The sequence below is a fragment of the Equus asinus genome, chromosome 3, assembly GCF_041296235.1.
Source record: "Equus asinus isolate D_3611 breed Donkey chromosome 3, EquAss-T2T_v2, whole genome shotgun sequence".
Classification (NCBI taxonomy): domain Eukaryota; kingdom Metazoa; phylum Chordata; class Mammalia; order Perissodactyla; family Equidae; genus Equus; species Equus asinus.
The window spans coordinates 23,616,691-23,688,779 of NC_091792.1; the positions used below are offsets into that span (position 1 = coordinate 23,616,691).

General features: G+C 34.4%; 1 long non-coding RNA gene across 1 annotated transcript; it reads right to left on the minus strand.

The window, feature by feature from the left end:
* Nucleotides 1–16,252: 16,252 nt before the first annotated feature.
* On the minus strand, nt 16,253–43,989 carry LOC106834981 (uncharacterized). The gene is made up of 6 exons (XR_006525617.2): nt 43,883–43,989; nt 41,504–41,656; nt 40,262–40,394; nt 23,781–23,890; nt 22,872–22,940; nt 16,253–21,242 (listed from the first exon to the last, which is right to left on the minus strand). It is a non-coding gene; the product is annotated as an uncharacterized lncRNA (long non-coding RNA).
* Nucleotides 43,990–72,089: the final 28,100 nt, after the last annotated feature.

Here is a 72,089-nt window from a genome sequence, read left to right on the forward strand (position 1 = left end):
TTCCCCAGCATATTCTGTTCCATTGCTCAGTGCTAAGATCAGAGCTTGAGCTCAAAATATTGTTCACTTACTTAAAGGTCGTATCTATCACAATCATAGCTATTATAATCAGTCTTGATATTAATCCAATTGTTTCTAATGAATTACTAACTTCTAACTGATTAAACAGTCTCTCAATTTAATTTTTTTTTTCCTAAGGAAGATTTGCCCTGAGATAATATCTGTTCCCAATCTTTGTCTATTTTGTACCTGGGTTTCACCACAACATGGCAGCTGACAAGTGATGTAGGTCTGGCCCCAGGACTCAATCCAGGGCCACCAAAGTAGAGCATGCCAAACTTAACCACTGGTCCATGGGGCAAGCCCCAACATTCACTTAATTTCTTAACTTACTCACATAGGCTATATTTATGTCAAAAACCCTTCTCAGATGGTAGAAATTTGTCCTCAATTTCAAATGCTCCAGACTTGTACTTTTCAAAATGGTAGCTACTAGGAATGTGTGTCTGTTTAAATTTAAATTAGTTAAAATTAAACAAAATAAAGTTTTCAGTTTTATAGCCACATAGTATAAGGCATAATTCAAGTATTCAATAGTTGCATGTAACAGGTGGCTACCATAATGGGTGGAGTAGATATAGAATATTTTCATTACTCCAGAGAGTTCTTTAGACAGAACTGTTCTAAACAGTAACAATCACTTTCGAGTGAGCCCCATGGCTCTCCAAAATGAATATTAATTATGTCACACAGTATATATTTTAAGCCAAACTAGTGGAAATACAACAGGTGAACATGTATGCAGTTTGTGTGATGACTTAATCAACCAATAGGTAAAGTTAATCTTGTTTAAATAGCCTCTTTTTGGAAATCTTGTTGTATAACTATTTAACTGCTCACTATTCCTGACTGGTTTTCTCAGTCCTTTTTAGAAAATTTCTAGTAAATATCATTTATTTATTCAAATACAACAAGAGAATTGCATCATCTTCACTGCAAAAATTGACTACCAAATTGAAATGGACATATACACATGAATCTCATTTGACAAACTTTTCACTTAGGAAAATTCCTAACAGGCATACCCACAAAGCTCTTTTAGCATGGCTTGTTGGCAGGAGTATGGAAAGAATTTTACTTAACAGAACCATGTATTATGAGACATTTGTTAAAATCTGTTTCTCTGTACATAGAAACTTCTTTGGAAACACTTGTCTACACTGAGCTGCAAACCTTTATTGTTTCCTTACAGGCCCCGCCTTATTCCATTGTAGTTTTCAGTGAAGTTTGTAGAATTGCAAGAAATTATAAATCATGTACATCTTAAAACAGACAATTTGATGATATTCAGTGATATCATCTTTATTGCTTTCCATTGTCACCTATTCCCCCCCCAACACACATCTAATCTTAAGCAGCTGGAAATTTTTAAATTATCTTTTTTAGTATGTATTTTTGAAATACATAAAGCATTAGATAGAGCTCAGTATAAAATATTGCTGTCTAGAAACAAGAGGGCAAGATTTGTGAGAAAATAAGCTTTTAAACCACTTCATTTTTAGTTCTACAATGTCGGAGACTGGAGCAAATGGTAATAAAAGGGAAAACAATTGAGTCTCCTAGGGTGCTAAATTAAGAATTTATAGTCTGAGTGATGTCTCTGTAATCTCATTCAATTTTCTATTACTGCAGATCTTAAACAATTATGAACACAGAAGACATAGCAATTTTCGCTTATAAATCTGCAAGGGTGATAAATATAACATGCAAAATTCATTTTGATGGTAGAGTTAATTGGTCTAATGTTCTCAAAACAAAGAAAAATAATGATATTGAAAGAAAGTAACATTTTGAGCAAATGAAACTGACTAGAAGAGCTAATATGATATATTATTATCTTTAAACAAATGGAGTATTTACTATGTTAAAATGATTAGTAACTGCAGATGACATTCACATAAATAAACATTACAAATGCTCTGAGAAATAGGTGATGTTTATGGGGTTAAAAATAACTATAAAACAAAAAGGACTAGAATTTAGTACTTTTGCAACGATGCATATTAAATATTACTTCATTAAAAAAATTACTAGCCACTGACATATGAGTAATTTGATGTTTTCCCTACCAAAAGAAGTTTAGTGTTGCTATCTTCTTCAAAAAATCTTCCTTGAAATCTATTTAAAATTATATCAGAATAATGGGCTGGAGTAATATAGTTGAAGTCATGTAAGACAGTAATGATTACAGAGGTAGATTTTCTGTTCTAAGCAGTGCAGGCTTTTTCATCCTACTAATAAATAAAATCAGCTTCAACTGATACACTGATTCAGATTATTGGCTTAAGAAGTCAGAGGAATTTTGGAGGAATAATTAGTTCCTTGAGGTAAATTAATTTATTAGTCTTTAAGTTTTGATATATCCCAGAAGTAAGGTGCCTTTTGCTTTATAAGGAAACTCTATTGGAGCAAAACTCAAGCACTATTTGGGTTAAAATTTGTCCTACTGTTTAATGTGGCATGTTAGACTCTTTGTATGGGAAACCACATTAAAAGAAAATGTATTACTGTTTTATTAGCATATTCTACTAAGAAGTAAATACCAGTTTAAAGGGCAGTAAAGTCATGGATATTTTTAGTGCATTTTTATGATATTCCTTTGGTGAATAATTATGACTCAATATAACTTAGGGGTTTTTTCCCCTCGATGTTTGATATGTTTGGCCTTCATTTATGTCTGAGGATATCAATGGAATATAAAGTGAAATCTTGGATATAAGAAATGGATATGCCTAAATTGAAAGGAAGACTTATATTAGTGATCAAATAGAAATTGAATTGGAATAATTACAATGTTTTTGTATAAATTTGCTTTAACTTAAAACAGATTCAGCTTAATTTTTGCAGCTTCAAATATGGAGCCTGGATTAAAACTTAGAATCTCTACTATGAAATATACTCCTCTACAGCTGCAATGTATTAGATGCATCTTAATGTTAAAAAGTAATATTCTAGGGACATTAAATATTTTAAAGGTGGTATATATATATATATATATAATCAGACATTTTTTTTAATTTAGGAAATAGCTTTTTATTATTTTGTACAGATAATCAACAATGTTAGTGAAATTAATGAATTTAATTTTCTTTTAATAAGTAAACTAAATGTTATTGTCATTTTATAAAATAGAGAATAATAGAGTATATAAAAGAACTATGTTAACTATATTCCTTTTATCAGAAAAACAATCATTTTAATCATTAAATAACTTTTTAAGTGCAGCCAAAATATTGGTAAGTTGAATAGTAGGTCTACAAATAAAACGCCTCATCTTTCTAGTATCCAATTCAAAAATAATATGACGAAGGAGGTGTTCCTGAAGGATGATACGTATTTCAAAGGACATTGATCCTGAGAGTGTTTTAATGACCAGGAGACTCATCTATATCATTTATTTATTCTGTTGTTGTGGCCTATTCAATAGTACTTATTTTGGGCATAAAACACAGTTAATAATCAGATGTGTTTTCTTTTTGTGTATTTTAGAAACAGTTACAAAATTCTTTAAAAGAAATGAGAAAATAGCTATTTACTCACTCAGAAAGAGATCACCTAGATTCTAGAATCATTGATTCCCTGAGGTTAAAAATGGAACATCCATTGAAGAATAAAGTAGTTACTTAATTTATTCCAATAAGCTCCAAGATAAAGCATGAAAAAAATTAAAGGATACATTTCTCTATGTGACATATTGGAAATTCTCTAATTAAGAAAACATTTTCTCTTTTGCTATGACTTATGCTCTTCTGCTGCCTTACCCATATGCCATTTACTGTGTCTTCTTCAAAGATTTGCATAGTTCTCCAACAAAACTTCAAGAGTTAAAGGTATGCTGGTATTTCACACTGTAGATGGGGGGCATTTCTCACTGAACAAAAGAAATCTAACCTGTAGAAAGTTTGCCTACAGTTGGTCCCATAGATATCTAGCAACAGGATGTTCTATATATCGTAAACTTTGTCAGCAAGCATCACTAACTTTCAGGATGCCACCCTTGGCCACAGCCCAGGCTGAATGGGTTTGGAATCATGTGACTACATATGGAGAAGAAGGATGAGGCTGGAAATTAATTCCATTCCCTATGGGTTTGTAAGCATTTATCATGAGATAACGGTAGAGAATCAAAAGGTGGCGGATATGTAAATCCTAAAACAAGGGAGGAGCTGTTAGGAACCTTGAGAAAATATCCTTGTGACATGTTTTCATTTGTGATTTTGAGATAAGTTCAAGTGAGCAACTTTTAAAACACACTTACTTACCCCCTACAAATGCACACACCTTATGGAAAAAAAATAAATTGTATACTGCTCAGCCTGGGTCATACCCCTTTCCTATACGCTCCCTGACACCAGAAAAAGTGATGAGCAGCATTATGGCAAACAACAGCTTACGACATAGCCATAAACTAAAGGGAAAGAGCATCTTACACCCTCACGAATAGAGAATTCTAAAGAGACAATAAGATTTAACCCTATAAGTTAGAGTACTTGACTTCTTAAAGGGGATGGGGTGGACATCTTGGTACCGCACTCAGTAGATAAGAAAGACTCGTTATCGAATTTGGTTCAATTCACTGTACATATTAACATAAATTTAACAGGATCTAAGAAAGAACTATGCAACTTGGTCATAAATTTTTTTTGTTTATCATCCATAAATCCTGAGTAAGTCTTTCCAAATATGGTTTATTCAGTTAGTAATTATATTAGAAATAGTAACAATAGCTATTTAAGAAATATTCCCCCTTTGAAAAACTTCTTAACAATTGTAACAATAACTAACCCAGCCAGGCATTGTGCTAAGCACTGTATATGCATTAATACATATAATCTTCTTGCTTGCTTAAGAAGAAGGTACAGTACACTGTGATTTATGGATGAGTAACTTCCCTTGAGGAAGACTGAAAAGCGAGATGTGGAAAGATTAAATAACTTCACGATGTTCTTAAACGACATAGCTAGATATCCAAATGGACATTGAAATTGAATGAAGTCGATGTCCTTTATTACTTCCCTGCCTTTGTTTTCTCTTCTGCTTCTGTGATCTATAAAACATGACATTGATGAAAACAGAAAGTTAAATGTGAATCCTGATTGTTGATCTTATGTTTTATTTGAAACTGTAGCTGTTACAATCATTTGACAAATCAACCTATAAAATATGGATAGCTTTTTCACAACTCAAAGATCAGTTAGTTAAAATGTATATTTAAAAGCAAGAGAGAAATGCTGGACTAGGTTTCACAGCTAATTGTCTCAAATTTAACATGCTTATATAGTTAGTTTAGTTAATTTCAGACAAAGTATAATCAAATCTGATAAGATACATTAGAGGTGATTATGTTTACATCGTCTGAATTAATACTTGTCTCTGCTGAATTATTCTATAGACCTCCAAACGGATTTACAGAATTAAGAGAATTCTCCTAATTTTTAAGCCCAGGCAGGCGAAATAAAGAAAGATCAGGATAGAAATATGTTGGACTTAATCAAAACAAATGCCAAGAGAAATGTACCTTGAGAATTTTTATTGTACCATCAACAAATAGATGTACAGAATTAAGACTCCTCCTAGGTTTTGAGCTCATGCTGGCCAAATGAATAAAAATCAGGACAGAAATGTGTTGGACTTAATCAAAACAAATGCCAAGAAAAATATACCTCGAGAATTTGCATTGTACCATCAATTCTAGTATTGATTGTAAGAGAGATTACACCCTCTTGGGTGGAGTTGGTTTCCAGATTTCTGCCAGAATCCTTTAAGATCCCCTGGAGTGCTCCAATTTTGCTGGAGAATAGGCTAAATGCAAGGCAAATTTTAGATAAAAGCTACTTCTTAATGCGAAAACTGTCACTCTCTAATAAAAGGTAGTAAGAACCCAGTGATGAATAGATAATGTTTGAGAATGAATGACATCATTATTTTTTTGAGAGTGGCAGACTGAAATTATACTCTAAACTAATCAAACAGTTTACAAAAATCAGCAATGGGTAGTCTACCATATTCAACTTACCTTTATCCTGTGAAAACAGCCAAAATGATCAAACAGAAAGTTCTGACATTATTGAAACAATTACTTAATAACAAAAATATGATGGTTATAACGTTTTATAATGTTTTAACTGTGTCATTTCAAAATCTAAAGTAATTTTAGAATTACCCTCAAATAATATTTCATATGATTCACGTTAAGCGTATATTATCTCATTCTGTTATCTAAAACAAGACCTCATAAACTGTACTTAACATCTTAGGACATTTCCAAAATTCAGGACATTAGATAAGGCAGAACATTGTATGCCACAATCATCTTAGACAAATTAACATGTAATACTCATATATTTGAGAGGTTGACTATGCACAATATATTTTAATTACCTTTCTAATATCACTTTAATGTTAGTGGTGTCTCAGAGTGCAAAGTACATTATTTCCTGTCACTATCTTCACTAACTAGTAAAGACCCCTTGTTAAATATATTTCAACTTCCTATTTTCAAGCATATGACTCTCTATGGACCAATGAATTTAGTCACCAAGCTGGCCCAAGAAGGTGAGAAAGGCTCAGTTAAGCCCTATAAAAGAAAGTCATACAGCTTCTGCGTGTGACACAAAATGTTGAAGTACTTTTCCTATTGCCTCATAATTTCAGCTAAAGTCCGAATGCTTGGAACAATAGTTGATAAAAAGACTGTAGATTAACTTCCAGAAATGGCTTGAAGAGCTTTCAAAAGAACAGTCAAGGTTTTGTTCTCTTCTACTACCACAAATATTTAATTGAAGTAGGAGAATATATCAGATTTGGCTGTCATTGGCCTTGGGAAAAAGAACAGAACATGGTAAAAGAGCACTTAGGAGAGCTTGACATATGTCCTCTGGAGTTGGGGCACAAATGAACATACAGATTGATGCCTGCGCTGTACCTATACCACAAGTCTGTATATGGAAACCTGGGTAGAACAACTGTCAAGACAGGATGAGGGGAAAGGGCCACCTGAACTACCACCTTTTGTCACAGCAAGATTTATGAGTCTCCTTGTGCAAAAAGAACCTAGCAACATGAGGTTGTGTGGTATATCTTTACAGACAGGATCTGAAGATGGTGGAGCAATAAAAAATATTGCTTAGGATCACATTGCCTACCTAAGGTACATTTTCAGTATACATGTTATCAGGGCCTTTCAAGAACCTCTACCTACACTTCACAAAAAGCCACCTGTTCTAAAGAGGTATTTACACTAGGCCAATTATATTGCAGAGAAGACTATAACAGCAGGAATAATAAAACTAAGAATGATATTATAAATAAAATGAATAATAAAATAATAATAAAACTAAGATAGCAGGACTGTGACCTTCACAAGTGTTTCTCAGGTCTTTTTTCTCCCCATACATGAGCCAGGAATGCTAGAGGATCTGGTGTTGCATAAATGCCTTTCTTCCGAGAGGGAATCAGGCTCTGATAGTCATCTCCCCAGGAGAGTAGTCCTTTGCTGTAGAAAATGATATGGGCATATTTCAAATGGTTTCTTTTCCCACCCCCAGCCACAACCACAAAGGGATAGTTTTGGCTTTTAACCAAGAGAATCTGGTAGATTCCTAGAGGTGAAATCTATGAAACCTTTGGAGTCCCCTAAGTCTGTGGCTTCCAGGAGTTTTCATTCTCACGTTGGTCCACTTTCCAGCTCCAGCAATTTGTCAATTTCCACCAATTTGTCAAACTTACTGTCTAAGAATTTCTACTATGTTGTGGATCCAGTGGTGTCTGCTCCAGATGAGCAGATCTTAGCTGTGATTCTCTGTATTTGCCTACATTTCCAGAATCACAACTTACCAGAGCAAAAACCCAAAAACATAAGCCTCCAAGGGAAACAGTGCAGGGGTAGGAAAATTTGAACTGTAACTTATGAATTGAGAGGCTCAGTGTGCACAACTCTGAGAGTTAAAAACTCCTGGGGGTACCAGTCATCAATAGGGTGCCCTACTTTTGGGAGTTTTACTTCCAGGTGTCCCACCAGGTTCTCATAATGAATATTGGAGAAAAATCCCCTTATGATTCCAGCAGGGGGAGGCGAAAAGAACCAAGGTGAAATACACCACTGCATTTTGTTCTCAAAAAGGCCTGTCCTCAGGAAAAACTATTTTACTAGAGCCTAAGCTGCCTGGAAGGTGGAACTATTCAACTCCAGCCCCTCTAGCCATCCAGTCTCACGGGAGGGGCAGAGAAGCACTGGTGAAGTTCAAAGTCAAAGGACACAGACTCACCAAAGACTGAGACCTCATCACAGAACTCTAGAACACTTTTCCTTCCCACTCACCTTACCACCAAATTACTAAAGGCCTATTTATCACAGTTCCTTTTACCTTGTGCATCATGGCTGACTAACAACAAAATATTTCAAAGCATATTAAAGGTGAAAAACTACTTTGAAGAGACTGAACAAGCATCAGAACCAGAGTCACATATGACAGGCATGTTGGAATTAAAAGATTAGGAATTTCAAAAAACTATGATAAATGTGCTAAAAGCTTTAATGGGAAAAATAGATAACATGCAAGAGGAGATGGATAAAGTAAATAGAAAGATGGAAATTCTAAGAAGGAATCACAAAGAAATGCAAAGGATCAAAACCACTGTCACAGAAATGAAGAATGGCTTTGAAGGACCCTTAGAAGACTGAAAACGACTGAGAAAAGAATCTCTGAGCTTGAGGATATATGAGTACAAACTTCAAAAACTGAAAAGCAAGCTAAAAATATATGCAAATTTCCCAAATCTAGAGACTGGATAAATACATTGTAATATATCAGTACAATGAACCACTATTCAGCAATTAAAATAAATTAACTACTGTTGCAACTTCAATTAATCTCAGAAATACCGTATTGAGTGAAAAAAGCCACACACAAATAGTATATATTGTATAATTTGACTTATATGATATTTTAGAATAGATAAAACTAATACTTATGGATAAAAATCAGTTCTGTGTGCGTGTGTGTGTGGAGTGGTGGGGGGCATTGCAGTGACTGGAAAAGGTCACAAGGCTATCTTTTGGAGTAATGGAAAAATATTCTGTATCTTCCTTTGAATGATGGTAACACATGAATATATTGTAAAATTTCATCAAACTATACACTTAAGTTCATTGTATTTTGCCATATAAAAATATACAGTAGGACAAAAAATATATTATTTGGCTATGTCCATTCACTATGCAATCAAATTGTTTAATTTGTTTCCTCAATATTTTGATTCTTATTTCCAATATCTCTGAATTTTATTTATAATTATCCTTTATGTGTTCAATATCCTTCCTATTCTTTCTGGAGATATTTACCATGCCTTTCTGTTTAATTTTTGTCTTCAAGGCTCTATGAATTTTCTTTTGTGGATTGGTCAATTTTTTTGCCTTTGTTGCACAGTGATTTTTGCTTTTCAGATAACTCATTTTATTTCTTTGTAAATTTGCCTTTTAATCCCTAATGAAAGTCAGCTCTTTTCATTATTAATGACTATCTGGGGTTGGCCGACAGCTTAGGTCTTAGTTTATGCTTTTAAAGATGAGTTGAGGAGTTGATAGGCAGAGAGTCTCTGTTATTGCAATTTGGGCTTGCCCCTTTCTTTCTGCCACTTCCTACAGTGCTCCTTGATTAAAGAGCCTGTTGCTTTATCTTGTGGCCATTCATCCTCCACTGAAATTGCAAGGCACTCAGGGTGGGTAAGGGGGATGCTCAGAGCCTGCCAGGCAGCTTGCCTGTTTCTACACAATCTACATAACAACCAGGCTTCAAAATCATCCTGAACAGCCTCTGAAAAACTGTAAGGCTTATGCTGAGTTTTGTACTTCATGAGTATATATAGAGATATAGAGATATATAGAGATATAGAGGTACATAGATATATAAATATACCTATCCAGACTCTGGAAAGTGCTTAATCTCTTTTTCTTGGTTCATTCCTATATTTCTTTCAGGCTTTAGTTTTTATGTTACATGAACAAAAAAAAGCTTCCTTGACAATATTGTCCCCTAAGGTAATTAAGTTAAGAATCACCTGTACTTCCTAAGGTTAAGTTGTCAAAGGAACCTAGCATTTCCTATGCTACAGGAATTAACTAATCCCTGGGATTAATAGCAGTTTATTTGTCTGTTTCACCCTGTAGACAAAAAGCCTTATAAGAGTACATAAATCCCATTTTCAATTTCATTTCTAAAACTGCCTAATCTATCTTTTTATATTACTAAAAAAGTAAAGAGACATGTACAAGGTAAAACGTAACATGAGGAAACATAAGGAAAGCCAAACTTTGGTTAGATGCATTCAGTGGAATAAAAATTAAAACGTCTCACACACACACACACACACACACACACCCTACCTTCACAGAAGTCGTTATTTCACTGCTTGTTCTAAATAGCAAAACAAAATGAGAAAAAAATATTTCTAGGTATAAAAAAATAACTCTAGGGGCTGGCCCCGTGGCCGAGTGGTTAAGTTCGCGCGCTCCGCTGCAGGCGGGCCAGTGTTTCGTTGGTTCGAATCCTGGGCGAGGACATGGCACTGTTCATCAAACCACGCTGAGGCAGCGTCCCACATGCCACAACTAGAAGGACACACAACGAAGAATATACAACTATGTACCGGGGTGGGGGTTGGGGGAGAAAAAGGAAAAAAATAAAATCTTTAGAAAAAAAAATAATAACTCTAGTTATTTCCAAATATGGAATTCAACTACCATCATGTCTAGATAGGATAGATACAAATAGGGCAATAGGAAACTTTTGAAAGTGGTGGATATGTTTATGGCATAGATTGCGGTGATGGTTTCTTATCTCACCAAGATTCTTGCACACATATAGCTAGAATAATAGACCATGGTGGAGATAAAGGAAAAATTTTTATTCTTGAACTAGCAGTTAAGGATATTCAGCCATTTTGCTTGATAGAGGTAGGAGGGAAGCTTGAAGAATACTTACCTGTTGGAAATTTCACCTTAGACCTGGGGCTCTAGAATGGGATGGGGGTGGGAACTTCCCCAAAGATCTACTTTTGTTAGTGCCACCTAGTCAATTCCCACTCCCAGCAACGCTGTGTACAGTAGAGCGGATCCCTGCCCAAACTTTTTGTGCCATCTTCTCATCTCCCAGGGCTGTATCAGACAATTCTCCACTGCTATTCATGGAGTTTTTGTGGCCAATTTTGTCAGAAGTGGGTGACCAGATTCTTCTTCCTAGTCTAGAAGATCTGCTGAGACCTGTCCACCATGGGTGACTCTGCTAGTATTTGAAATACTGGTGGCATAGTTTTCAGTACCACAGCAACCTGCAGCTGCCACAGTATGACAACCAACAGACAGTTGGTGTGGTTCCCTGGTTGGGAAATGAACCCAGGTGGCGGTGGTGAGAACGCTGAATCTTAACACCAGTCTGCCAAGGCTGGCTAAAGATCTATTTAGGCCTGAGAAAATCTGAACTCTCAAACTGATTCAAACATTTTGGTTGCATGCATCCTTTCCATTGTTTCAACTTTGCCAAGGACTTAAAATCTCACGTGGTTCAACCAAAACAGTGATTATAAGCATGGACTCAACATTAGGCTAGATCTGGGTGAAAGAGCCTAGATCTTTTCATTTTGTGAAAATGACTTTGGGTAAGTTACTTGAAGTCTGGAAGACTTAATTTGCTTACTGAATAAAGACCAATATTTTTCTGCAAAGCATTATCACAAATTATAATAACATGAGTAAAAGAACATATTTGATGAATGAGTAAGAATAGAGAGAAAACAAAGAATTAATAGCATGAAATAAAAATCCAACAATATGACATGTTATCTACAAAAATATATCAAGGCATTTACGCAATACAGACAGAGCATTGTAAAGTTTCAGAGGGAAGAGCAATCACTTCCAGTATATACTGGTCAGGTTGTTGATGCAAAGGGGTCTTGCAAGAATCGTAATCTTAGAATAAATGTATATAAAGGCAAAGGAATTTTAGACAAAGGGACAGCAGCGTAATTCAAGGATTAGTGATGGGAAAGATTCCAAATTTGTCACTCAACTTTGAGTGCAGATTAAATAGAAATTGTTGTTGAGGAAAAATGAAAGACAATGAGAGAGTTGACAGGTAAAATGGGAGAGGAAATTTTGTTTAATTTTATTTATCTGAAAGACAAGATAAAACAAGTACAAGTTACTCAACAGAAGATTAAAGTGAAATAAATAATAAACTTTTTAAAGTACAAGTTTAGAAAAAACAAAAAAAATTAGTTAAGGATTTGAAAAGCACATTCTCATTTTTAATAAAATAACAAAGTAATTAATTATAATGTTTTAGGGCTCCACAAATAAAACTACCATACTTCTACATCAAATTTTAGTAACATAAAAACTAATATTTCCCTATATTAAAATAAGATTTCCATACTTCTTCTTTTTTATATTAGCTCTTCTTCGTCTTTTTCTTGTTATTGTTGCTATAACATACATGATCTGACCTTCATTCTCACAGGGCCATAAATTCAAAATCTAAGCTCTTTATCTGTAATGTATTTAAAGTTAAGATTCTGCTGAAATTGTTAGAAGGGAGATTGAGTATAACCTTCTTTTTCCAAAAACGTGAGACTCAAGATACACAATTTGAAACAGATAGCATGAGTTGCACTTTATATTAAGTAAGCAGTTTCCATATACTTACCACATAAATACTCTGTTAATCTTGTACTCGCAAGTCTGGTTAAGGTTAGAAGAAGATCTATATCAGCTTAATGAACTCTACTTCTGCTGACGTACTCAGAAAAGGTACTTTAAATTACAAAACGTTACTCTCACATAGAACAGGAATTTTTAACATAAGCTAAAATTCAAAGAATGTCATTTTAAATAATTCTTCATGATGTCCTCTTTTATCAAAAAGATTTTTAAGGATTTATTTGGACAGTGTTTTATGCCAACAAATATGTACTTACTACAAAAGGCTCAAATTAAACTGTTCAGTATGCAGTTTGTTTAAGAGTGCCTATTGTTTCCCTCATTAATCAATAATTTCATCAAGATACATTATTTAGTCTTCTATAGACAGTATAAAATTAGGGTCGATATTAATAAAAATATACCTGTACATCAAAATGCAACATTGACAGCATATTGTGGGGGAGGGGAAAATTCCTCCCTTCTCCTCTTGGTTCTTATGGCTGGTTGAATAATTAAAATGACATAAGACAGATTAACAGAAGAAAAAACAATTTATTACATTCATACCGGAACCCCACATACATGAGAGAGTCAGAGATCCCACATACAGGAGAGGTTCAAAGACAAACGTAAAATGAGATATTTGTGCTATCTTGAGCCAAGGAATAGGATAGGGGCCTGGGGCTTCAGAGAGGAGGAGGGTAATTCACAGGATCATGGGGAGCAGATGTTCAGTAATTAGATGTTTGCCCTGCCATATAGATAGTTCATAAAAACTTATTGCTGGTAATAACTCTTAGTAGGGGCAAGACCCCCAATTTAAATTCTTTGAGGGACAGGTAAAAGTTTCTCTGGAGCCAGCAGGGTTTCAATTGCCTTTAGCTTAAAATCTTCCACGTGTAAAAGTGGCACATCTTGGGGCAGTCTGTTCTGAACCCCTTCAATATCATAGAGCTATACGTATGTTTTCATTTTCCTTGCCCTAACTTTATGCATAATCTCATTACAGAAGAGATAAGAGAAAAAGAAAAAAAGAGTTTATAAATGAATCTTTATTAGTGGGAGCATTATTTACAGTTGGATTTTCAAAAAATAGAACACCTTCACTTGAAAGTTAAAAAAAAATAACATGTTAAAACAAATACATAATACCAGAGGCGAGAAACTTAAGTTTTGATCAGATTATGTTGGATAATGACACTAAATTTGAGTGTATTAATTTGAATCTATTTACTGTTTTTTAGCTTATAAGCATCAATTTTCTCATCTATATAGTGTAAATAGAATTACTGTAAATGATATAGGGGTAGTTAATACCCAAGGGAAATAATAAGGCAATTGGGATAAAAAATTATATAAATGAAGTACATTTTTAAACCTCTAAAATACTTTATCCTCAAACACAGGATTTTTAAATTAATAAGCAAAGCACCTAACAACCAAATAACCTTCATATAAGTTCTAAAAGTCTGTTTTATAAATGATATCTTCTAATCAGCAAGAAGTTAAAGAGAATTAAAAACAAAACTTCAAAAACATAATTCTTGTATTTTCATTAATGTTTATTTTTAATTTTTAATTTTGCTAAGGAAGATTCACCCTGAGCTAAGATCTGTGTCAATCTTCCTCTGTTTTGTATGTGGGTCACCACCACAGCATGGCCACCAACAAGTGGTGCAGGTCCACCAAAGCAGAGTGTTGAACTTTAACCACTAGGCCACAGGGCCAGCCCCACTAATGTTTCTTTTTCATCTATTGTGCCATGTTAGGAGAAAAACGTTATAACAGTAATGTTTATTTCTTATCTATTATTTCATTTTAGGAGGAAAGCATTCTAATATTTTATACAGTGATGACAAATACATAACAGAAATAAATCTCATGAACCAAAAAAGTAATAATATTAATAAAATGAGATAAATCAGAAAAAGTATAATTACAATTTTTTCCTCATTTTTGCATCAAAAACTAAACACTGTCTAAAATTTACAAGGCAAGTTATGAAGGTAATTCAATATCAAGCAAATATAGTGTAAAGAAAATATTATTCATATAGCAATAAAATGCACTTAAGGAGGGAAGAATATACGACACATATAAAAGTAGAAAAAAACATACAAATATTTATAATTGAAAACTGGAGAAGTCATCACAGGAAAAAGAGAAATAGGAGAATTATGAGTATTTCCCTAAAATCTATGCAACTATCTTTGAATACCTTGACAAAAGAAAATATTTTCTAGGACATTTTGTTTTCTATAAAAAGTACCTCAAACAGATAGATATTCTAAAGTGAAAATGAAAGCAGTTAAAAAGATAGCAGTGACCTAATGTCTCGCACTAAAAGGAATATGTTGAAGACATTTCATAAGAGGATTCTTATAAATTCAGTGTTTGGGTCCCTCCAAAATTTATATGCCAAATCCTAACTCCCAAAGTGATAGTATTTGCAGGTGGGGCCTTTGAGAGATGATCAGGTCGTGAGAGCAAAGCCCTCAGGAATGACATTAGAACCCTTAGAAAGGAGACTCCAGGAAGCTCCCTTGCTCCATCTGCCACGTGAGGACACAGCAAAAAGATGGCCGACTATAAACCAGGAAGTGGGCCGTCATCAGACACTGAATCTTGATCTTGGGACTTCCTAGCCTCCTAGTTCTTCCCAGTTTTCAGAACTGTGAGAAACAAATTTCCATTTTTTTTTCTTTCTTTTTCTGCTTTATCTCCCCAAACCCCCCTGTACATAGTTGTATATCTTAGTTGCAGGTCCTTCTAGTTGTGGGATGTGGGATGCCACCTCAACGTGGCCTGACCAGCGGTGCCACGTCCACGCCCAGGATCCGAACCCTGGGCCGCTGCAGCGGAGCACGCGAACTTAACCACTCGGCCACAGGGCCGGCCCTGAAATTTCCACTTTTTGTGTCACCTAGTCTGTGGCACTTCGTTATAGTAGCCCAAACAGACTAAGACAGGAGCCTCTTTCAAAACATAAAGAAATGGATTATTTCTGCGTTCTTCAAATTTTTCAAGAAAATAGAGATTGAAGGAAAACACCAAATACTTTTCCTTAATCCATAAAAACACTGACACTAAAGCTTGAAGGAAAGGCACATTAAAATATGTATATATTAAAAACTCACCTATAAATTAAAAAAATAATAATATCTTAGAAAGTAGAATTCAGGAGGTTATTTAAAGAATCATCACAACCTAGGGGCATTAATATGAGGAACGCATATTTTTTCAATTATGAAATTCATTATATAGTACATTTTATTGAAAAATTCAATAAATCTTTGTAGAGTTAAAAAACACTTCTATTTATATTTGGGATGTAAAAAGATGGGTATGGCATAGCTCTTACCCACTCAACAACAACAAAAAATAAGACAATTAAAAAATTTGCAATGTTTCTTGAACCTACCAGAAAGTTGACTTTGCTCTGCAACCAATTAACCCAAAATCTAAGGAAAGAAGAAACCTAAAAAGGTATGTGAGAATTTGTACACGAAAAGTAAATGCCACTGGACAAAAGCAAGGGCAGTTCAGCCACATTTATTAATGAAATGGTAAACACCAGGTGTGGTCTAGTAAGACAATATTGAAGCCTTGGAGGCTCCAGATATAAGGGGAATCCACACCCTCTTGCAGGCTGTTCACGGACTTCAACAGGCACTCACAAAAAGTAATGGTGAAAGCCCTGAAAAAGGGTCCCTGTGATAAACGCCTAGGTAGTGTTCCACAACATTCACTGCAGGAAAGACATGGAAAGCTTCCAGATGTTTCTTCCCATCTCACCTAGATGGTAAAAGCCTTAACATACTGGGAGAAAGAGAATAGATACCATTTTCCATATGGAATTCAGGATAAGCCATTGCAGCTGTAAGAAGGAAACAGAATGCAACCTGCTGAAATAATGAACAGTGCGTGTAGAAAACCCAATCTGAGGTACAGTAAAAAGAAAAGACTTAAAGCTCGTGTTGGAAGAGGTGCTGAGAAATCTGCCAATACCGGACGCAGCAACTGGAACTCACGCATTGCTTGTGGGAACACAGAATGGTACAGCCACTTGAGAAAACCGTTTGGCTTTTCTTATAAAATTAAAGATGCACTTACCATACATCATTAGCAGAATAATGGCACCTCCCTCTCCTCACCCTACCCACCAAAACTGTCCACTTCCTACTCCCTGGAGCCTGTGAATATATAAGGTTACGTGGAAAGGAGGAACTAAGGTGGCAGATGGAATTGTTTGCTAATTAGTTGACTTTAAAACAAGGAGATTATCCTGGATTATACCAGTGGCCCAAAATAATCCCAAGGGTCCTTTAAAGTGGGAGACAGAAGCAGAAGAGTAGGTCAGAGTCAGAGAGAAATTTAAAGATGCCATAATGTTGGTTTTGAAGAATGAGAAAGGGACCAATGAGACAAGGGATGCAGGCAGCAAAAAAGTGAATTTTCCCCTAGAGCTTCCAGAAAAAATGCAGCTTTGCTGACATCTTGATTTTAGCCCAACATGACCCATTTTGGACTTCTGACCCCCAGAAAGGAAAAAATATATATTTTTGTTGCTTTAAGCCACTAAATGTATGGTAATTTGTTATAGCAGTAACAGAAAACTAATATATCACATGGTCCAGCAATTCCACTCCTAGGTATTTAACTAAGATAAATAAAAGCATGTTTACAAAAAACCTGTACAGGATTCTTTGTAGTATTTTTATACCTAATCACCAGAATTGGAAATAAACCAAACATTCTTTAGTCAAGCAATGGATAAAAAGTTGGTGATGTATTTGTACAATGAAATATTACTCAGACAAAAAAAAGAACCATTGAGACATACATAAACCTTGATTGAATGCCAAATGCATTTTGATCAATGAGTTACAAAAAACAAAAATACTGTATAATTCCATATGTGACATGCTGAAACACACAACTGGACAAAACTAAATAAGTGGAAAACAGATCAGCGGCTACAATTAGGTAAGCAAACAAAATGAGGTAAAAAGCTGAGTAACAGGAGATAAAATAGTTTTATGTGTACTTTCAAATCCAAAAATAATCATCTCACTAACAAACTCTTTAAAATACTAAGAGAATATTTTTATGTCTGCTTATTAGTACTTACTAAATATATATTTTTAAAATATTTTAATTATATCCATATATCATAAATTTAAAGCTTTATTAAAATACTTAAGTGTTTTAAAATGTAAATATAAGCCAGTTTTGTAAAGAAAGTCACCACAAAGAAAAGATGCTAATTCTCCTAGATTTATACATAAATTAAATATGAACCTAATTAAATCATGTGACATAGGGGCCAGCCCGGTGGCATAGTGGTTAGGTTCACACGCTCTGCTTCAGCAGCCAGAGGTTCGGACCTACACACTACTCATCAAGCCATGCTGTGGCAGCATCCCATATACGAAGTAGAGGAAGATTGACAAGATTGGTACGGATGTTAGCTCAGGGCCAACTTTCCTCACACACACACACAAAGAAAACAACATGCAATATAGCAAAGAATATATCTACTCTTTGTTCCCTATTCCTGGCACACAGCTTCAAAAACCGTTGGAATTTCCTGCACCACAGAAGTGTCTTGTTTATGCTAATGAGGTGAGTTATCATGGGCCCCTGGATAGCTTTAATATGAGATTGGTCACTAGAAAGACGAACTGCATGATTAGCAGGTTGGAAATTCAGGCCAGTCTGACCTCTGGGCAGGGGAGGAGGTCTGGAGGCTTTATTCAATCACATGGTCGTTGATTAAATAAATCATGTCTATGTAACTAGACTCTAATAAAAACTACGGACACCAGCGCTCTGTGGAGCTTCTTGGTTGGCAAACACACTGATATACTGGAAGAGTTATGTGCCCTGACTCTAACAGGGGAGGGCATGGAAGCTCTATGTCCAAGACCTCCCCAGACCTTGCCATATGCATCTCTTCTATTTGACTGTTTCTGAGTTGCATCTATCATAATAAAACTGCAATCACAAAACTAGCATTCTCAGTGAATTCTGTGAGTCATTCTGGAGAATTATCAAACCTGAAAAGGTTGAAGTAGCCCTCAATTTGTAAATGGTTAGGCAGAAGTTCAGCTGGCTTGAGGATACTCAAAATTTGCAGCTGACATCTGAAATGGGGGCATTCTTTAAAGGACTTTGCCCCTAACTTGTGGGATCAGCTCTAACTCTGATGCAGTTGGTGTCAGAGAATTGGCATCAGAACAGTAAACACAAAATGATTTTTTTATAATTGAAGAAATGAGATTATTAGACCTACCAGATTCTGCAACACACCACAGAGTTATGGTTTTAGAGAATAAAAGGGAAACAAATGGATAAGTTAAATTTTTTACATGTATTAAAACTAGATTACAATGCATGTGAATTTAACATATAATAAATGGTTTTTCAAATTATTGGCATAAAAACTAGTCAGTAGTATTTTTTTTTTTTTTTGAGGAAGATTAGCCCTGAGCTAACGTCTGTGCCCATCTTCCTCTACTTTACATGTGGCATGCCTACCACAACATGGCTTCATAAGTGGTGCACAGGTTTGCACCCGGGATCTGAACTAGCAAACTCCAGGCCACAAAAGCGGAACACTCAAACTTAACCACTGCGCCACTGGGCCGGCCCCAGTGGTATTTTTTTTAAGAATTTGGATCCTTGCAGAAAAATAAATTATGAATGGCTCAATTTTTAATGTAAAAATAAAATTATACAATTCTTAGGAGTATATATCTGAACTCATTTACAATCAGTGCTGGAAACATGTTTTCTTTCTAAATAGGACATAACTATCAAAAGCCACAAAAGTAAAGGTTAGTCAATTTCCTTTATAAAAATTTAAATTTCTGCTTAACAAAAATTGTTCTAAATGTGAGAAAATGATGAAATTAGTTTAAGATAGTTTTCAAGGAGAGCAAGGGAAGCAACTTAACCAAAATGGAAACATTTCACCAATTAATAATAAAAAGGAATAAATAGCTGGAGAGAAAACTTTTCAAAGTATAGAAACAGATAATTGCATAAAAGAAACAAACTACGCATAGAATCCATGCAAATAGGCTCATCCTCAAAGATAATTAAAATAAATCAAATCACTAAAGGAAATATTTTTTCCTTCATAAGCAGCAAAGGTTAAAATGCTTGATAAAGCTTAGCAGTTACAAGGTTTTGAAATAAAATTCTTCTCTTCATTTTAGTAGAGCTGTGCTAACCAATATGGTAGCCTTTAGCCATGTGTGACTGTTTAAAACTAATTAAAATTAAGTAAAATTTAAAAATTGAGTTCCTCAAGCCGCAAATGGATAGAGTTCATCTTACCAGACAACACAGATTTAGAGAACATTTTCCTCAGAACAGAGAGTCCTTTTGGACAAAACTAATCTAGAGAATAATTTACCCCATTAAAATTAAAAGCACACAGACGCACAGAACACAGAGACACAGAGACACTCAGAGATTTTACTCAAGCTTATTCACTATTGATTATTTCCTCTATAAACACACTCTCAAAATTACACTAAGCTCTATGAAAATGATCTTTAGTGTTATTATCACAATTATTTGTGATAACAAAACATAGAAAACAATTCAAAGAGCATCACTGAAGGAGTAGTTAAAATCGAGTATGATATCCAAAAACAATAGGTTGTTTTTCAATTGTTAAAGAGAATGTGTTTATGATAACTAAAAAATAGTGGTATATTTTGGGAGAGGGCCTTTGTGTTGAGGAGACACCTATTTTTTTTTTACACTTTTCTGTCCAGTTGGAAATTTTTAGATACATGCTACTTTTATATAAATAAATTGATAGGAAAAAACACATGACTATGGAAATACATAAACAAATAAAACCATATTGTCCAGCTAAAGGGATTACTGAACCGATAGAACAAATTTTACATTAAGCCAAAAATAATGTTACTATGAATTGAAAGACTGAATTATTCAAGTTATCAATCATAATGTATCCTTTTGCTTGTTAATAGAATGTAGGTGTTATTGGATAGTGGTTTTGAGATCATATCAAATTTATACACATAGCTGTGGATTCAGACATTTTATTCTTCCTTGAAAATTTAAACTTTCCATCTGATGACTTTAAAGTCCTTCTTGAGAACTGCAGAACTGGAGTTTGAGCAGAGCTATCATAACCAGTCTTTGTGAGCTGAGTTCATGGACGTTAGAAGCCACGATGATACAGTTCCAGGGAAGAAGAGGAGCGGGGTACTATAGCAGAAACCTCAGGCAAATGTCCTCAGTAAACTTTAATAATGCAATTTTCTTTCTACAAAGACTGCTAGAAAATGCATTATTTGTAGATGGTAGTTTGACTGGTTTTGGTTATAAGAGATTTACTCGTCCCATTGGAGCAGCAGCTTTGAGTCTTTGAAGTTTAGGGCAAAGGAAGGAGGGTGATACAGCCGGGATGCTTGATCAATATCCCTATTACTTTCTCCTGAAAGAGAAAGAAAATTGACAATTAGATTTGAAAAGAAACCTATTTCAGGAATACGTTTTATGCATTCCCAGATTCAACTAAATTTTTCATTGCACTTCTGTCATCCAAAAACATTTTAAACCCAGAAATAATTTCATGGATATGTTTGAATCATGAAATATGCGATACGATATTGAAGTAAATGTATTACACTGGAGATTTGCATGCCTGGCAAAGGTGATTTTATTTCATTCCATTCTGACTGTCCAAAAGTATATTTTTAGTGAAACTGACATTTAATGTTGTAATTTTATGTCTGATCAATGAAGCTTTTATTTATATCAAGGGCTTTCATGATGAGAAAATAAAAGTTATAATTTACAGCTCCTCTTCTCTTATCAGGGTATATTTCTCAGGAATGACTTTCCATATCAATTCAATTTAGAAGTTTACTGGATCAAATAAATAAATAAATAAATGCCTTAGCACTTCAAACTTCTTAGGCTGGCTGCAGAGAAAAAATGTTAGAATCAACTCCTACCACTTCACCAGCACTGTCCTTGCTGAATTTTGTCCTTTCTTGCTAAATCCATTAAATAAATTTTAGTCTTCAGTTTACTTACTCACTCCAACAGTTAAATATGTAAAATTTATATATATTATATTTATTATAGTTAAATGTTAAAATATGAATATTATATTAATATAATTAGCCATATAATAGAAAGATGACCATTTCTTAATTCTTGAAATTTATTTTTCCTTGGCTTCCTGATATTGCACATTTATCTTTTCCTTCTCAGTCACCTCTTTAGACCCTCTTTGTAATTACTGACTTGTAAATACCTGTGGAACAGGGCTAAGTCCAATACTCTCTTACCTACACTTCCACTCTCCGTTCTTCAAAATGATTTTATCTACTCTCATAGGTTTAAATATCATCATTATGCTAATAATTCACTTCAGTATATATCCACCTCTAAATTCTTTTCTGAAGTCCAAAATCATAGATTCAACTACTTACTTTGCATCTATGATGAAATTTCTAACAACCATTTCTAACTACACATCTTCAGAAATGAAAGCTTATATTTCTCCTTCAAAAAATTTTCTCTCATGTTAGTACTCGTTTCTTTAAATTCTATGTCCATATCCTCATGTGCTCAAGATGGAAAACTTGGGATCATCCTAGAAATCCGTCCTTCAAGCTTTTCACACACAGTTTTACCCATTCCATACCTCTAAGATGTCCATGTTTTAGCATCTTCATCACCCTCAATCTTACACAACCACAACGTCTTTTACCTACATTTCAAAATTTGCTTCTAGTAACCTCTTCGCTCCTATTCAGATTTTCTTTATAGCTCTCAATAAAAGAAAGACCAATTAGACACTTTAACCATTATAAGTCAAGTACTCAACCTAAAACTTAACAAGAGGCACTCTTTAAATATTTTTGGTCAATGAATGAACCCATCTAATTAAAACATTGCTTAAAATTCCTTTTGATGAAATTTTGTTAGTGACAAAAACATCAGTTGTATCAGTGAGCATGATTCAATTTATACATTTACTTTTATATTTCCTGTGCAACTGTGGCTTTCACAATTTAATATGTCCTTCAATTTGATAAGAATACACCTGTACCTTACATTGAAGAAAGAGACACTCCTTCTAGGAGTTTGAGTTGGATGCTGAAGTTCTGCCATTCCCTGGCTGCACAAAACAAAGAAAGCAGTTTAACTTCTATGGCCTCATCAGCAAGAAGTAGGTAGAAAGAGGCAAGAGGAAGAAAGAAGGACTGTATAAACTATGTGGTAGATTGGATTCTTCTAAGTCCTCCCTTCTTCCCTGTAGGGGTATTGCATAGGCTCACTGGAGCCAGCGTATACTCGCTCACCCCCTGAATATCACCCCCTGAAGTGTGGTCAAACGACCGCCTTTGGTGAAGGCGATGGAATGTGGGTAGAAGTGACAACGTGCCAATTTCAAGACAAAGACTTAGGTGCTGCCGAGACCAGCTAGGCAGCCAGCCAAAGGGGCAGATGGAATTAATAGACAGAATACAATCTATATTATTCAATGGGACAGGGGACCATCAGCTTCAAGGACTGAGGTGAGGTCCCTTGGATCATCACATATTTACTTGCAGGTAAAGAATCATAAGCAATTACAATAGCAGAAACTCATGCCTGCAAGGACATGCAGGCCAGAGTCCAAAGGTTCTATTCTTCATTCCCTGAAGCACACCAACCCATCCCAGGTCATTCCCTTGGGGAGTATCTTAAGGACAATCAGCAAGGTCTGCAGGCAGCATTCTGTTCCTGCAAGGGCCCGGCATTCCTAAGCCCCTTGCCTTCATGCCGGATAACATATTCCCCTCCAGCCTGAGAGTCCAAAGCACAAGCAATCTGGTATAATGATTATGAGAATCAGCAGATCACATATCCCCCCAGTCACCCATTTGGAATTTATTTTTCCTTAGGCTTAAAGCCTAGCAAGAATGCTGCTATGATCTCCTGCAGCACTTAGGGATCTTTGAATGTTTCTACTCACCCTTTTTCATCCTTTTTGTGCTTCCGCTATCTGCCATGAGAAGAGCATTCTTGTGGTAGCTGAACTGACAGATGAATGGAGCAAACCTCAGTTATGTGAGGGCAATAAAACTGTGGACAAAATTTTGCAAATCAATTCACATAACTTAATTTCCCTTGGTCCTGCCCACAATAACCTACGTTTTACCAGATTGTCTCAAATGTAGTGATCATTTATTTTAGTTTAGCTTTATATACGTGTAGCATAGCTGCACCATTGGTAAGCAACTAATAGCATGCATGACACATAGTTGGTATATAAGAAATGAAAATTATACTGGGGGCTGGCCCCATGGCCAAACGGTTAAGTTCACGCGCTCCGGTTCGGCAGCCCAAGTTTTCACTGGTTCGGACCCTGGGTAAAGACATGACACCGCTCATCAGGCCATGCTGAGGTGGCATCCCACATAGCACAACTAGAAGGACACACAACTAAAAATATACAACAATATACTGGGGGGCTTTGGGGAGAGAAAGCAGAAGAAAAAAAAAAAGAGTATCAAGGGTTTAAAAAAAAAGAAATCAAAATTATAGAAATAGATCAGTTGTCCAATTTATTTATTTTGGTCTCCTTCTGACTTTTATTTGTACAATTCATTACTATGATACTGACAAAATTGAATACCAGTTATTAGACTGTGGTAAATTCAACAACGTAATATCACTCAGTGCCCGTATGGTTTCTGGTGAGGATTATTCTCGAAGTCATGTCCTGTCAAGCTATAACATCAATTAATGTGAAATCCTTTTACACACATATGAAAACACAATATAGCGAGTCCAAAACATTTTGGAAACAATTCCACAAGAAATGGAAACTTTTACAACCTCACTCTCCACTGCACTGAAAGTCACAGCATTAAAACTGGTGATTTTGCCATATTCTGCCTTCCTGTGTACTGTCACTTTGTTTTCCACATCCAAAAGGATTCTTGAGAAAAATATTTTGTATCTTTTTCTATTTTTTAATTTATTTTTTACTTCTGGGTATGGTCACTGCGGCTTTATATAGGAAGGATGGGTTTTGGCTATGATGAAGTTGAGAACAGAAGACTTCATAGACAGTTTTGTTATGGGAAGTACAGGAAAAATGAAAACAGGAAGAAAAGCCATAGAGAACTTTGCTCTGAATGTGAGACAAGTGTAAATTCAAAACCAAGGAACTTGGTAGAAAAGCAGTTGGGGGATTTTGCTGCAGTAAACTTAAGTGAAACAGCATGAGATGAGCGCCAAATAATCTTAGACTAGATAAGAATAAGAATGGCAATGCTTCATAAGTTAATTTTCTAAATTTGTTTATTTGCTGGTGAGGAGCCCATTATTTGCATATCCTCATCAATCACAAAGATTTTGTCATTAATACTTTCTGAAATTTGTATTATTTAGAATTCTATTGTAGCACTGAATATATTTTTGATACTATATATCTCCCCCTTAGAGATTCTGATATTCCAGCACCCCACTTTCTAACCCCAGGCTGAGAATTGCTGATAACAAAAGTTTTCATGAGGACCAATCAGGAAGACATAGCATCATCTGTTAGCAACATCAGAATGTGAAAAGAATGGAAACACATTCTAGGTGATACCAAGATAACAAAACCTACAAACCATATTATATAAGAAATAATGGCTGCAACTAAGAATGCTTAAACGGGATAACAGACAATTCTTATACAAATGATTGATATATACACAAAATTTTTAATTGTTTTAAATTAATTTAAATATGCAAATAAAACAAGGGTTCCTTTTAATTAAAAAAATAAAGAACACAAGATAAACTTAAAATCTCCATTGAACACAACCGACTCGTCTTCCCTTCTCTTCAAGTGATGATCAAACTTATGATTTTGGGTGGTGTTCTTCCAGATAGCTTTTACAATTTGTATCTACACAGACAGACACAGTTTAACATTTTTCTTTTCATGTGTTTGGTTTTGGTTGTGGGTCAAATCATTTTATATGATATTGATTTTTCTAGTACTTCCTAAAAAAATTTAAAAATATGTTTTTGTGGTAGATCCATGTTAATACATACAGATCTAGTTCATTCTTTCAACAGCTATACAGTATTTTCTTACACGATTAAACTACATTGTATTTAACCACTCAAATTTGATGGATTTCTAAGTTTTTTGTCTTCTATTTTTCACTACGTCAAAAATTACACAATTTCCATCTTTGAATGACTCCTTATAGATGAGTAAGATATTCCACAGGGCAGATCCAAGGAATGAAACTTTGAATTACCTTATACGTATTTTCATTGGTCAGAACTCAATTTTTGGATCCACCAATTCCAAGAGATTCTGAGAAATATCGTCTTTTTATGTACCCAGAAAGAAATGAAATAGGGTTATTAATGACATTTGATACTCCTCCAACAAGCTCATTGAAAACAAATATTTAGTAATGTTGAAAATTGTAACATATTGTTGGCAGGAGCAATTGAGTAGCAGGCTGAAGAATAATTGTAACTGAACTTAAACTTTTTAATTAATTTTTTATATTTAGTAACAGAGGTATAATAATTATTTAAAGAAAAATTCAAATCTATTCTAACTGCCAAGTGTTCTTTGTATAATGGTGATATTTGTCTTCAGACTCAGATTTGGCTTTTTCCTCAGATCTATATTGCTTTAACATTTCACTATTCAACAAAAATATCTATTTCTTACTCCTTTTCAAATATAACTATTTATTTATATGTATATACATATTAGGTAGCTGCTTATTTTATTAAAATTTCTATAACCTTAAGTATTTGTTATCCAATTGAGTTTTTGAGAAATATGTTAAAACCTCTCCATATAATGGTGGCTTTAACAATTCTCCTTGCTCTCCTATATATTTTTACATGATATATTTAAAGCTTATTAAAAAGGTACAATTTACTCAATTATTGTGATTACTGATATATATGAACTTATTTTAGTATATTTTTAATCCAATGTCGTCTCTTCATTTTTATTTAGTTTCTGTTTCTTATTTGTTTTACTTTGTTTTGATTGAGGATTCTTTTTTATACTTTCCTTCAAGTTTTTAAAGGCTTTATACCCTTTAGTTATCCTTAAAACAACAGCAAAAAAAAATCATTTTTATGTCACATCTAATCTATTTCTCAGCTTTGCACAGAAAACCTTTCCTTCTTTACATTTATAATATCTGTTAATGAAAAATCAAGAGCCCTGATCATCAAATAAAAATCATTTGAAAACATTAATAATTGAAATATTTGTTCCTCCTTCTATGAAGGCAAAAAGATATTCTTATTTCTTTTCACATATGTCCTCTACTCTTTGAGGGTAAGAAAATATTTGCATTGCATACTACTTTAATATTATGTTTTCTTGTCATTTTCTGGTATCTATAAACTTCATATTCAATCTAATTTGTGTGGATTGAAATTAGTCAAAATTTCTTCTAAATTTTAGCAATAGATTTACTGTGAGATGCAATCATTATTGTTGAAAGGAGTTGTTTTATCTTTTTCTTGTAAAGTAAAGAGACTAGAAATCATTTCAGTGAATAGTAGAAATATACCATTTTAAATATGACATCATTTTAAAGGATACTTTTAAATAGAACTTAACATGCTTTAAAGCAGACATGAAAGATGTCATCATAACAATTAACCTTCTTTTTCTCCCTTGTTAACTACTGGAAAAGGTGATAATTAATTATAAACATAAACATTTGATTTTTTTATTTAAGGCAACGTTCAATTTATGAATAATCATTTGTAAATTTGTAAACATTTCAATCATATAAATATATAGAACCAAAAAAAATTTTAGAGTAATTTCAAGAAAATATTTATATTTACCTTTAGAATCGTGAATCAAAATCTAACTTAGAGGTAACTACACTTTTTTTCTTCAAATTTTTGTACTTATGTATTTAAGTACTGTTATGGACTGAATTATACCCCCCTCAAATTCCTATGTTGAAACCCTAACCCCTAGTACCTTAGAATGTGACTATATTTAGACATAAGGCCTTTAAAGAGATAATTAAGTCAAAATGAAGCCTTTAGGGTGGGTCTTAATCCAATCTGACTGTGTAGAGAGACACCAGGGATGTGATGCATATCGAGAAAAGACCGTATGAGGACACAGTGAGAGGCCGGCCACCTGCAAGCCAAGGAGAGAGGCCTCGGGAGAAACCAACCCTGCAGACACTTTGATCATGGACTTCTAGCCTCCAGAACTGTGAGAAAATCAATTTCTGTTGTTTAAGCCCCCAGTCTGTGCTATTTTGTTATGTCAGCTCCAGCAAACTAATACAAGTAGTATTCAGCAAATACAACATCAGAAATCTACAGAAAAATTTGTTTTCTATTTGTTGCTTAAATTGCTGACTTCAGAGTACAGCATAACAGAAGCTATTTGCAACATTATTACGATTATTAATCACATGAAATAAAAATAACAAAAAGTTTTACCCATGAATGAGTATGCGATAGAGCAGTTACACAAAGAATACATTTGTCATACATAACTCAAAGAAGGTTGTGTTACTTTATGTGCCTGTTCAGATAACCTGTCAGACTTGCCTTAAATAAAATTAAACCATGTCCTCTTTCACAGTGATGTTAACCACCTGCTTCTCATTGCTGTAGTCATTGTGAGAAATAAAAATGAACATATTATTAATAAAGTTAGCTGACAGGGTCCTGAGAAAACTTACTGTGAGGTTTTAGTCTTCAGCTCTCATTGATATTTCTGATTATATTCATTGTATTCTATCACAACTTCAATTCACGTATTTATTTACTTTTGACTGAACATTTTCACAGACAGCAGGATAAGCATTGAGGAAATAAGCAGGAATAAGACAGTCACTTATGTCAAGGGAGCTTATCGTCACCTTGGATGTGAAGGACGTGTGAAGGAACAGTAGCAAACTAGTTTTATAGTTACTAAGTTTATTCAGGAAAAAGGTACTAAGGAGCGAGGGGTCAATTCTGGAAGAATCGGGGAGTAGGCTATGATAGTTTGACTTGAAAATTAGCTAGAGTATCTAAAAATTCACTTCTTCTGCATTTGGAACAAGACAACTTGAATCAAGAATGAATACTTAAATATAGCCCCAGAAATGGAACTAGCTATTAGTCGAATACTGACAATAGTTTGAACAGTGCAATTCAGATCTGGAAACCCTTTCTACAGACAAATCTGTTTCAGCAGATGTTTCGGGGAGGATGGGATTTTTTTCTTGATCAATGGTGAAAAATGTGTAGAGTTACCGTAGAAAGAATCCCCAGCAAATATAATATAAATAGAAAGCAAAAAATAATATCACGTAACTTGTAAAATTTTGCTCGTTTTCCAAAATTGTTATGAGTTTATAAACTCATAACAATTTTGATTTTGTTTATGGATATAGAACAGAAAGCAAGGACTAGAGTAAGACCAATGTAATTTTTAAAAATACATTAGGCTCCCTTCCCCTAGGGATAAATACAGAATATTTCAACAAATATTTCTTTAAATATTCAGATTTAAAGTGCTGTGGATTCAAATATCTATGTGGTAATTAAATGAAAGAATACAGTCAATTAATAGAAATTTTATTACGTATTATTTGTCCTGAACATGATAATTTCCTCTACTAGGAGAAATATAATAGTTAATACAAATAGCACCTGTCTATTTCACTTTTGATAATTTATTTTTTAACTTTTATTTCTCACATAATCTTAGACCAGTAAAATTTTCATAGGGCTGGCCACAAGTTTTTAGGTCCATTAACATAATAAGGAATAAAGTGCTATTAAAGCTTTCAGATTTCTTTTAATACCCTCTTCTCAAGAGTGGAAACAATAAAATTTAATCCCCAGTTTCAATTCCACGTACAACAGAAAATGGACGATGATTACAATGAGTAGCAAAACCAAAAGATTTGTGTAAGACTGATAGGTCTTCAGTTCATGGGCTACATCTATGAGAGTTCTACTTTGAAGAAAGTGAATTTTATCTATACAGTTTCCTTTCACTACTCACACTCAAAAGAACATACATAGCAACACACACACATACGCCCTTATTGCATTCAAACTCCCACACTACACATAAACACACAGGGACACTTGCCAGTGACCACATACAATAGAATCTACAACTCAGACAACTTCATAACAGCCATCAGTGAGGTTTAAAATTCTTATAGGGACATACGGAAGCTTACACTTCAACAAGAAGGTGAAAATTCCAAGGCTCATTGATCTAAAAGGGAACATTAGACTTAAGAGTAATCAACTATGTTGGAGCTAAAAAAAATAGCTCTACTATCTATGTAAGCACCCATCAATGATATATTCTAGTTTGGGCTCTTTCTGATCTTTTGTGACTTGCTTTTTTTTTCAAAATTATTTCTATTCTGAGAGTCATCATTTTTATGTGTGTGTGTAGCTTTGGTTCATTTTTATGGATTGTTGTAGGATAGTCTGTTATAATCTGTTGGGATATGCATATACACATCTTCTGGAGGTCTTATGTGCAAAATTTTCTCTACGGTACGTACCTCAGCATAGAATTTCTTGTTAAAATATTTCTGCATTTTTAACCTAACCAAACAATACCAAAATCTTAGCCAATGTGATTCTCCCAATCTATATACTATCAGAGTATGAAAGTTATCATTGCTACTTATCTTCACCAACATTAGTAGAGGGTTTTTAAATTTTTTGCCTTTGTGTTCTGTTGTGTGAAGGTCTTAATTTTGCTTTAAATTTCCTTTCCACTTGTTATCAGTGAGGTCAACATCATTTCAAACATCTATTTTCCATTTGGATTGCAAAATATTTATTCAAATCTTTTGCCTATTTTTTCATTGGATTTCCTATCTTTTTTCTTACAGATATTCTTTGTTTTACTAAAATTTTGTTTATTACATATGTGACCTATATCTTCTCCAACTTTGTATTTTTGCCCCATTTTGAAATTTTCTTGTGAACAATGGTCCTAATTTTATAGATGTCAAAATTATCAATCTCTTCCGTTATGGAAAGTATTTTATGTCTGGTTTAAAAAATTATTTCCTATTTTGATTTCTGATTTTGATGGACCTATATTGATACATCATAATCACCCAAAGTCCATAGTTTACTTAGGGCTTATTATTGGTGTTGTACATTCTATGAGTTTGGACTCATAATGTATAATGTATAATGACATGTATTCACATTATAGTATCGTACAGAGTATTTCCACTGCCCAAAAGTCTCTTGTGCATGGCTAATTGGTTCCTGCCTCCCTGATAACCCCTGGCCACCACTGACCTTTTCAGTGACTCCATATTTAACGGCCTGTACAGAATGTCATTTGGTTGAAATTGTAGAGTATATAGCCTTCTTGGATTTTCTTCCACGTCTTACTATGCATTTAAGTTTCTTCCACATCTTTTCAGGGCTTCATAGCTCATTTCTTTTCAGTGTTGAAATAATAACCCATTGTCTTCAGGTACCATAGTTTATTTAGAGATTCACCCACCAAAGGACATTTTGGTTGCTTCCATGTTTTGGCAATTATGAATAAAGCTACTATAAACATCTGTGTGCAGATTTTTGTGTGGACATAAGCTTTCACCTCCATGGGTAAATCCAAGGAGAGTAATTGCTGGATCATATGGGAAGAGCATGTTTGGTTTTGTAAGAAACTGTCAAGCTGTCTTCCAAAGTAGTTATACCATTTTGCATTTCAATCAGTAATGAATGAGAGTCCCTGTTGTTTCACATCCCTGTCAGCATTTGATGTCAGAATCCTAGATTTTGGCCATTCTAATAGTGTAATGGTATCTCATTTTTTAAAAAATTTTCATGTCTCTGATGACTTATGATATGGAGCATCTTTTCATATGTTTGTTTGTCATCTGCATACCATCTTTGGTGAGGTGTCTGTTGAGGTCTTTGACTCATTTTTTATGAGTTGTTCATTTTCTTATTGTTGAGTTTTAAGACTTCTTTCTATATTTTGTATAACAGTCTTTTATCAGATTTTCTTCTAGCCTGTGGCTTTTTATTGTCTTGACAGTGTCTTTCACAGAGCAGAAGTTTTTAATGTTTATGAAGTCCCATTCATCAATTATTTCTTTCATGGATCATGCCTTTGATGTTCTATCTAAAATGTCACCACCATATCCAAGGCCATCCAGGTTTTCTCCTATGTTATGTTCTGGGAGTTTTACAGTTTTGTATTTTACATTTAGGCCTGTGATCCATTTTGAGTTAATTTTTGTTAAGGGATCTAAAGTCTGTGCCTAGATTCATTTCTTTGAATGTGGATGTCCAGTTGTTTCAGTACCATTTGTTAAAAAGATTACCTTTTCTCCATTGAGTTGCCTTTGCCCCTTTGTGAAAGTTGACTATATTTATATGTGTCTATTTCTGGGTTCTCTATTCTCTTCCATTGATCTATTTGTCTGTTCATTCACTAATACCATACTGTTTTGATTACTGTAGTTTTATAGTAAGTTTTGCAGCTGGGTAGTGGTAATCCTCCAACTTTGTTCTTCTCCTTCAGTATTATGTTGGCTACTCTCCCAGGTTCACGAGTTTGGATCCCGGGTGTGGACCTACACCACTCATCAGTCATACTGAGGCAGCAGCCCATACATAAAGTGGAGCACAATTGGCACAGATGTTAGCTGAGGGCTAATCTTCCTCAGGAAAAAAATAAATGCAATAAATTAGACAAACACTTGACAACATAAATTTAGAAAAGAAGGGATAAATAGCAAATTTCATTAGGGATTAAAAAGAGCATGTAAGTAAATAAGCTGAGAGAGATATATTTACATTACATTATACATATATATTAAACTAAAATCAGTGTGTTAGACAGCTCCAAGATAGCTTCTAATTACACCCTTCTAATTACATATATATCTGTGTGTGTGTATATATATATATATATATACATATATATAATTAAAATCAGTGTGGTAGACAAGTCTAAGATAGTTTCTAATTATCCGCTTAGCAGTCATGCTCTTGTATAATTCCCTCCCCATGAGTGTGGACTAGACCTACTAATTAGGATCTAAAAAATACAATACAGCAAAAGTGATGAGATGTCATTTCTGAGATTAGGTTTCACAAAAACTTTCATCTTGCTCTCTTTCTCTTAACCTTTTGCTTACTGGCTCTTTTGGAAAGTCATCTGCCATTTTGTGAGATGTTCTATGCAGAGAGGCTAATTTCACAAGGAATTAAAAGAGTTAGTCAATGGTCAATGAAAAACTGAAGACCTCAGGCCAACAGACACTGAGAAATTGCATCTTGCCGACAACCACGAGTGAACTTGTTAACGGATCATTCACCAGTTGAGCCTCAGATGAAATCCTGTGCAAGAGGGACCCAACTAAACTCTATCCAGTTTCCTGACTCTCAGAAACTGTAAGATAATACTGTTTGTTTTAAGTACTAGATTTTGGAGTAATTCATTACATAACAATACATTAAAAAAATACAAACATGAAAGTACAAGAAAAAAATTTCAGGAAATCTCAAATGTGCTAAATATAATAGCACATAGATTCAATAGTGCTAAATAAAGCAGTGAATGATAAGAGTAATTGTGTAGAAAGGATACTACAGCATAATCACAGTAATGTTTTACACTAGAGAATTGAACAACATTATTTACCATAAAAAACAATTCAAAAAGGAAAAAATGACCACTACAACATATTCAGAATTGTCTAATGAAATTCAACAACTTCTCTAGATAAACACTGGAAACTGTTAATAAAAATTAAATTAACAAAGGCATTTACGAAAATCTTACAGCAAGCATTATATAGATTGGTGAAAGTATTTGAGGATTTCAAAGAATTTATTTTAAAACTAGAAGCAACCGGTATGTCAGTTAGCTGATCAACAGTTTACTTGAAACTTTAGCCAGCAAAGTATAAGAAATGAAAAGTAATAAAATTAGTTAAGGATTGAAAGGAAGAAATAAAAGTGTGATTATTTTCTAATTGCCAAAGAAAATATTGTTTTATTCAACTACATTGAACTTAAAAATATTTGTTTATAAAAATTACCATAGAGTGAGTAAAAATGCTTGAAGTCACAAACTGAATAAATATGCAACACAGAATTAGCAAAATGTTAGTATGGATAATATATAGATTCAGTTCAATAATAAAAAGAAAAATCTGAGGGAAAACTGGCAAAAATAGACAAGCAGGCACTTTGCAAAGGAAGATATACAAATGGCACATCAACATGTACATTACCACATACCTCGTGGTTAATCAAAGAAAGGTAAATTAAAATCACAATAGTAAGTGATTTCACACCATTCACATTTACAAAATTAGACAGTATGTTGGGTTGTAGATGATGTGAAGTATTGAGAACTCCAAACTGCGACAGTATGAAACCAGCACAACACTTTTAGAAAATAAATTCATATTACTACTAACAGTGACAAACAAAACAGCCATTGTATTCCATAGCACTAGGACACAAATACAGGAATATTCCTCAGCGGATTCTTCTTTATACCAAAGCACAGGAATCAACCTATATGTTTCCTAACACTGGTATAGATAAAATTATTATATGCACACAATGGAATACTCCATTCTAATCAAAAGGAATACTGTAAGATACATCCACCTGGATGAATATCCTAATCACGTAATTGACTGAAAGACTGAAATCACAGATGACTTCCTTCAGTAAAGTCCATTTATATAAATTTGAAAAATAGGAAAAACTAAGGAATGTATAGTCATGGACACAAATAGGTAAGAATTATTAGTAACAACAACAGAATAACACAAATTTCAGGGTTTAAGAGAAAGATTTGTGTTGAAGTGCACTCTTGGAGCTCCTAAAATACTGGTAATATTTTATCTCTTAGTCTAATAATGTGTGGAAGGGTATATTTTATTATTGTTCAATAAACTATATGCATATATATTAGTATGTGCATTTCACAACAAAAAATTTTATAAACTTTTAAATGAGTTTTTAAATTTATGAAGTCTTGAAAACATTTACCTCATTTTTATTCAAAAATTATTTGTTGTCAGGCTCCAAAAAAGCATTTTCTAGTAAAAAGCATCCACTTCTTAATCATTGCTTTGAAATGAGTAATATCTCCACTATCTCTGAAAACAAAAAGAAACCCGAAACTGAGATTTTATTGAAGGCATTCTTCACCATATGAGATATGTCACATAGTATCTTTGAAACTATTTTTGAGTTTTTTTTGTGAACTCATTACTTCAAAGAAGATCATTCTCTACTCTTTACAGGATCCAGAGGGATCTAAATTTATGCTTTGTTGAAAAGGAAAAATACTGGTATTCACATCATGTTGATATCACAAATGCAAGAAATACAGAACCAGAGAGAGAGGAAAGATGCAATTTTGGAGGTTTTCAGTTTATCCCTCTGAAAGCCATGTCAAAATGCTCGCTGCCACCAACTAAACTGTGTGTGTTTGTGTGTATAAAGCTGAGGTCCAGGAACTGCTCCACTGCAATTAAAATGCTAACTCAGGAATTATGGCAACAATGCTTGCAATTACTTAGGAAAATTTCAAAATCAATTTATTTGACTAAAATAGTTTTGCCCAAATTATTAGTAAAAGAGTCCACATAAAAACAAGTAGTCAAAGAATTTTACATGAGTCCATTTATCACTTTATTCCAAAATATTAATGGCATAGCAAAGTATAAAATTATTTTTCATCTTTTCAGCTGAAAAACATTTGGAGCCTAGTTTTAAAAATACAGACAGGCTTTCAAATATCTACATTGACTATTTTCTTTAAAATAGTTCTTCATATCGCTGGCATTTATTCAGATTTCTGTTTAAGTTCTAAGTGAAATCATAGGTAAATTATGAAAGAAGTGGCTCTGCCAATATGCTTTTGAATGAAACATAGTAGACGAAGAGGTAATCATCAATTGCTTTTTCAAATATATGTGAGAGGTATTTAATACCATTATAATGCTTTATAAATATTAAAATAAAAATGAATCCAGAAAAAAAGACAAAAGTATATATACATCAAGATTTAGATGAAAAGTGTTTGTGTGTCTTCTGAGAACCTAACAAATTACTATTTGTAAGTGTCTTACTCAGATCTTTGCACACCACGGCTAATTATAAACGTTTTGATCTGACTGAGTATGTTCAACTGGCTGGAGAATGGTGTTAAAAGAGAGTCATCTTTTTAACTCCATAAACACATAATTTTCTTCTTCACTAGTCTTTATTTTTTTAAATTTGTTTATTGGTCATTATACTTCTTTTGCTGTTCTTCACTCTTTTTCATTCATATGGGGAAAAGAACAACAAAACAGCCAATTGATACATATATAATCAAGTAGGTGGGTGCTAAAAGATTACAAAATGAGTTAAGTAAATATATATATGAAATATACACAAGAGAAATGCTTTATTATATTAACAAACTTCTAAAGGAGTCTATAACATTTTCTTTAAATATATGTAAAAAATGTAAAGTTGATGTTTAGGGTTTAATATTGGGTGCGTTCCCAAATTCTAAGCTATTTCTTTACATGAAAACGTGGGAAAATGACTGCTATACTTACCACCATGAACCTAATATTACAGGGTGATCTAATACTATAGTTTGATAGGAAATGTCTATAACAATGAGGCAAATATATCAGAATCAAGAACATTTTTAAATGCTTTACCATGTGAAATAGTCAAGTCTAACATTATAAAATATAAACTAGGTTCCGGAGCTGGCCCGGTGGCATTGTGGTTACGTTTGTGGGCTCTGCTTCTGCAGCCTGGGGTTCATGGGTTTGGATCCTGGGCACAGACCTACACAATGCTAATCAAGCCATGCTATGGTGGCGTCCCACATACAAAATAGAGGAAGATTGGCACCGATGTTAGCTCAGTGACAATCTTCCTCACCAAAAAAAAAAAAACCTAAAACACTAGGTTATGGATTGGGCATTTTTCTAAACACCTCACGAGGATCAATCTTGAGGCAACAGCATACCCTTGCTCCTCTCACCAATCTATTAGTTCTCAGTTTGCATTCAGAGACAAGATAGTTCAAAATAACTGGTATTGAAGTAATGAGGAGCAGAATTGTTGTAGTATATTGCTATTTTATTTTTCTTTAAGACATTACAAAGAAGGCACTAATTAACAAATGAGAAAGTTAAAGCACAGAGAAGCTATGTAAGTTGTCAAAGTTCACACAGGTATGAAATAAAAGACAGAATTCTAAATCACATAGTCTGCCTCCAAATCCCATACTATTCTATAGGCCTCAAATAAGTCTTTTGAAATAATTTGAAGAGTGGGGAAATCTTATTTTGAAGTTTCAGAAGAAGAAAGGAGAATATAACTCTGAAATTATCTATTATATCAGCCACAAAATCTTCAGAAAACTGGAAACTTCAAAAGGCAAGGAGATACAGCATTTATCAAACAATAAAACAAAGGAAAAGAAAATAATAGAGTGAGAAAAGATGGCATAATGAGATAAGATTGTAGATAGATCATATAGGAAAAGATTATGATGACTAAAGATGCAATAGAACATGACTTATGTCGAAAACACTTAGAAAGACGCATGGCACAAAGTAAGCACGCCTGTAAACGTCAGCTATTGTAGTTATTATAAATCTCATGACCCTAAAGAAAGCAAGTTTGATCCAGACTTTGTTGTTGTTATTTGTCAATTAATTTATTTGTTTTCAGATTGGCAGAGAGTAAATTGACAATTCTTGTCTTCTGATGGCCAACACTCTTTTTCATATCTGAATCTTGAGAGTGGTTTTATGTTCATGACTCCACTTTCAGTACCAGTTTCTAAGAGTCATTTCATAATTAATATATAGCGAACTTTCTTTTCTAGACTGCCTTTTCCAATGGTTCTTGAATTAACAGAATTATGACCAATTTGGTTTAAAGATGTATTGCAGATATGATCTTTATTTTGTCTCCTCACTTTTGCTTCTTTACTTGTAAATATCCCTCCCATTCATTCACTCATTTTTTTCATTTATTTATACATATATATTGAGCACCTGTCAAAGGCCAGGCATGTTGTAAGTGCCATTTTGTGTACTATCTGTTAGATCATGTTCTGGTGTTGCATATGATGGAGGAGAATATATCTGAATTGAAGAGATTTTTAGATGCAAATGAAAAATTTTGCAATATTCTAAGGGGGAAAATTTGAGAAAGATAATGAAATTCAAACACCTCCCATCAAATATTATCAATTATAAGAAATAAAACTAAAAGAAAGGGAGAAAAAAATCACATTTTAATGAAAACTGAATAAATATCAATATGGCCTAACAAGAAACGCAAATTACAATAGCAAGGGAACACTATTTTCAATTGTCACATTTGAAAATTGTGTTCTTAAACATTATCTACTTATTTGATGTGATGTTTTCCACATATTACATTATTATCTATTACAGATATTTAACCCTTCCTACACAGAAAATAACTGTAGTCTATACAAAGAAGAGAAATGTATTCATATGTTCAAAGAAATAAGAATTAAGCCATAAAGAGCACAGTTTCTAAGTGGTGGATTTGGATGCTTTTCATTATCTTATTTGCATCCTTTTGGTAATTTCCAGATTTTAAAAATAAAACATGTGTTGCTTATTTTTGTTTGTTTGGGGTTTGTTTTGTTTGTGAGGAAGATTGGCCCTGAGCTAACATCCATGCCAATCTTCCAGTTTTATGTGTGCTTCCTGTTTATGTGGGCTGTTACAGCATGGCTTGAAGAGCAGCGCTAGGTCCACACCCGGGATCCGAATCTGCGAACCCCAGGCCGCTGAAGCAAAGTGTGTGAACTTAACCACTATGCCACCAGCTGGCCCCAAACATGTTTCTTGTGAATCAAAGTAACTTATATTCTTATAAAGAATAAGAAGAAAATAACACCTTGAATGATTGAAGCATAATTTTCCAAGAAGCGGATGGCAAATCTAATTTATCTTTAGAACTTCATGACTAGCATCTTTCAGTCTGTTAAACCGAAGTGAATTTTATCTTTAATCTTTGATTCTCTAGACACATGGAAGAAAAAAGGAGTTTTACTTTTTAAAGACATTACTTAATAGGTATATTAATTCAATTGTATTATGGCTCTAATTCTAAAGCTTCTACTTTGGATGTTTGTTATTTGTGCCCTATTTGTCTCATCATGTTGAAAAACAACCTGACAATATCCTTTTTAAGAATACTATATCATGCTGAAAGTATTACACAAAACTGAAATATTGCAAATGAGCTCCAATAAATATTCCAGTAAATTCAGCACTTAGTAAACAAAAACTTTCAATTGTGAGTGAATCAAACTCAAATCAAATCATCTTCAAGCAAAAACAGAGAATGGTTAAGGCGTACAGGTTTAGGCTGGCTTTGGATACAGCAGGGTCCAGCTTAGTGGATGGCACCCATTATTATTGCTCTCATGCTCTGCCATCTTTTCGCTCTATTTTGTAATATGTAGGCTTGGTTCTCTAGCAGGCTATCTGCATATATTCCCCCACCGCACACATACACACAACGCCCCCCCTCAACACACCAGGGTTACATAGTTTTTATATCTCCTGATCAAAGAAAAATGGAGTCCCTCTTGCCATCCATTTTATTCCCCCAAATAGAAGTCTGACCCTGTGTGGGAATATGCCCAACAAAGCAACCACTGTACCCAGAGGGCTGGCTTGGTTCAAGTAACCCTGTAGAAAGAGTTGTAACCACTTAACTGCCAGTCCTACCAGAGTTACAGCAAGGAAGAAAATGCCAAAGGAAAATTATGTGAGGCAGAAAAATCATCCCTCGGAAACTTAGCCTTTTATTTATCCTTGGAGGCCAAGACTCTAAAAGCTCTAAAAACAAGCACGTTCTTTCATTTTACAGCTGTCATTGTCAAGAAACTTAGACTATACCTGTCTCAGACAGTAGAGAGACCATTAGACACTGTTTGTTTCAGCTCTTCTTCCTCTTCCCTTCAGATAAGTGTGCCAACATGCCCTAGGTGAACTTTGAGGTCTTGCTTAAGTTTACTACTTAATATTCATCCCAGATATTCTAGACATTCTCCACCTCATTCACTAATACATATATTTCTACCTTTTTCTCTTCATCTAAGGATGTATATTACTAAAGACAGAGACTAATCATATCTTCTTTGATCTATTTTAGTTCGATGAGAAAAGATCATATTAGTAAATTATGAAGAATTTATCACTAGTAGGCCTTGTCTGCTGCCTATTAAGAAGCATGAAGTTCCCACAGGGTCAGCAGTAAACCGCATTTGTGAGGTTATGTGCTAAACCACCAGGAGGCACAGAGTTATAAATAGGCTAGTATATTTCACTCAGCATATTTCACTGAGTGAATTATAAGTTTTGTCGCAGATAGTTCTACTTCTTTGAATGAAGAATGTAAACTTACCTAAGCTTCTACTTGTTTAGTGGTTTCTTCTATTTATTGTCTAAAACTCTCAAGAGATCGCTAGTGTATACATGGTGATGCATCTTGGTAATAGTTTACCTTCTGATCATTTTGTGTCTCACATCCTTCGAGCCTGAAAGAGTAAAAACAATGACATCATTGTCCATTTTTACCGCTCATACAGAAAATAATGATTTAGAGCAAATTTATCAGTGGCAGATTCACTGATGATATTCTTTCTTCCTCTTATACACAGCCTAACATGGCATCCTTCCAAGAAACCCTGTCCATCTTGAGGCCCCAGAAACCTATCCATTGGAACAAAAATCTCCCCTGATAATTCCTTCAGAGTTGGGGAATTTATGTTATTGGTATTTAGGAAATAACAGACTTAAGAAGAACAGAATCCTTGGTGATCTTATGTGACTCCTAGAGCTTTTATTTTCACTGTATTTTATAAGTTGAATAGATTATTGGATGAATATAATTTTACATAGCTCATCAAAAGTTATGCAGGAAAATATATACACCAAGATTTCCAGGACTGAAATAAATAAGTGTAAGCAAGGAAATTGGAGCAAGCCCATCTTCTAGTCTTCTAACTATGAGGAATTTTTCCATTCTTACTGGGACAGTCAGTCCTTTATTTAAAACACATGCAGAAGTCTTTCTAATTAATCACGGTAAGACAAAAAGTATTTTCTGATAAAGGTCATTAGATGAAACATATTTTCCCAAGATGGAGCTCTAAAATTTTCTAGTTCATGTTAGTACTGCTGCTTTACACATTGTTTCCATTAAGCTTCATTGATTTAAGATTCATGGATTAAACACCTGTGGTGCATTAAACAATTATGGATATACAACGCTGATATGGATATATTTAATTGCTTTGGGCAAGCCTTCGTCAAAAACAAATATACATTTTAAAATACAACACCGATAAAATTAATGAACATGTTCTAGAATGAGAATTAAGTAGCAAATAATTGATACTGAAAATTCAGCAGAAACAGGAAAAGTAAAGTCCTTTAGTCCTGCTGGAATCTTTGTCACTGCCTGTCAAAAACAAAAGTGTAAAAGCTTTGATGAGTCCAGTTAGCGCAATGCCTGGATCAAAGTGTCAGGCTGATAGGATCAAAGGGAACAAAATGAAGTGGTAATGTTGTGCACCAGATTTGAAACCGCGGCAGTGATGAGAGGTTCCTGCAGGATGGAACAGGGAAGCTTTGATTAGTGCACCTTGTTTGTACTGTGAAGGCATCAAAGTGGCAAACGCGCCTGGATCAAATGGGGCAGAATGCAATGGGTAATGGAGCACTCAGAGCTCACTAGAATTTGAGCAGAGATGTTGATGATGTGGTGGAGGCCAACACACACATCTCCATCTGGCAGCTGGAAAGAAGAAAAGAAAAGAAAGAAGGAAAAAGACAGGAATAATTTTAATCACTTGAAAGCTAGCTGATTATGGTACAAACAAAGGATCAAATAGCATTTTCAATTATTGCATGGGATGTGAAAACTACATCAGTTTTTAAAAACTGGGCAATATTAACAATCGTTTGCTATTAAATGTTTCATGCATTCCTTATTCATTCTCAATAGTTCTATCATGTTAATTCACAGAGTAGATTACCTTTGAACCTACATACATGTAAATTTCTATTTGCTAGGGATATTTGTGTGTGTATTATCTCTTTCGAGTACATCACATAAGATGCATTTTACAGTTAAATTTCACTTACTGTGTTTGCAGGGATTTTGCATTCCCTAGGAATCAATTCCATTTGAAAGTTAAGTTTTAAGGCATCTGTCTAACTCACTTGATTCAATTCTCTTTTCTCCCTCATTCAGGAGTTACTGGGCTTATAAAGAACAAATAAGCATGTTATTGGAATACTGAAATATTGAAATAAAATATTCTGTAATATAATAAAGTGATAATGTTTCAGATAAAAATAGAAAGGTGTTTAACTATATTAACATTACTATAAAATTAAATATCACGTTTATCATTATCATGGCTAATATTAATGGCTACAGAATACAACTCCTATGTCCGAGGATTTGTGTGGGTGCTGTCTATTTAGTCTCACTCATCCTTACAATAGCCCCATAAGTGGGTATTTTCATGATGATATAAGATTTTCTGGTAATTCGGGAAAGAAATAAATGTATTTTGCCAATAGAAGGGAAATTAATAATTGTGACCAAGAGGTTAGAGTTGTATTGTTTGCTTCCAAATTATTCCTTTGCTCTCCATCTTTGCTATGCCCACCTCTCTGTCAGAGGAGTAGACTCAACTGTTCCATTATGTTTGGACATGGCCCTGTGACTTGCTTTGACCAATGGAATATTAGCCGACATGACCAGAGAAGAGATGTTGTGTGCTCATATTGTTTGGCTTTGACTCTTTCCTTTTTGCCCTTCACTTTGAGAAGAACATGCTCCAGATAGCCACTGCTTCAAGAGAATGAGCAGACAAGAATTGAATGCAAAGCCTCAGTCAAGCCCAGCAGATCTTTAAACTGGGCCCTGCAAAGTCATGACCTACCCAGTGAATAAAAAGCAACACGAATTTGGTATTAACTATTATGCAGCATTATTTTGGCAATAGTTCTCAAAAAACCCCAGCATTATGCCCATCTGCATGTACACATAAAGAGGTCATTGAGCAAATGTACATAATTCTTTGATAGAATGCATTTATCCTTTTAAGCAGAGATCATAGTTGTTACCCAGGTACTATTACTTCCTCCATTACTATTCTGCTCTCTATTTTCCCCAAAAGGGCTTTGCATGGGTTACTAACTTCCCAAATCTCTGTAGGCTGTATGAAGAGATTTGTTCTCACAAGAGCTACAGGGAGGGGAGAAACCTACCGCCTGTCCCTCTTGAGCATTGATACACACGGAGTGATGCTGATGGCACATCTGTTCTCTCAGGTCTTTTGGAAATCTGTCTCCTTTTAAAAATCTTACATTTGTTTTTTTCTCCTATTATTTCATATCACTTTTGAAGCCAAGTTTGTATTTTATAACAAAAACATCAATAATTGCGTCTCAAAAATTACTTTTTTTTCATTATATTTTCCATCATTTACTGTGCAGAGTTCAAATGTGGGCAGACGAGTAAAGAGGCAGATTTACATTTTACATATGCTCTCGATGTGCTTTTGCAAATGAAGGAAATCTCTACTTAAAATAAAGTTACAGGGTTACAAAACCTTGCCCAAAGAATGGTTAAACTCATTGCAACAAATCTCTTTATTCAGTAATTAAAATGGATATTTTGGAAATATGGAGGAAACTGGAAAAAGTGTAGAAAAGGTTTTCCTCAACAACAAGCTGATTAAGAAATTTAATAAAAATTAGAAGTCTTAGGTATATAATCATTATAGCATAAAACCAAATAGTGGTAAATACTGAAGTCAGAAAAAAGCAAATTCTGTTCATTCTTTCATAGGTTGTTTTAACCTTAAGACTATAAATTATAAGGTAACTGAATTAACTTTCTTACATTATTAAATTCAAATGCCTCTGCTAAAATTTGAACTATAATTTATTTAGTAATGAAGATGATGAAATGTCCTATAACAAAAAGTGACAATATAAATAATACCTTAATTGATGAATTTATTAGAACAAATTGTTAACCTCCTCCAAATACGTTTGCTGATATCCTGACTCACACACATAACAACTCCAGGAAGTGCTCAGAAGACCTAAACACACAATAAAGATCAGTAAAGACTCTTTCAAGTCAGGAAAATTATAGCTCACAACATATTAGATTATAACACTGATTAATTTAGTCATTCAATTTTAAACTAATTGTCCTGAAGAGCACTAAGTATTTTACTAGTAAAAAGACAGCTCATTTTACATAAATTTGGACATAGCATAAGTGAGATTATATTCTCCAAACCCAAACGAAGTAAGATTTAAGATAATATACTAGGATTATTATCAATCTGTAATTCCCATTCCACAAGACCACAGTTGTGTTTAGTGTATTTCAATTTTTAACTGTTTTCGTCTTACTAAATGATTGGAAAATCAGTGTGCAACTGACTGTCAACATTAGAAGGTTAGTTTATGCTTAAAATTGACAGAATTTATACGAAAGTTTAAAAAACAATATGTTCATTAGAACTCAATAAATTAGATTTATCCTCAAATATAAGAGGAAATTTTAGAGTGTATTAAAAAAAGAGTGCTATTTTTTTCTTGCCTTAAGTATTTAGACATGTGTCAGTAATTAAGTATTTTATAACTATGACTTCAAATGCAAATATTTCCAATAAAATATACTTTAAAATTCACACATAACAGATAATTAGTAAAACTTTAATGGAATCTAAAATATTTGTTGCTATATTCATAATGTATATTTATGTTAGAAAAGATAACCTTGTGATGCAAAAAAAAAAAATTGTTTACCATGGCTCATGATAAGTTAGGGCATGAATTCAGAAAAAAAAAATCTTTTCTTTTCCTACTTACATTCTTGTTATTTCTCAGCACATACAGAGAATGTTTAAACCCTTATATTTAACTTATTCGAGAAGGTTAATATTCTATTTTCTAAAATCATTGGAATAGACATTTTCTAAAAATAGTATAATTGGTTTAGTTAAAGCTACTGAATGTTATAACATATAGAGTTGATATTATATATAATCTGATGCAAATTATTTTAACAGCAGTATTTGACACGTATTTTTTAAACTGCCAGAAATATGTAAAAATTGAATAATATATACCCTAGTGAATTTCTACATCCATTCCTTCATTCATTTATTAATTTCCCTCTCATCAATTTCTTATCACGTGTCTATAATGAGACACACAGTAGTGAAACGAAAAGAACATCTATACAAAGTCAGATAGATGTTTCAAATTGGACCTCAGTTTGATCATCTGTAAATATGGGAAATGGGAGAGCTCTCTTTTCTTTAAAGATGAGATGAGTTATACCAAAGGATCTAGCAGAGTGCCAGCATGTGTAGGCAACTGTGCGAATTTAGTAACAATTAATCATTATTATTTGTCTGTGCAAAGCCTCATTACTTGCTCTGGCCTAGTGGGCTTGCTTTTACAAGTAAACTATGTGTAAAAAATGGCTTAGTGTTGGTAGCCTAGATTCCTATGGGAATATAATGAAAGTCATAGCCATTGGGCACTGGTTGAACTAGCCATATGAACTCAAATTAAAAGAACTACTATTAAATTCAGAAAAATCTACATTTGCCATTGAAGCTGTTAAAACCTTTAGATATTCTGGGGCAGCTTGCCTCAGACTATCCAGATAAGTGTTGGGATTTACAAGTTTTATATCTGGAGACTTTAGGCATTCATATCTACCATATTCTACCCCAGAGAAACACCTTACACTAAGACAATCTTATATGTCAGTTATATCTCAATAAAACTTGGGAAAAAAATAGAAAGGAAGAAGAAGAAGAAAAAAGACTCGTGCAACTCCACCTGTGATAGTGAATAAGAAAGCTAAGAAGAAGAAAATAAGAATAAGAATAAGAAGCTTGCTTTTGACTGGCTGTCTCTGATGGTGCATCAATTCAACAAATATTTACACCACAGGGAATTACACTTTTTGTGCTATCTACAGCCTTGTTACTTAAACTGTAGTACTTAGAGACCTGAAATTAGCTTTTCCTTCATTTATGTGTGGTTACAAATATAAACCAGGCAGTCATGACACTAGAAGCAAGAAATTAAATCTAATCTTCATCAGCTTTGAAATTTACCATGAAAGTATTTTGGAGAGCAGAGAGCTTTCTTTTCTTATTAATCTTTAAAACTGAGTAGTACCTATGTCTATTAAGTGATTTTCATTATTTCTCTTTAAGACGTCAGTCCTGCATTATATGCTTGTGAGGATTCGATCACCTGGCCAAGGCAATCGTTTTGCTTTATGTCTGCTGTAGCTTTTAAGTATGGGAAGGTTCTGGTATTATTTGTGGAAGAGGCCGTTTGTTGGAATGAATATCAAACTGTTGCTTTTACAGGATCAATTTTCTTTATAATTGCTACTGGCATTAACAGTCATCTCCGAAACTGCTCCTAGAAAATCGGCTGATGGATTGGTATGCAGAATAATCAACAGAGCTACTGGAGATAATGACATTTCTTTATAGGGAAATGCTTGAGGAAGATTTTCCCTTTTAGCAAGAATGACTACCACATATGGTTAGAAAGTTTAGAAAGGGTTTTCCTTGCCTTTTCAGCCTAAGGCAAAACTATAAGCTCAAATAGGCTTTCTCCCTTGTAAGATGTTTGCTTTCTTCAGCAATTCTTAGCTTAATGGGCATAACAAGAAGAACTAGATTCTATTGTGTGAAACAGCAGGTCAGCATTTGCTCCTGTTCTGAATGTCTTGAAAAAAATCAGATTTTCTTGCACACAACAGTTAAAACATTTTCTTTTGCTAAGTATGTTAGTTGGTGTTTTACAAAGCTGATGAGAAGGAACAGGATTAGAATTTTCTTTTTCACATTCACTGTCCTCAATTCTTTTTCACACATTCATGTAAGTGCAATGTGATAGTAAAAATAAATCCATGTTCTTCTTACCATACTGTGTGAATTTAAATGACTCCTGGCTTTATCTTTTTCTCACATTAGCATTGTTTTTGTAGGCATTTTGTTTGGTTTTTCAGTCTAATTTGATGAAGAAATATGTCAAGAAAATATAGGAATTACTCAAAGGGCAAACACCAAAGTTTTTCTGAGCCATATATTGTTAGTGGTCCTTCTTACCACTTCCAAATGGAAGAGTGTTCTCTGCAATTCTTCTTTCCTATAACTTTTGGTGATCTATTGCCTGGGCTATTGCCAACATCCATGCTATTTTATCCCTCTTTTCATCTTCCCACAGCAGAATTTTGGTTTGAGGGAAAATACAGTAATTCAATGCTATAGCTCAATGCTATTGTCAGTTTTGCCCTAATTCCTGTTGTTTCTTCCTACATGCACAAACACACACATGCACATGTAAGACCCCAACTAGCCTTCGAGAATGGTGCTATCCAACAGAAATAAAACACAAGACATAAATGCAAGCTGCATGTCTAATTTTAAAATTTCTAGTAGGCTCATTAAAAACAAAAAAAAGAGGTAAAATTAATTTTAAAAGACATATTATTTAAACCAACAGATTCAAAATATCATTTCAACATGCAATCAATATTTAAATATTAATGTGATATTTTTACATTCTTTTTTCCGTCCTGAGTCTTCAAAATCTGGCTTATTTTGCACTTGAATTTTTGTAGGGCAAGTATGTGGGAAGGGCAGCGTGGACAGTACTCACTTTGCCAGAGGCTCTCTGGAGACCAGCCACCCTTGGCCCCGCCCATTTTCTGAGTCCAGTTCTGGCACACCTATAAATTCTATGAACTACCTGCTACCTATCCAACAAATTACGTTTCTTTTTAAGCTTTTTTTTTTTTTTTTTTAATTTACAGGTATTTTCCCACCAGGAGCCCTGATCGCTCTGAACTCATATCTCTTTCAAGGGCTCCTTTTTCTCTGCATACATTTAAACCATCCTTAATAAGCAAAACCATTATTAGTTTGTTCTAAATAAATTGTAGTCAGCCATCCTTATCAAATTAATGGCCTAATTAATTAGATATACTGTGGTATGTATAATATATGGGTTGAGCTGAAATGGAAAGTTAAGGCTCTATCTTTAACATTACTCTCATTTCCCTCCTAAGCAGGTTTCTTTTGATACTATCACACAAATATTGCTCTTTTCCAGTCTCTTCTCTCTTTTATACTTACTTTGAGTTAATTTTCATGTGCATGATGGTAAAAACTCACACTTAATGTCGCTTTTCCGAGACTGTCTTCACACAGTATTGGGGATGGATTTGAAAAGTAAAGAGCTATTTCTGAATACACCTTGTCTAAAATTCTTCAAAGCCAATATCCTCCTGGCCCCTATAAATTTTAGGATAATTTCCAAATTCCTTAGATTGAGTTATAAGGCTTTTCAATATTGGACATCTTGCCTTTATACCCGGAATCATTTCTAGGTGCCCTCATTTCAAGTATAACAAGTGTATTATCTTTTGTTACACATTCTTGTCACAGTACAAGATGCATGACTTAATTCTTACCACTGAGTTAAATATTCCATTTAAAAACTTCCAAAACACCTATATTGCAGCATTTCAGCATTTATTTTCTTGTATTGTAATTCTTTAGTCATTCTTACCTCTTCCCCTTGTATACTCTAAAATTTCTGGAGAATAGGCTCAATAAATATTTATTGGATAAACTGAAGGATAAATAGGCAAATCAGCAAGAAGGCAGGTTTAATAAAGAAAGATGTACATATTTGTTTTAAACTTAATTATAATTAATAAGATAACTGCTTCTCTCTGTGGGGTTTGTTGGAGAAAGACCACTGGCACTTTGAAATTGGACTGTTCTACCATTTCGGAGTCCTGTGACTTTAGGAAAGTTACATGACCTACCTGAGGCTGAATTCCTTCATCTCTATAACGGAGATAATGATGCCTATCACACACACTGTCAAGATTAAAGGAGCTATAACAAAATAAACGCATCAAGTGCTCAACTAGCACCCAACTTTTAGGAAACACTCATTAAATGTCACTTCATTATTATGATATTTGTTGAAAATATTTAATATTTGATTATTCAATAAATCTTCTTATGCCTGTGAGCAGAAAGCAATATTATTAGCTCTTATCTACAAGTCCTAACTTACTCCTCAAAATTTTCAGGAAAAAAAAAGTTTAGAAAGCACAAGAGGTTAGATATCCCTCACTGAGAGTGCATTTACGTGTGAATATGGTGTGTGTGTGTGTGTAGAGATGGCTAGTAAACTATTTCTATTTTCCAAATTTAGTGAAGTTAGGAAAATATGAGTTCTAAACGAGAATGACCTTTTCTTTCAGCATCCTAAATTTTGTGAAACAGGACACCAAATGCTACATTTGTATTTTCCTTATATCATCTTTGACTAGAAACTAAGATCCAATTTGCTTGCTTGTAATAAATTTGGTATTTAGGTGTTTCTTTTTTGAGGAAGATTAGCCCTGAGCTAACATCTGCTGCCAATCCTCCTCTTTTTGCTGAGGAAGACTGGCCCTGAGCTAACATCCATGCCCATCTTCCTCTATTTTATATGTGGGACGCCTGCCACAGCATGGCTTGCCAAGCGGTGCCATGTCCACACCTGGGATCCGAATCGGCGAACCCCGGGTCATCAAAGCAGACGTGCACACTTAACTGCTGCACCACCAGGCCAGGCCCTGTATTTAGGTTTTTAGATCTATTATAACTCTTCCTCTTGGACATCTAATATCCTCGTTGCAAGTTTTTCTCAGTATAGATATATGGGTATTTTGTCTAATGTAAATTAATCCACTTTTCTGTCTCATTATTGAGTGCTGCTACCTGTTGTTTACTTGAAAAGGGTAAATGCTAAGAGTACATCTCTAGAAGGACTTACTTGAATAAAGAATAAAAGCCAATCATTACAGGACCTTTACCCTTGATATTTTCTGGAACGATGAGAGTCATACTATATCTCCCAGATTTAGATGGCTTTTTAAAACTTTGTGTGAACATATGTTCATTTAAATGCCAATTGGTGATGGGCAGGAGAGCCTAACCACTTATCTCCATTGTTAATTTCCAGACTTCTTTGAGAGATTCCTCTAGAATTTTTAATGTCTTTAGAGAAAATGAAAAAAAATGTATTGTTTAATATTCTGATAAAATATTTCTCTTGTGGCACAAAGAGCTCCTGACCTGACTGAATTCCCTTAATTCATTAAGCTTTTAGTCATTTTAGGTGTGTGTTGTCTATTAGTCATGCATGAATCAATTTTCAAAAATTTTTCTAGTTATGAATTTAGTATTAAGATCACTCTGAATTGTTATTATACACTATCCTGGCTGCTCTGTAACATCTGATCCAGCAAGTAGTTACAAGTTGAAATTTGATCTCACATTTGATTTACTTAAAGATATTTTGAAACACGTCTTCAAAATGATAAATTTTAAGCAATTATTCCTCTCATCTTCATTATATAATATCATATATAAGAAGAGGACAAACATCCTTGATTTGAAAAATAGAGAACATGTTGGCAACTTAATGATAAATTATGCCTCTTTATAAAAACTAAGTTATTTCAAAATATCCATTCCTTATAGGTGCTATGTGTGTTTCAACAAACTCATTCGATACATCTTCAATTCTTATTAAATTCTATGAAATACATCGATTTTAATGTCACTTCAAGAACTAGTCGCTATGAGGTGACACTGCAGCTAAGTAAAGTCAAAGAATTAACCAAATACAGTTGCCAGGTATTGACATTTTGACTAAAAGTAGCACCTTTTATAACAGTACTAATGGGACTCACGAAAAATAAGAAGCTGAGTTCATTTGGCTGAGGAATATTCTGTAGTAGGATGAGACAGGAAAAGAAATTCTATTACACTCATGGGCTTCTGAACATGTTCTAACATAAGATAATTGCATTTCTTAGGACAGAGTCACTTCAACTTTATCCATTACCTACAAAACCAGTCTGTTGCTTCTTAGCATTTTGTCATATACTTAACAGATAGAGTTGACCTTGAAATTGCAGAAGTATAAGAACCATAGATACAAAACCTCTCTTTTTTCAGGAATTTTTAAATGGAGGACTCATATGGATACTATTTTTCTTAATATTACTATATCACACACTAGAAAAACATGAGATTTTTACCGCCACAGAATTCAGAATCATATTTTCATTCAAAAACATGTACAAAGATTATTTGGGCTAAAAAAAAACAACAATCTATGGTCTTCCAGCATAAGACCCAGAGGCCTTACATGAAACGTTCCTGGGTCAATATTTCTTTCTCTACTGTATTCCTATTTTGCAAGAATGTTTTCCAACAACATTTTCTTTCTAAAATGTTCTAGGAATGAAATACGGCATTGATGAAATATTTATCTTTGTATAACCTATTGATGCTAGACATGAGGAGAGCACATATCAATCTGACGGTGATCTAACTGCCAGCATGTAAGTAGTGGATAGATAAATCTCAGTACATTTTCTGGAGTTTATAGTTGGAGGTTATTGATTCCAAGTTGCCAAAGCCTATAGAAACTACGTAAGGTTACCAGATGCCTAAGTATACAATTACTTCAGAGTTAAGGTCATATCTGCAGGTTTTATTGACAAAAATATTTACCTATGACAGTATGGCTTGTCATGAGAGATGGATTATTATGTTGAGAAATTGCAAGCACTAAACCTTTTTAAATGTTTATCAAAATATATTCATTGAACTGGACTTACGTTACTACACTGCCTGTCCCTCTACGCCAATACTGGAATGTCCATTCTGTCAAGCCAGATTGTCTTTGCCCATTTTAAATTCTTCTAGTGATACCAATGAGACCAAAATTACTTAAGAGAAGACACTGGAAAATTATTGATTAATAGTAGCTTCCTAAATATCATCCAGACAAATAGATATTCCTTCTTTTCCGCTAAAAAATAAAATTCTATCAACATATTTTATTTGATAAGTGAATTCAATGTGTGTGTGCATGCATGTGTGTTTTCTCTAACCATATATTTCTTTTTTTAGAAGTTAATATTCATTAATGTAAAAAGGAATAGATATTATTAAAGATAACCAAAACCATGTGAAGATTGAGGAGAAAGATCTGATTATATTAACATTTAAAAGAGCAATCCTAATAATTGTGTTAAAAAGTTTGGTATTAAGTAGTTAGTGAGGTGGGAAGAGGACCAAAAGTAAATGCCAAAGAAATAAATTTCCATGGGAAGACAGATTATTTTATTTAATTGTATACCAAATTATGGAAAGGAGGGAGAGGGGGAGAGAGAGAGTGAAATTTTACCTAATGCTTCTATGTTAGAAATAGACATTTGATCCATCCATGAGAGTGAGCACTTGGTCCTTCCAGATAACACAAGGAGGAATGAAATCATTTCAACTGCTTTCTAGGAGGGTAGACCATCCATTGTGTTTCAACAGACAAAAACTCTCTTTTCAGTAGGATAAAGAATTCTTGTCTTGTTAAGTCTGGGGCTCATTCTTTCATTCAGAATCACTTTATTGTGGCAGGCTATGTCTAAGATTTTGCATCTAAAAAGAGGTAAAACAGAGAAAATCCCTGTTTTTATGAAACTTAGAGAATACTAATCATAGAATTAGGAATAAAATTGCAACAATGGTAAGTTCCATGAAAAGAAGGACATGGAAAATAAAATGAGAAAACTTTCTTTTGTGAGAGAGAGTGTAGTGATAAGGAAGTATAGATTGAGCTGAGATATGAATGATGAGAGAGGTCAGATAACTAAAATCTAAGTAACAGTACATACAATTGCCCTTGGGAAGGAGGTGAGATTGTAAGCACAGGGACCAAGAGGAGACTAGCAACCCTGGACCCGAAATAGTTAAAATGAATGTCAAATGAGATTAGGCTAAGAGGAGGTTGGGGGAAGAAATTTCATCTAAACCTTATGGTAATTTAATCTTTCTTATCATCTCTTTCAAATGTATAATCAGGCTCCAATGTATGGACGAAAACAATTAAATGAGAAGCTCTTCAGTGAAGGCATAGGTAGAGGATCTTATCAGGAAAGAAAGAGAAGGGGTAGATGGAAAGGTTCTATGACTGAGGTTTAGATGCGGGGCCCCATGTTTAGGAGTTCTTGCCTGCAGACTGGCAGAGCCAGTGGCCTGGAAGAAAGACTCCTTGAGGACCACTATTTCAAGAGACTGGCTTGTAACTCACCCACAGAACCCAGCACAGGTAGCCCTCACACAACTTATTATGGCAGTTCCTCTAAGGGATAAAAAAGAAAACAAACTAATAATAATAATAAAGAACAATAACACAATTTTGCCTCAAGAACTTGCAACCAAATTTCCAGCTAATTTGGAATGTGGCTAATGTGGTGGAATTTCCTGTCCCAGCATTTCATATCACTGGATCACTTTATGAGGAAATCTTGCCCTATACCCACGTTATTCATAATCATTAACGCATAGGGTAAGGAGAAGCTCTTATATGTGTAAGCTGAGACTAAATTAAAGCACATTTTGGGTCTTTTAAGATCCAAATTAGGGACAGTAGGGAGTGACAAGTCTATTAAGATAATATTAGCTACTGATTATTTAGCATGTGTTCTGACTCACACACTATAATAAACCCTGAAAATACCCTAATTTTATTCTCACAATAGCCCTATTTAGATACCACTACCGTATTCACAATGTTAGAGGTTATAGAATTTGATCAAGATAATTTAGCTATGTGTATTTTCAAAATCCACTTCTTTCTTTATACCCATCAGCAGTGGTGAGTGATGAAGGTAGGTTGAGCTACACGATGTTTGAAAAGATGTCATGGAATTTGACAGTTGGACACCTTCGTGAGGCCGATTTTCATAGAGTGGTGGGAGAGGAAGTCAGGTGCAGGGGGAGGAGGAGTGAAAGAAAAGAGAGAAAGTGGAAAGTAAATGTTTGGTTTATTCATGAGAAAGTTCATAGTAAGGAAAATTGTAGAGATTGAGGGCAAAGCAAAAGAAATGACTTTATCCTGAAGAGATTGAGTGATGCATTTTAGCAAGAAAGAAAAGAAGTAATGACAAGAGATAAAATGAAGTATACAGAGACAGAAGATATAACTAACGTCAGAATTATTCACAACGACAAACACACACATGGCAACAGAGATTGGATTGGTAGTTACCAGAGGGGAAGGAGGGAGGGGGTAGGGCAAAAGGGGTGATTAGGCTCACATGTGTGGTGATGGATTATAATTAGTCTTTGGGTGGTGAACATGATGTAATCTACACAGAATTCGAAATATATTATGATATATGGCTTAAAGCCATATAATGTTATAATCCAATGTTACTGCAATAAAATAAATAAATAAATGCTAAAAAAAAAGCTATGAACTATCAATGAATAAGTGTTTGTACTTTCAATAGGAATTAAATACATTTTTTATCATCATTTAAAAAAACAAAAAAAAGACTCTTCCCTTCCCTTAAGTGTGAGCTGGACTTAGTAAATTGCTTCTAATAAATCGAATGTGATGTAAGTGATATGTCAATTCCAAGACCAGTCTATAAAAGACATTGCAATTGCAGCTTACTCTCTCTTGGATCACTCATTCTGGGCGAGACCGGCTGCCATGTTATGAGGAAAGGTCCACTCGTTGAGGAACTGAGCCAACAGCCATGTGAGTGATCCATCTCAGAAGCAGATCCTCAGTTCCATTCAAGGCTTCAATGACTGCAGCTTCTGCTCACAACTCGACTGCAGCGCCCTAGAGATCCTAAGCCAAATCCACCCTGCTAAGCCGTTTCCGGAGTCTTACCTTTGGGAATTGTGTTAGATAACAAATGCTGCGTTAACTGATAAAAAGAAAAAGAATTATTCAGAGGTGACGGGCAGCAATATGATTGACAATGTGCGGGTGGCATGATTCGCCTTAGAAAGGAGACTGGGCAGTTCTCCCTTTGAGCAGAAGGGAATACTGTAAGACCTGCTGAAAACAAACATACAAACAACTACAAAAGCTATTATTTTCCTTCAGAACAGCATAAACACTCCTTATTCTGAATCCAAGCTCTCCATTAATTGGTAATAAATCGCCCTTCCCTCTAATCATTTCACAAACCAATCCTTTATATAGGCTAAATTACAATATTCATTGTCATTGTCATCTGAATACAACTCCTGTTTTCTCATTTCTGTGTCTCATTTGAGCGACTCTCCTAGCACAGACATCTCTCCCTCCCCATCACAGCCACTATCATCTCTTATGTCCAGTGCAAATCTGCCTCCTCTGTGAAGCCTTCCTTAGAAGAACATTTAAACATTATCAGTGATTTCTTCTCAGAAGGGATTGCATGTACCAAGTTTTAATCATTTATCTTAATACTTTAAGATATTATTTATTGCATTCTATGGATACAGATGGATAAACTATAGACTATAGACTATCTGTCTATCTGTCTAGTGATAGGCTGAATTATGTCTCCCAAAATTCACATTTTGAAGTTCTAACCCCTAGTTCCTCAGAATGTGACTGTATTTGGAAATAGGGTCTATAAAGAGATAATTAAATTAAAATGAGGTCACTAGAGTGGGCCTAATCTAATACCGCTGCTGTCCTTATAAGAAGAGGAGATTAGGATGCAGACATACACAGAGGGAAGACCATGTGAAGAAACAAGGATAAATTGTCATTATTTTCTTAATTTTACAAATAAACTATTTAAATATGATCCAACTAGTATTTCTATAAATTTACTACTATAACTTTAACTATTAAATATTTTTCAATATTTTATTTTTAAAATTAAACATATCATTTTAGATTAAAACTTTAACATTGGATATTATTTATGCATTAAACAGAAATTTTGTAGAAAAGCTTCCACATTTGATTTCCTTGGTAATCAAAATTCATAATAAACTAATTTAAATGATTATACTTCAGGTGGTTTAAAATGAGCACTCACCATTTATCACGTAGAGTGAGTTTACACACTGACTACATGTTTCTCAGAATTTTTTCAGACTATCATAAAGGATGGAGCACTTTAAAAACTCTTTTTCAAATATTTTCCGAATTGACAATAAAGATAATCTGTAATTACAAACTAAATACCAAGTGGGTATCTCATAAGATAAGGGAGCACAAAGTTACCTTTCACTGGGCCAGTTTCTGCCAAATTCCTGAAACACTGAACTTCTACATTGTGCATTCTAGAAGGGTGACAAATACAAAACTCAGATCCTACACAATGCAGTGAATATAATAAGAAACTCGAATTAAGTTGGAAGACAAAGGTCTCCATCTCATTGTAGAGTTGAATAGTTAAAAATATTTTTTTAGAAAAATCCTCAAACAAAGGTATTTCAAAGTGCCTCTTTCAACTGTGGTCCTGAATCAAGGGAGAGGATTCCCCTGGGAATCCATAATCAAAGCTAACTCTGACATGGGCTGAAGCTTTGAATTCACAACAAGGCAGTTGAAGTACTTCAAGTGGTAAATTAAGCTAAGTGATTCCAGATTGGTAGTACCCCGAACTAATCAGCAGAAACAAATGAAGTACCCAGCAGAAACAAATTTAGCTCCAGCTTTAAAAAAATTCCCTCAGAAAAAGTGCTCAAGAACACGATTGATCAGTACACGATCAGAAGCCATAAAACACAAAGGACACAAAAATGACACAAGACACAGAGAATTACAACCAGCAGAAATAATAAGCAGCTGAAAATATATGAAGAGAAGATTTCAGAGGGTAAAATCTACAGAAAAATAACATTTTCAAAAGTTTGGCTAGTTATGTTCAAAGAAATTAAAAACTGTGGAAGTATAAACAAGGAACTAAAGACAATAAGAAAGAGGCAATGAAATTTTATAATAAACCAAAAGAACACCTAGAAATGAACAATATAGTTGTTGAAATTTTTAATAAAAACATAAATAGCTTAATATCCTTGGTTGAAGAGGAAATTAGTGAACTGAAATATATTTCTGAAGAGAGTTTCCAAAACAGCACAGAGACAAAAAGATAAAAAATACATACTTTTATATATTTATATATATAAGATTAAGAAATATAAGAGGAGATGGGGCCAGCCTGTTAGCACAGTGGTTAAGTTTGTGCCCTCTACTTCAGCAGACTGGCGTTTACAGGTTTCAGATCCTGGGTGCGTACCTAGCACTGCTCATCAAGCCATGCTGTGGCAGCATTTCACGTAAAATAGAGGAGGATTGGCACCAATTTAAGCTCAACGAGGATCTTCCTCAAGCAACAAGAGGAAGATTTGGCAACAGAAGTTATCTCAGGGCTACTCTTCCTCACCAAAAAAAAAAGAAGAAAAAAAGAAATATGAGAGGCCAATATAAAATTCTACTTGGTGTTTGAGAAGGAGAAAGAATAGGAAGGACATTATGGTTGAGAATTAACCAAAGACACATATTCACAGTTTCAAAATGCCCTGTAATACTAACCCAGAGAAAAGAAAAAGTAATTCACACCTGAAGACACAACATACAAAAAACATAGAAAAGACATCAAAAAGAGCTGGAAACCTACAAAGAGATAATAATTAGATCAACAACAAACATCTCAGCAGGAGGCATTCACACTTAGCCCATAACATAGAGTTCATCTGGATTATTTTATTGGTAAGTTTAAGTGCCTTGAATTTTGTTTACAAATAAATTTTTTTTCATTTCCAAAAAAGTGTGTAAATGGTTTTAATTTTTAATAGCAATATTATAAAAGCTTAGAAAAGCCAGAATTATATTTAATGTAATTACAAGTCTTGATAAACACTGAAACACAATCTCTATAAGCCTACTGATCACCGCCTATTAGCACAAGGTTTTTCTGTTATATTCTCCACATTAACACGAAAATCAGCTGTATGTCATTCAAAATATGGAAGAAAATTCTGCCTTGCGTGAAAAAATTAAATAGCATCTGTGTCAAAATAAAACTAATCTTTATGGAATTTGTAAGTTTCTGAAAGGATCAATTGAACTTAGATTTAAAGCAAGCAAAAATCTAAACAAGTATATGAAGAGTATTTTTTGGAAAGCAAAATTTGGCTTTCTGAGAAAAACACCCACATATTTAAATATGAAATTTTTTTCATAATCATTGGAAATGGAGCTTTGTTCAATTATGCCCAATAAAGTAAACATTTGAGTACAAGACATTGTGGGAAGAACAAAGCTCAGAAAAGTTTCCTTCAGGAACTTAGATTGGTATTTAATACTTTAGTTAACACATTAATATATAGTCTCTTACTTAGATTAAAAATATAAGCTCATTTTACATATGAATGACTAGCATGAGACCATATAATCGTCATAAGAATAATGACACTTTTGAAAATTTGCTATTAGCCAGTCACTGTGGCCAACACTTTACATCAATTATCTTATTCACACCTCACAAACACATATAAGTTTTTAGATACTTTGGATACTTGTCCTTTAATTATTAGGAAAGTGAAAATTAGGGAGCATAAGTTATTCGTACAGTGTCACACACCTAGAAAGTGAATTGGAATTCAGGCAGCCTAAATTTAGAGACCAAGAAAGTATCTCAGAATCTTCACATAAAAAGCCCATGTGAATAAAAAATATTTCTAAATAAATCCTGATCTGGAGTTAGAATTATTAGAAAGTTTGTGGATAGTCAAAGGAATGGTTTATATCAGTAGTAAGAACTCTTTCTCTCCAAAACAGTTTTTAAAAAATAGTTGAACCTAAACACTAGGTAAAATGCTATATACCACTGTATATAAATTTAAGAATGAACATATATAATGATATAAAATGGTATACGCAAGGATTTCTTGACATAGAATTGAAGTTCTTCCTTTTTAAGAAAATTGTAAGACTGAAATCAGTCCTAAGGGAAAATGTCTCCATACTGTTCCGCTCTCAATTTCTCTATCATCCTACATTTCAAGTGCTGTACAAATTTTGGTTTCATACTGTTGTTCATTCACAAGATATGAACTGAACGTGACTACATCCTCTTCTCAGATCCCTTTTATCTTTTGCAAAAAGCTTTTTAGCCTTTGTATGTATCGGAAATGCTGAAATTTCAATCTTAACCATTCTTCCGCTGGAAAGTTACTATCATCAAACACTAAAACTACTGTGGCTGTTTTACTTATTATCCCATAGTAATTTCCTTCTGACTGCTTTGCCCTGCACCCTGTTTTCTTTGTATATCTATCAACATCTGCCACGTTAGATTATCCAACAAACTAAGTTCAGGATACCGGCAAAGCTAGACAGTATGCCCGCACACACACACACAAACACACATGCATTTTTCAAAGTAAATTATGTATCAGGTGCCCATAGAATCTGGAAATATAGATAATACTTTAATTTTTTTCTAGTTTAGGCTGTAATCTCTGATGACATGCATAATAGTCTATATTTTCAGACTGTATGGATTTTCCCTATACACACGCATGCACATAGGCATTCACACACACATACACAGGCACACAAGTATGAAAGTTACTGTCTTCGGAAAGATCAGAACACTGCTGAATCTTTCTGAACTTACTTACTAACTATTTTATCTTTAATTATATATGAAGATGATGTTCCACAATTTTTTTGGTCCAAGAAAATCGTTCTGTTTCAGATTGAACACAAAAATACATTCCATTTTGATCAGTAAACATGAGAGCCATGCTACCTTCCACATAACTTCATTAGCATATACCCCGTTTAAACACTGTACACGAAACAAAATGTAGAACTTGGGAGTGAAGGGAGCACAGGGAAGCATAGACCTTCCAGAAAAGGGGCTATGGAAGCCTTCAGGTAAGAAATTACATTTAAGTTGGATTTTGAAGGATGGGTAACACATGGACAACCCCAAAAGAGGAATATTTTAGATAAAATTAATGTTATGAGGAAAGCTCACTGATACCAAAGTCAAAGGCAATAGCCTGTTTTACAGTCTATCCTTTCGTAGAACAGCATCTATAAAGCATCTTCACAAAACTGACTGCTCCTTGTCATTCTGTTCCCAGCTTAAATGTCACCTCACTTCCCAACCACCAGTATCTCCTCACAGACTGAGGAGACCTTCATCTCAGCACCCAGTTTTATCTATTTTCTCCTTACCTAGATCACCACCTGCTAATTTAGATAGGGTGGCTGGGAAATTCCTCCAAAAAAAGTGACATTTGAGCAGAGACCTAAATGAGGTCAGATGATACGCTCTGTAAAGTTACTGGAGAGGAACGTTCCAGTCAGAGGAAGCAGTGGAGGCAAAGGCAATGTTAGCTCGGTATGCGCATGAACCACAAGAAAGACAATTTGGTTCACGTGGCAGAGTAAATGAGGCAGAAAGTGGTAGCATATGTTGTCAGAGGTTGGATAATGACAGGTTTTATAGATCATGGAAAGTAGTTTAGATTATAATCTGAATATGATGAAAGACTGTAGAGGGGATTTTAATAAAAGGAATAACATATCATTATATGTACATTTTTTAAAAGGGGATTTGTGGAAAAACGACTCCAAGATAGGCAATGTAGTTTCAGCTCAGCATACAAAAATAGAATTGTACCCATTATACAATCACAAACTCTTAGTAATGGTGAGGAGACTGTTGGTGAATTTGTTCCCAAAAATGTTCCAGTCATTCATGTTCATCCATCTCATAGACTGATGTCCTAGATACAGCAGGGAGCAGGGCGACCCGTAAGTCAGATCGCACAGCAATCTAGGTGAGATGAGGAAATCCTGGTCTTGTCAGCTCAGGATAAGTGAAGGAACCCTTAGTGGGCCTAAGGAAGATGTGGGTAGAAGCTTTTCCAAGGAAATGAACACATTGTAGTACCAACTACATTTTCATGTACTACCGACTGCATTTTCAGTTCTAAAGCCCTATTTAGTCTCTTAACTTGGTGATGTGGATTGTGTAAATCCTGAGGGCCATATTACTTTAGTGTAAACCAGATCTAGACAAAGTGATAGTTGCCTGCATGTTTGTTTATCTATCAGTGAGCCTGCATTGGATTCCACTTTAGATTTCTGTGGGAATCTATCTAATTAGACCCATGAACGATCATCAGAAAGATTCTTATATTAGACCAAAAGTGCCTTCGCATTCACAAATGGCATATTTTGGAAATACTGCTTACTTTTGATTAGAAGCAGTTGGAATTAGCAGACTGTGACTAACGTCTATTATTCCTAGAAAATCATACCAATATCTTTGTGGCCCTTCCAGAAATGTCTAGTTGCAACACCAGGATATAGCATGTAATTCCACTATTTTATTATTAAACAACTATTTGTTTATAAATTTGTTCTGCTGATTTTCCATGTTACCAAGAAAACACTGAGTGGCTTGTCTTTGGTGTCCCAATAAATGTAAGAGAGATGTAACTGGATGTAATCAAGAGCCCACAGCCTCTTCCAAAGAAACGTATCATAAACAGAATTCTTCTAGTGAATCATGTAACAAAGCATCTTCATTCAGCTCTCCTTAAACCACAGAGAAACTCTTCAGTTCCCAACCCCCACCACGAAGTGAGCCACATGAACTTGAAGCAATTAAAAAGTATCAATTTTACTAGAGCTCATGAAGCAGTCTGGGAAATTTCTATATACTGCTTAGTATTGGATAAAATAAAGAATGAAGGGACAGCATAAATTTTTGGTATCTAATGTCTCTCAGTATCCTGAGAATTCATATCATTATTTTAAGTAATCGAAAAAAGATCTGTGAGATGGACTTTTGGAATGATTGGAGTAAGGACCTCTGAAAATCCAGACCTCAACAGCAGCAACGGAACGTGGTAAAAATTGTCAAAATCACTTCTATATCCATGTGCCCTAAAAACATACCCCCAAATATACCAAAAAACGAAAGAAGTAAAAGGAGAAATAGATAATTCCATAAAGATAGTTGAAAATTTTAAGACACCTTTGTTAGTAAGATAGAACAAGTGTACAAAGAAAATCAGCAGAGATTTAGAAGATCTGAGCCAGTACATACTCAACAAGATGGACCTAATTGACACATATATAGAACATCCACCCAACCACCGCAGGGATCATATTCTTTCCAAGTGCATAAAACATTTAGCAGACAGATCATATGTTGGACCATAAAGCAATCTCAACCAATTTCAAATGATGAAATAATAGAGTATGATCTGTGATCACAGAGGAATGAAGCAGAAAATCAATCACAGAAAGATAACCAGAAAATCCCAAAGTGTTTTCAAATTATGCAATACATTCTAAGAAACCAGTAAGCTAAAGAAGAAACTACAAGTGAAATGAGATAATATTTTCAGCTAAATGATTATGGAAATACAACCTATCAAAACTTGTAAGATGCAGCTAAAAATGTACTTAGGAAAACAGTCACAGCTGCAGATCGTGCAAAAATTAAAAAGAGGGTAGGGGGTTTAATTGGGTCCCTTCCAAAATTATGTTGAAATCCTAACCCCCAGTAACTGTGAATGAGACTTTATTTGGAAATAGGGTCTTTGCAAAGGTAATTAAGTTAAGATGATGTTATACTGAATTAGGGTACCATAATTCAATATGACTGTGGCCTTATAATAAGGAGAGAGAGATTTCAAGTCACAGAGAAGGCACAGAGGGAAGAAAGCCATGTGACAGTGGAGACAGAGATTGGAGTGATGCAGCCACAAGCCAAACAACTCCAAGGATTGTAAATTAAGAGGAAAAAAAGAGAGTAGATTAACAAAAGAGAGAAAACAAAAAACACTTAGAAATTAAGTAGATGAGAAGATACCAGAAAAGAGGAGACAGAAAGAGCCAGCCAGAGAGGTAAGAATAAAGCCAAATCTGTGGTATCTTGGGAGCCAATGGAAGAAAGGGTTACATGGAGAAAGGAGTTATCAAATACGGCAAATACAGCTGACAAGTCAAAAGTGAAGGAGTGGGAGATAAAGGTAGAAAAGGGAGAATGGATGGTCTAAAAATTCTAGAGTTTCATGCATCATGCAATGATGTTTATGCTAATTCCAATATAGAATATAAAACAAATTGAATTTTGAAGAGGTTTTTTTTTTCAGTTGTATAAAAATGTACCCATCAGTTCTATACAGTGTGTCTAGTCAGATCAAAGAAAATCACACAAGGTATTTTAACGGAGAGAAATTAATAGAGAGAATTAGTTACATGACGGTAGGAGAGCTTACAGCACAAAAACACAAATTGGATCACCACAGAGATAATAACTGGGGGAAACACCTGCCCCATAGGGCTGTGAGGTCCAAGGGAATAAGCTGGCATTATCAGAACCTAGAAGAGACTCTATTATCGAGCTGGTGTTTAGAACACTGAGTAGGAGCTTTGGCCAAGCTGGTCTTGAAAAACTGGCATGATTAGGCTGGTTCTGGGAGTGACAAAAGAAGCTAGAGGCTGAAACTAATGATTTCTGTGCAAATGAAGGGCAGCTGCTGGACTAAACTGACAGAAACTATAAATAAAAGAGGATGAAGGAAATCCTTTCTCCCACCATCCTGAAAGACAAATAGCTTTATAATCTGCACAATTTGTAAGTATGAAGCTTAATGTAACATACATTTACAATCATAAAGTATTACTAATTAATGAATAAATATGGTATAAAAATCTACATTGTAAATCCTGTGTTTACTAGAATTCTGCATTTTGACTCTCAAGATACACATATCAAAGGAAGCTACCTTATACAGAGAATTCCAGGTCAGAGATCTTTAACTTTCATTAGGCATGGGTATATAAATAATAAAAGTTACATTTATGACAATTATTATAGAAATTATTATAGAAATTTTAGTAAGTACCCATTTATCCAAAAATAATCAGAAAATTGGGTCTTTTGGTTAATTGAACATTCTTGTTAATTGACATTTGTCAAATATATCATACATGGATTAACAGTGTTCAAAGAACTAGAATAAAATAAAATGGACTTGCCATCAGAATTATAACTCTAAGGCTCTTCCTAGCTGTATAATTCTGGCTCTCTTAAGAACAAACAAGTGTTGAGATATTACTTAAAGTACGTCATTGATTCAAATTAATCAACAAATAATTATAGCGGTATAAAATTTAGGAGTAGAAGGTGAAGCTAATAAAACGAATTGTTATTGACTCTTGGCCACAGCTTGGAGTTTGATTATATATGTACATTTCTGAAGAAAATTTAAAGTAAGATACAAAATGCTATGGGACAAACCAATAATTCTATATTTTTAGTTGTTTGTTTTCTGGATTAATGGGGTATATCATGTTTAATATAATAATCTGCCTCAACAAGATACATTTTTGAATATAATTATTACTTTTCTCTACATCTACATGCTCTTGGCATGACATTTTTATTTCCCCTCAAGATTTATTTATCTGCTAGTACTCTTTTGGAATGTAATGGAAGTAAACAAGCAAGACTTTCCTATTTGTGCTATGAAAACTATTTTTACGGTAAACTGATTAAACACAGAATGTCATTCTTTCTGCTTTCTATTGATTATCATTAACTACTGACTAGTTCAAAGAGTTTTAATAATTCTTACAATATAATAACAGTAATACAAAAACATATTATAAATTTGTATGTTCATTGGAAAAAACCTCTTTTCTTATTTGACTCATCAAAAACTATTAACCACAAGTTCAGCAGGTATACGTAGAAAGAAAAGGTAATACTTTGGGGCCGGCCCAGTGGTGCAGCGGTTTTCACACGCTCTGCTTCTCAGCGGCCCACATATAAAGTAGAGGAAGATGGGCATGGATGCTAGCTCAGGGCCAGGCTTCCTCAGCAAAAAGAGGACTGGCAGTAGTTAGCTCAGTTTGCCCTTTATGTTTGAAGAGAAAAAAATCCGACAATATATTCTCATGAGACAAGTATAGACCACAAAGAATAAAACTTATTATCGGTTAAATGGTGTTCATACTGTAATACCACTGAATGAATTTTAAAACCAGTAAGTCAGAATTAGCAAGAATCATGCCCACTGATTTTATTTTCCTTTTATTTTATTAAAAAAAATTTAACAGCCTCATTCATGTATAATTGGCATACAATAAACAGTATATATTTAATTCTATAATTTGATAAGTTCTGACATATGTACATACCTGTGAAATTACCAAGACAATCATGAGAATGAAGACACACAACACACCCAAAAGTTTCCTCTTGACCCTTGCTAATCCCTTACTCACATATTTCCCAGACCTCTTCTAGCCCCTGGCAACCTCTGATCTGCCTTCTGTCACTATATATTAACTTGCATTTTATGGAATTTTACATAAATATAACCATATAGTATTAACTTTTTTGGGGTTTGACATCTTTCACTCATAATAATTATTTTGAGATTTATTCATTTTGTTACATGTATCACAAATTAATTCATTTTTATTGCTGAGTAGCATTCCATTGTATGAACGCACCACAATTTTTTCATCAGTTTACTGTGATAAATACTTGGATTGTTCCCAGTTTTTAGCTATTACATACAACATGACTATGAACATATATGTGCAAATTTTTGTACGAAAATTTACTTTCATATGTCTTGGAAGAGGAATGGTTGGGAAATATAAAAGGCATAGGAATAACATTTTAAGAAACTGCCCAATTGTTTTCTAAAGTGGTTGTCCCATTTTCATTCCCAGTAGCAGTGTATGAGGGTAACAATTGCTCCAAATCCTCACCAACCATGACTGGATGTTTCCCTTTTAGACACTGTAATAGGTGTGCTGTGATATTTCATTATGGATTTAATTTTCATGACTCTAATGACTAAAAGTGTCTTTGTCATCTATAATTCTTTAGTAAAGTGCCTATTTAAAGTTTTGACTATTTTTTACATTCTGTTGTTTGTTTTCCAATTGTTGAGTTCTAAGAGTTCTTTCTGTATGCCAGATTCTAGTCCTCTGTTAGATGTGTGATTTGTAAATATTTTCTCCTGGTTTGAGGCTTGTCTTTTGAGTCTCTTAACAGTGTCTTTTAAAGAGCCGAAATTCTTATTACTAACAATAGTTTTCCTCTTTTATTTATGTGAATTCTTATTTTAGATCTTCATCATCGTAATCAGTTGAAGGAGACCTCCAGTCTTATAAAGAGTAGCTAGAAACAAGTAAAATGTTATTACTTTTCAATTGAAGGCAGCCTCCCTTTGTGTTACCAACATGCACTGTACTTTCCACACTTTCCCACAGTCATTCCCCAGAAAAAAATCTGATTTTATTTCTGAAAGGAAGTGATATCAATATGTGAAAACATGCATCTCTCCAGAGTATTCTTGTCTGAAATATTCTAAATAGTCTTCCTTTTGGTATCATTGTTCTTAATTCCTTGCGTTCTACCTGTATGCAAATCTTTTTTGCCAGGTGGCTTTGTTGCATGTCCCATTAGAGTGATTGAAAGTACCCCTGGCACTGTTAATGTTGAGTATGGACAAAGGACTTGCTTTGGCCAATAGAATATTAGTGGATGCGACACGAACAAGGTACTTATATCTGCTTAGGTGCTTTGGCTTTCCTCTCGTGTCCCTGTAAGTACCACAGAAGAAGTACGTTCCCTGTAGCTGTTGTTGCTTCAGTCTGGGCTTCAGAATGGATCAGTGGGATGGACCAGACCCTGACCTAAAGCCTGAAGCCAACCCAGTTGGGTCACGCCTCACCCTAAGACAGAGCTGATTCTGATGACTCTCAGAACAAAGAGCAATAAAAATATATCTTGGGGCTGGACCCGTGGCCAAGTGGTTAAGTTCTCGAGCTCCACTGCAGGCGGCCCAGTGTTTCGTTGGTTCGAATCCTGGGCGCGGACATGGCACTGCTCATCAAACCATGCTGAGGCAGCATCCCACATGCCACAAGTAGAAGGACCCATAATGAAGAAAATACAACTATGTACTGGGGGGCTTTGGGGAGAAAAAGGAAAAAAAATAAAATCTTTAAAATATATATATATATATCTGTATTACTTTAAGCCTCTCAGTTACACAGCATTATTGCAGCAATAGTCAACTGCTATACTTACATACATACATTTTTGGATGATGCTGGGGTCTTAATATTCAAATCACCCATCTTTTATGAAGTATTACTCCTCTTTTATGAAAAAGTGTCATTCTTATGAATGGAAAAAATATCTCATTTCAAAGAAGAAGAAATCATGATACTGAGAGAAATTCTATAGACAAACTCTCGACTATATTTTTGAAAGAAAATTGGGAAAGAAATATTTTAGAGTAATAAGGATAATGATATCAACTAGCTACCCTTCCTTGAACTTTACATTCTTAGGCAGTTGGAGATCAATGTTTTACAGCTATTGCATCTTTTAAGGCTCATTAACACTTCTATGAAAAATGTCGGCTTATTAACAGCATGCATAAAGCAGTGTTTCTGAAAGCATGATCCCCAAACCAACAGCATCAACATCACTTGGGAGAATGTTGGAAATGCAAATTCTTGAGACCTACACCGATCTACTGAATCATAACCTCTGGGAATGAGGCACAAGAACCTGTACTTTAACAACCAGGCTATTCTAACGTACATTCAAGTTTGAGAACCACTGGTGATGAGGGAGGTGGGTGGGGGATACGGAGGTTAAGTAACTTATACAAACAAAACAGCTAATTAAGGTTTGGTTCAGGATTCTAACCAAGATATTGCACTCTAGAGCTTTCATTATGTGCTAGTGCTGTGTACATAAAATCTTATTTAATATTCAGCAAACCTACAAATTAGACATTGTCATTACAAATTAGAGATGAGGAAACTGATCTCCCAAGTCAATAGTTAGTAGGTTGGGAGCTGGTCTCTACAATCAGATCTATTCAACTCTAAAGGCAATATTTTACAATCATACAAAACTTCATTCCCAAGAAATTTAATACAAGCAGGGGATCAAGAAAAGTTTTTCCATGTGTAGAATACAATCCCCCAGGATTACTCTAAGACCACTGCATAGAAAATACAAGACTGTGCTGTCAAGGTGTCAATGAGCTGTGTCTTAAACAGATAAGTAAAGAATGGGAAAACCTTCAATTTATGAAATGCTTCTACGGAAACTATTTTGAAGACAGTTTTCTTGAAATTTACTTCAAGATTAATCTATTAATGAAAAAAGCACAGGAATGTAACGTTACATGTTAATTGGATATTTATCTTAGTTTTTGAAAGGCCATAAAATGCTGTCCAATGGATCATTTTTTTTTTTTTTTCCTGAGGAAGATCAGCCCCGAGCTAACATCTGCTGCTAATCCTCCTCTATTCTTGATGAGGAAGACTGGCCGTGAGCTAACATCCGTGCCCATCCTCCTCTACTTTATATGTGGGACGCCTGCCACAGCGTGGCTTGACAAGTGGTGCCTAGGTCCGCAGCTGGGATCCAAACCAGCGAACCCCAGTCTGCCAGAGCAGAACATGTGAACTCAATCACTGTGCCACCAGGCTGGCCTCTCAGTGGACCATTTTTGGGGAGTATAAACTTTTGTTTGGCCCACAAAAAGTGGGTTTTTTGGTTTGTGTTCCATTTTTTGTTTTTAGTAAGAGCTTAAGTCTAAACTTAAAAATGAACAGGGGTTATATAAAAAAATCTATATATCCAACTTCTTTACAAAAACCAGTTCTGGCAACATTGGACTTAAGCTATGGAGGATATGACAGGTAGAGCCACCTCTAGTAGAAGCCTTCTCTCTCCTGTTAACTGTTTCCTATTAACAAGTGCCATTGGAGTACCTGTCAAGAGTACAGGCTGGAATCAACCATCCTTGGGTTCAATCTCCACATTACCATGTATTAGGTATGTGACCTTGGCCAAGTCCCACAGATTCCTCATCTACAAAATGGAGACAACAATAATAGACACCACATTAATTTATGGGAAATTAGTGATTTAATACACAAAAATGTTCAGATTATTTTCTGGCATCTACTAAATAAGTGTTCAGTAAAAGTTAGCTATTATTTATCATTATTCTTTTTCAGTAGTAAAGAATATTTACTATACTATACCATACTTTATTATACTCATGTTTTGCTCAGAGATAGGGCTATGAGTCAGTAGACTGAGTGTTCCCAGTAGAAGATAGATGATAGGTACTTTAGGATAATTAAAGGAAGATTTAATAAAAGGACTATTGAAAAAGATGAGGAGTGTGCAAGGAACGCCCAGGGAACAGTGGAAGCTGTCACCCATCCTAGGCCTGAAAGGCAAGGAAAGGGCCATCAGCTTCCTGAAGGAGGGAAACAATTATGTGGAGAGGGATGACTCAAAAAGAGCTGTGGCTTTGCTAAGGAAAGCAGGCAGCTAGAGAAGATCCTGTAGGGAGAGAGTCAGCAGAGTAAATCCTGAGATCTCGTCTCTCTCTGTTCTCATAACTGAACTCAACTCAAAACTAGAGGGCTAAGGAGCTCAATAATATAGCCTGTACAGTCAGCCTTAGGGCGGAGAGACAGCAGGGTGAGGATTGCTAAAAAGCAGAATTCAACTGAGTAACTTTGAAGATCTAATTGGTTTATTCAATGATTCATGAATCAGGCAGCATCCCATCTTAGCATATAGAAAGGAGCTCCAAGAAGCTATACAAAATGAAAGGCTTTTATAGGCAGAAGGGTGTGGAGAAAGGAAGTTTCTAGCAAAAAATGGATTGTTTCAAGCAAGGTCACCTTCCTTTGGGGGAAGGCAGGGGTCTATAAGGCAGATTACATCACTTGTGCTGACCAGGTAACTCCAGATCAACTCATTAAAGGTCACGTTTCTGGGAGAGGCTGAAACTACAATTACACAGTTTGCTGATGTAGAACTTAGAACAAGTGACTCCGTTTTGGACCTGTTGTTTCTTTTTTAGCAGGATTAATGGAAGAAATTCACGTATATAAGTTAGAAGACTGCCCAGCATATAATAACCATGCAGTAATACTACACTATTATTAATCATGTATTTTCTAGAGCCTCATGGCTTCTACAAAATCATTATATATTTTTGCTTTTTGTCCCTTTATTATCTGGCTCCCCTTAATTTGTCACACCTTCAAACCCTTAAGAAAGTGGATATGGGTGATTAAGTTAATTTTCATCCAGATAAAATAGATTTCAATTTCTATTACCTTAAAAGTAATAGAAAGCCAGCTTATAGCTGATTAAATTTGAAAGTTCCAATAAGCTTGGTCTAGGTCACTGGGATCACATGATACAAACCGGCAGCTGTTTGCCCAAAAGAATTTCCTAGGGCTCTTGGGTTTTGGCATCCATCTGAATCCCCCCAAGCCCCTTTGTTTGACGGAACTATCAGCTCTTCAAAGTGGCTATATATTGTGATGTAAAACAATGTATTCTTTTTTACAAGAGTGTCTTTTAAGACAGGTCACAAGAGAAAAGGCCTGCATGTGCTGACCATAGACCTCCCTGCCTCCAATTAGCTACACACCTTCCTGTTGAATGCTCAGCAAGCCAAGCCAACACAACATCTTCCAATTAGCATGTCAGTTTCTCCCACTTAAATATGGTTAAGCATCAAAAGATTGCCAGATATCTGAAGAGAATCTATCACGAAGGACAGAGCCAAAAATAAGAAAAAAATTTTTAAAGGACTTCGGGTAAAACAAACAAACAAAAATAGCAGAAGAAAAGATAAAACAAATTAAAAATCAATTAACATCCTCAGAGAAATAAGAGATCTCTGATGCATGAAACAAAACAGCCCAGACAAGCTGAAATAGAGAATTTTGTTCTGAAAAACAGCAATTGTAACTGAGAGCATAGACAAATCTTACTATAGAAAAACAAAAAAAAAGGAATATCTATACATTTAAAAGGATAAGTCCCTGAGAGTCCTTCTCATGAATGTGTCCTTAAATTCTAGCTACCAACTTTCTCTCTTCAGATAGCACTGTACAAAAAAAAGATAATGTGTTGTTTTCTTGTTATTGAGTCAGTAACTTGCAGAAAACGGTTAAGACTTCCTTAATTTTGAAAACTATAGCTGGACCAGTTGGACAGACTACTCAAGTTTTTTGTTTTTTCAGGGTGCAAAGTAGATATGTGTTTATGTGCACACGTGTTTGTCTGTGTCTCTATTTCCCCCCATCTGTGTGATAAAACACACCTCTCATCATAATGGCACCAGGACGAAGCATAAGCTTTGTTTTCACACTTCACATATATTAACATTTTCTCCCAAGTATAAGTAAACCATTTTTTAATTTAAAACAATCACTTCTGTGGAAAAATGGAGTTTGAAGTATTGTGATTATCCGACAGACTGAATAAAGTCACTAGGCACCTATGTGGAGAATTATTAAAAAAAAAAAAGTTGATCATGCAGGAAGAAAGATTTCCAAGAAATTCCTGATCAAAGCTTGCATTTCACTGTTACATCCTAGTTGTCAATTACATTACAAAGAAAAGTATAAAGTCATTTTGATTATTATCAAAACTTTATAACCCTCAAACCAGAAAATAACGTTTCATAGGGTTTGAGAGTTAAATATAATGTTAGAAGGCACTGGGTCCTACTCTCAGAAAACTGAATTCCAAAGAAGGTAAATGACTTCCTAGGATCTCATATCTTTTCTTTCTTTATTTATTTACTTAAAGTCTTTTTTTTTTTGGTAACGAAGATTGGCCTGAGCTAACATCTGTTGCCAATCTTCCTCCTTTTGCTTGAAGAAGACTGTTGCTGAGCTAACATCCAAGCCAATCTTCCTCTATTTTGAATGAGAGGCCACCATAGCATGGCTTGATGAGCCCTGTGTATATACACACCTGGGATCTGAATCCCTGAAACCTATGCTGCTGAAGTGGTATACACAAACTTAACCATTACACCACCTGGCCAGACCCAAGGATCCCATTTGTTTTAAAGACAGAGGCGAAACACAACTCAAATTCTTATGTAATCCTAACTGTATAGATTTTCCAAATTATCAGGATACTTAAATAACACTTTGTGTTTCAAAAGCTGAAATAAAGCCATTTCATCAGCAGACCTGCATCCAAATTTCCATTCCCTTTCTCATGATGTGACATTGGGAAAATAAATATTTTGGAGTTTTTAGATGTAAAACTGGAATCTTGATTTCTACTGTATTTTATGTTTTATTTCTTTCTCATTTCTTGGAATGCAATATGAAGGTTTTTTGTTTATAGTCAAGTGCTATACACATTTCATTTTGTTTTGTTGCTTTATGATTCATTCACTCAT